Source organism: Amphiura filiformis, chromosome 1 (genome assembly GCF_039555335.1).
Source record: "Amphiura filiformis chromosome 1, Afil_fr2py, whole genome shotgun sequence".
Classification (NCBI taxonomy): domain Eukaryota; kingdom Metazoa; phylum Echinodermata; class Ophiuroidea; order Amphilepidida; family Amphiuridae; genus Amphiura; species Amphiura filiformis.
Window position 1 is genome coordinate 38,381,253 of NC_092628.1, and position 60,948 is coordinate 38,442,200.

General features: G+C 37.2%; 2 protein-coding genes across 2 annotated transcripts; both read right to left on the reverse strand.

Moving 5' to 3' along the window:
- Positions 1-32,886: 32,886 nt before the first annotated feature.
- On the reverse strand, positions 32,887-51,341 carry LOC140158910 (D-beta-hydroxybutyrate dehydrogenase, mitochondrial-like). Its single transcript, XM_072182182.1, has 7 exons — positions 51,309-51,341; positions 50,185-50,268; positions 49,188-49,389; positions 46,077-46,211; positions 34,352-34,504; positions 33,785-33,918; positions 32,887-33,270 (listed from the first exon to the last, which is right to left on the reverse strand). Exons 1-7 carry the CDS (start codon positions 51,339-51,341, stop codon positions 32,887-32,889), a joined length of 1,125 nt encoding a protein of 374 aa, XP_072038283.1.
- Positions 51,342-53,863: 2,522 nt separating this feature from the next.
- On the reverse strand, positions 53,864-60,086 carry LOC140146723 (D-beta-hydroxybutyrate dehydrogenase, mitochondrial-like). The gene is made up of 6 exons (XM_072168599.1): positions 59,793-60,086; positions 58,007-58,141; positions 56,258-56,344; positions 55,937-56,002; positions 55,237-55,370; positions 53,864-55,003 (listed from the first exon to the last, which is right to left on the reverse strand). The coding sequence occupies exons 1-6, from the start codon at positions 60,082-60,084 to the stop codon at positions 54,620-54,622; spliced, it is 1,098 nt and encodes a 365-aa protein (XP_072024700.1). The 5' UTR covers positions 60,085-60,086; the 3' UTR covers positions 53,864-54,619.
- Between the last annotated feature and the right edge of the window lie 862 nt (positions 60,087-60,948).

A 60,948-nucleotide genomic window follows, 5' to 3' on the forward strand; every position in this document is an offset into this window, starting at 1 on the left:
TTACATGGTTGCTAGCTGCGACGTGCTCAGTTATTGCCGATTTATGGATTTGGGATGTGGAGGATTTTCTTTGAGACCTGGTGAAATTTTTGGCACTTATTTTTTCAGCTTCAGTTTTGTGTTCATGCAGCCAGGCAAAAATCATCGATCAAGAAGCAGACAAAACCACGCGTTGGCTTAAAGAAGCTATTTGGATCAGGAGCAGGGGCAAAAACACTATGAACAAGGACGAGGGGGCATACAAATTGGACAGAATCTATGACCAGATCATCTCACAACAGCAACCAACTAAAGTGGCGACGTCATCACAGCCACTTGGGTCTGCTGACAACTAGAAACACTTTTTACAGTCATTGCAGAGTGAACAAGGTTCCTGATAGGAACTGAAATATATCGAGTGAGTACTTCATTTTCTTGGATCTGTTACCAGAATCTTGATAATTTAACATTTTAATCTTTTTCAGGTTTGCCGGGCCTAGACTATTTCTAATGTTGCTAATGGATCGCTAATCCCCATTACGGTGTCACCTTCACACAGGATAAATCCAGGAAAATATTACTTGAACTTTTTTGTATCAATCATTCTATTCATTGGCATTCCAGCATGGAAATGTAAAAGTTAAAGGGGTCAATGACACAAAATACTGTAAGCAAAATACGTCAGCTGACCCTTAATGATATTGTGATCTAAAATAAACATTATTGGTGTTGGTCTCGCTGTTTCCTAGATGTCCACGTAGCGGGTACTTAGTACAGACAGGCTCGTGCGTCACTCCTCTCCGTGACCCAGAAATTTAAATAGAGTCGCTGAGCGACGGGTGAGTGATTATTTTTGACCAATCATCTTTCAAAGCAGCTAAAGGCTAGTTGGTCAAGAACCAGTGATCGAGTTTAAATTCTGTTTAGTCTCATGGAAAATACATTAATCCTCTTGGTGCAAGAAATACGTAGCCTGGGGTATTGAGTAAGCATTTACTGTACAAGCTAGATCGTTACGTTAGAAAAGTGTCTCGATGAAAAAAAAAAGCAAAGGAAAGCAAAACAATCCAAAAACAACACACAAACATGTTTACTAACAACTTAATAATTTATAAACTTAACCTGAAACCAAACATAGATAAATATGCCAGTGTAGAGTTGCTTGCATAGCTATCTACATAAATACTGACGGTGATGAACCAAGGTGTGACGGTGATGAACGTCATATATATTATCATAAATAACTCTTCCAATTGTTTATGGTACCTTAACAGGTTAAGTCCACACAACGTAGAAGAAGCATAACAAAGTGATTATATTCCCAAAAATATTTTTATTATATTTATAGATAATTACGAACATTTGCAGAAGTTAATTCCAAGATGTGACTTTAACAAACATTGTGACCGGGTAATTTGGAAAGGATACACACATAATATGTGAGGTGAATATATTTGGAGGTACGTTTATCCATCAATAGTCTAGTAGATAACCCTAAAATATCCCAGAAATTTAAGCTTGGGTATGACTATTATATTTTTGTCTTAATTGCTTAAAGCCATAATGTGTGATTTGCTTCACAGCGACGCCCTCAATTTTACTCTGCTTTTTGCATAATTATAATGCCCAGTGGTGTACTAAAATACCACGTAAAAGACTAAGCCTGAAGTGCTTTAATATGAGTAATATTTAACTTTTTATATTAAAACCCGGTTTTATTCAGAGTTCATCGATCGACTGCTTGCTAACATCTCCCGTGAATGTCAGCTTGTGTTTGTACCACCAAAACCAAATTGTTGATTTTGTTGGTCGGCATCAATTAGTCTGTGAAGAAATATATCAAATCGCATTTGTTTGGCTCGAAATTAAAAGGGGATAATGTGATCAATGAACACAAACATTTAAATAGGAAACTATTCTTTATTCTTGCAAATCACACATTATTACTTTAATTGATAGTTTGAGGTGTGTAGATGATGATTTGACGGGTGCACAGTTGGCCCTCTTAGATATTCCGAGATATCATTTATTCAATTTAAACTTTGATCCTACAACCTTGGAAATAAGTAGCTATGTCTTGGAACGCTTCCCTGTAAATAACTCTAAACTGTCACCCCCGCCCATTCCCCCATGCAATGTTTAGAAATGCCAATGTCTTCAGCGTTTTCCCAATGTGTCAAACATTTATTGTTGGGGAGGGGGAAAAGGTAAATAATTGTTGTAGATGTCATTTTTGTTCCCAGGCACAATATACGTCATTTCCATGATCATAAGAAATTCTGCACAGAATTTACGGCAGAGTGTGCCAAGCGTTCCAAGGACTTTTTTCCAAGATTGTAGATATCTTGGAATGCATTAGAGTACTCATTCGTATTCTATAACCTCAGATATCTACATAAAAGCAAAATAATTCTAGTCATACTTAACTTCACACCTACAATGAAATTCTTCCCTGCTACTATATTAAGCTACACGAGCCAAAAATAATAGTGCTTGAAAAAAAAAATAACATCATTAATGCAACGCAGAACTTGAAGAGAAAAAAACAAATTTTTGTTCGCAATACATGAATAGCTATTGCCGTATTGTCAGACCCAAGTTTGAAAAACAAACAGGTTTCTAGGTTCAGGCGGAATCGGCATAACATATCCAGTCCGAAACGTTTGGGGTTTTGAGTAAAAGATTATCGAATTACATAATCAGCAATTAAAAAAACATTCCAATGTATTCCATTAGTCTAGTCATAAGGATTTGTATGATGTATGATAGATTTGAACAGCGCTTGCGTTTGGGTTTAGAAAGAATTATGGAAAAAGCACGGTACAAAAATAATTATCATATTGTGAGGTGTGTTTGTTGAGTAATACTGCATAGTTATAATCACAGTTTTAAATAAGCAAATTAACAATGTGCATTTACGCTTACATTTCTATTTCTGAATTTCCCCCAAACAACAACAGGATACAAATTGATGAATTTGTCTCGCCGAGGAGTAAAAACTTTGTCTCGCCGAGGTGTTTAAAAAATTGCTTCATCGAGGTGCTATTTTTTTTTTTTGCTTCACCGAGGTGCCCAAAAGAATTGTCACGACCCCATCTACCACCACCACCACCACCACCCCCCCCACCCCGCCCTTGATATCTAATGGTGCGTCCCTTACATACGAGTGTTTCATTTCGCTATGCTGGCATTCCAATGAACAGAACGATTGATACGAACAAGCTCGCGTCATTTTTTTTCCGGGATTTATTCTGTGTGACAGTGACACTGAAATGCGGATTAGCGATCCAATTAGCAACATATGAAATATTCTAGCCCCGGCAAAGTAACTGAAATTCGGGCTAATCTGGCGAGATGGCATTTCAAAGACATTCAAACACGCCTTATGAAACAACTTCCATAAACAGAATACCTATGAAAGTCAATCCTGTTTGAAAATTGGGTTTATTTAGTATTCATTGGCAATTTGGCATTCGGAATAAACTAAGACTTGACTACCCGCTAGAGGATGCGTTGGCTATTTTTTTTGTTATCGATATCTGCTCTATGACCGACCTGAATAAATGGCATAAGCGGACAATGTTGTCATGTTTTCTGCGTATCTTGTGGCTTGGTTTTCTGCTTACTATAAAAGTTAGTAATTAATATGTTGCATGAATTTGCGTTCCCGCCAAATCGGGCAAGTTTCCAACACCAGCAGCAGCATAGCTAGCATTTAGTTTTTGTCAAAGACCATTCGCGATCCATGCGCACCGAGGTCACAGAGCGGTGATGCCACAACAACAAGCCGCGAAGGGGCGAGTAATTTTACCAACCTATTCTCTCACACAGTTCGGTAATTTTCATCCTTTGCTCAGATTATGGCACAGACTAGCTAGCATCATCATATCACAAACTAGAAAGTCAGGATTAATAGACAGATCTTGGTTTTCTTATCGACGTCTTGCCATTTACAAGATTAAATAATATAGGTAACTGGAGCTTAAAGAGGACGTCAACAAAATTAACCCATTAATAAGCTTTAATAGGCCCGCGTAGAATCCACAGTTTCAGTTACCTGGAACCTTTATGAATATTATTTTTCACCTTCAACTTAAAGGGGCATTTCGTGATCCACAGCCTCATCCCCCACTTTTCTCAAAAAAAGTTGAGATTTTTATATCACTGGAAACCTCTGGCTACATAATGTTTATGTACAAAATATTTCTTGCAGACTAATTCGTTTTGCAAAGATATCGTGAAATTTGAATTTCGTTCTGGTGCACCAGAACGAAATTACAACGCATTGTCTATGGAGCAGTGTAATACACATAATCATGCATAACTCGCAAACGCAAAATCGGAATCAACTGAAATTTTGGGAATAGGCTTTTTTCGTGGATATGTACTGAAAAATGTCATAAAAAGAGGATGCTAGGATCACGAAATACTCCTTTAACTCCGAGCTAGATCGTTTGCATCATATTATACTTATGAAGGTCAACAAGCCTTGCAAAGTCTGACGTCACAGGGAAGATTTCTCGCGTACGTGAACATATATACGAGAGTGAAATGAAATGGTGTTAACCATGTTAACACTACATGAGACCAGAAAATTAACAGATGCTGTGTATGTTGACTATGTTCATTAGGTGTTGATATATAAAAGGTGAACCCGGTATGAATTGGTTTCATCATAAAAAAAATGAAGAATAATATGAAGAGAAAATGAAGAGTAATAATAAAGAATACTTGAATGCAAAACACATGCATAAACAAATTTATTTGAAGCTACATATAAAATTGCTCAAACCAGAGAGTATATTGAATCCAGACTAGACGATCTAATTGACTCGAAACTTGAGATTATTTACATGTCAGTGATGTCACCCAATCAATTGTGACATGTGACCTACATTTAGCCAATGGATTTACACATTCATCTTTCTAGATAAATATCCTACAGGAAATGAAGATGAAAGAGACAATCTACATCAACACCAGATTAATTAAAGCCATAATGTGTAATTTGCTTCACAGCGACGCCCTCAATTTTACTCGGATTTCTACTTTTTGCATAATTATAATGCCCAGTGGTGTACTAAAATACCACGTAAAAGCCCAAACCTGCAGTGCTTTAATAACAGTAAAATTTAACTTTTTATATTAAAACCGAGGAGACCAGGTTTTATTCAGTGTTCACCGATCGAGTGCTTGCTAACATGTCCCGTAGATGTCAGCTTATGTGTACACACGTCGAGCGCGATGCTCCGTGCAGTATTACAGTCATCTAATACGATCGGCGAGCGATACACGCATTATAGGCGCTGGAATGAAATCGCAATTTTCTTCGTTTTACATCATAATGTGATCAGTGAAATATTTAACTAGGAATCTATTCTTTATGCAAATCACACATTATGGCTTTAAGAAAGTCAACAAGCCTGGAAAAATCTGACGTCACAGGTAAGCTTTCTCGCGTATACGTGAACATAGCAGCTAAGACATAGTATACGAGGCTAAAATGAAATTATGTTAACACTACATGAGAAGAGAAAAGTATAGCAGATGCTGTGTATGTTGACTATGTCCATTAGGTGTTGATATATAAAAGGTGAACCTGGTATGAATCGGTTTCATCATAATAGTAAGGCACATCTATGACGCATTGGGAAATTTCTGAAGAATCGGATCACAATTTAAAGCTACATATAAAACTGTTCAAACCAGAGAGTGCGTTGCGTTCTGTATTGAATCCAGACTAGACGATCTAATTGACTCGAAACTTGATATTATTTACATGCCAGTGATGTCACCCAAGCCACACATGACCTATATTTAACCAATGAAATTACACATTCACCTGAATAAATATCCTACAAGGAGTCAAAGAGAAAGAGCCAATCTACATCAACGCCAGATTAATTAACGTGTTCTGTTGGCCATGTTGATGTTTTAATTTTAAGTACCACAAGATAGTGTTAGAATTAAGAATGTGCCTTTAACAGCCCGTTATTAAATGATGCTGGTTTTAATTTCCACTGATATAACCAGATTATAAATTGGAAATAAATTCAATGAAGCGTACATGTGACCATGACTATACTGTACCAGGATGCTCGCGCAAAAGGTAACAAGTCATACTTATTCAAGGAATTTCCAGTGCAAATACTTTAAATTGCAAGAGAATTTAAGATTAAAAACAGGCATATCGTTTATTTTAGACTTTCAAATGTGACTCCTCGCCACAACTGAGCCCGGATGTCGCCAGTGCCACTATTGAGATATGCTCCATCGAACTTAACAATAAACAATAGGAAAGAAAGGATTTATTGACTGTTTTATTGATTTTTCACTACTTAAATGTCAAGTACTATAGACATGATATACATCATTTTAAAGCTAATTTCAAGCAGAATATGTTGGTTGAATATCTCAAACATGATGATTGGCGACTTCAGGGCTCAGTTGTGCCGAGGGGTCACAAATGAGGTAGACCAAATCTAACATAGTGAGTTGACCTATCCATATTTCAAGCCACATTGATTTATTCAATATGTCTACCTTTTGCCTATAATCAATCGTAAATTACACCGTGCTGTATATCTGTTCCGTTCACCTGATTTGAATTTATGTGTTACATTATTTTTTAGAAGTGTATGGAACTTTATATACCTGAGGAACAACAGTTTCCTAAATCTTGCCAAAGGAGTTCGACGGTGAATCTGCTGTATACATAGTCGTATAATATACTTGCTTAAAGTCAGTCAGGAGCACACACATTGATTTGCTTCCACTCTGCCCACAAGAGACGTACAAGAACAGTGATCTATCCCGAACATAATAGTCCCAATACCTGAGTCTGCTGATCTCAGCCAAGCATGAAAATGCCGGGAATCAGTCTAAATTCGATCGTAGCAAAACCTTCAACAGGATGATGATCCACAATAGGATCGGATCAGAACTTTGATGTACGTCTGAGAAACAGTCAAAATGTAATTCAAGGTTGGCAGAACTATGGGACATCATATCCTTGATTTACCTAGGATCATCGAAGGGATTCAAAGCTAACAACCGTCCAGTAATAACAATTTTTACTGCTTTTAGAAAAGCTTTTGATACCATCCACAGAGACATAATGATAAACGTTCTGAAAAGAATACGGTTTCCTGAGCAGGTTTTTGGCGTCATAATTTGCCATTGTGTATGAAAAAGCAAAATCTACGGTGATTTCACCGGATGCAGAGACAAGCCTATTTAATATGAAAAACTTGCTATATGTAGTACTGCAGGGTACCACACTACAACCATGGCCAAAATGTGTTGGGACACTTATGGAAAACGTACACTATAGTATGACCTTATTTCCGTTATTATTAACGTGATAAAGTGGAGGTTTCTTTGGTGTCAAGCCTAAACACTTTCCTAACACCCCAACCCTCCCCCTTCCCCACCAATCAATGTTGGGTGCCACAAGGCTCGTGTGACCAAAAAGTCGAATTCAACATTGATCGGGGAGTGGGGGGCTTATTTACATTACCCTATCAAACCGTCCCAACACTTATGGCCAGCATTGTAGCTCCATATTTGGTAGAGATCCTGGATTATGCCCTGCAAATAGCAATAGAGGTCAAAGAGGAGGGCATAAATTAATGCGAATGCGAGGAATATTGTTATTCTTAATGTCATTGCAGTTGTCATTAGCTACAATTGAGCAAACAGAATACATTTAGAGCTATTTAGAATGGAATCTGATATGTAAGATATTGGTTAGCTCTAAATGCTTCTTACACTAAACACTAAATGTCATTTGAACACATTGACGCGTTAACCTTTACAGCGCAATATAAATGTCGCCATAGAACAACTAATACATAATTAATGAACTACAAAAAAAACCTTCAAGGTATATTTCAAGGTCATATTTCTCATTTAATTCGTCCATATCAACAAGAATCTATATACAAACGGGTATGAAGATATTTTAGCGAGAATCAAATGACATTTTAGTCTGTGGAAATGATTTGTTTCAGAATCCATGAATGGCAAAATACATAGCAGCGAGAAATAATGCATTAATGCATTTTTGTCTCCTAACACCTCTCAATATAATATGTTTGATATGCGTGAATTATGAGAATTCTTTTAACTTAATGGCACTCCCATCGGGAGCAATGCATAATTATTGTTATTACACTGAACTTTAATTAAACTTTTGAGGAAACAAACAAGGGATGTGTGGTTCTAGTTTCTTTTAAATGTTGAGGGTTTTTTACGCTCTCAGGTTTAATTAGTACACTTGAACACTCAACGTCGATATGTGAAACGACACTGACTAATGTAATGTGAAGTGCCTAAAGACATCTAATGGAAAGCAACTTTAAGCTACGTTCCTAAAATGCTAACACTGCATATTATGATAACATGGAATAGTTTACTTACACCCTGCATGACGATCATTAAAGGGCATTCACATCCATCATGCGGGTAAATACTCCGCAACTTGATTTTGAGGTAAATGAACAGCATATACTACCAACGAGAAAGTATTCCAGCGGTCAGTGTTGAGAATAAACAATCATTAAATTGTTGAGTTTGTCTGTTTGAAACTAACCGATATTAAGCTGTGCCTTAAATATTCTGTCACACACGTGATAATCAGATGTACACTCTTCAAAGTAGTGGTAATAAAATGAAAATAATTTGAATTAAACTTCAACACTACTTGTTTATTTCGCTTACCGGGAGTGCTTTTGAGGAACTTCCTCGTCATCAGCTTTTCATATTTTTCAGATTACTTTAACTGATATTGTCCAAATACAGTTTTATTTTACTGTTTTAATTGGAATTCATAATATCAAATCCAATTTCATGTGACGAAACTGTTTAAAGTTTCAAGCTATTATGCAGCTTATCACCAGGCTGGCAACCAAAAGAGGATCACTAAAAGTTGGGTTTCATGGTATAAATTCCCATCAGTATTTTATTGACAATCCAGATAAACAAAATACAATGGAAAAATATTTCGTAATAAAACAATTTTCGACTCGTAATGATTAACAACTAACCGAGTAGTGGAACAATTTCCCAGCTATAATTATAAATATATTGCAGATAAAGCCTGACATATTGCCGATACCTTATAAACTCGTGTAATATCTCGCGAGACATCGCTCGACTTACACCGCCCCTGGGATAGTGATTTGAAAAACATCCCCGTGTGATCAATTTCTCATAAATTACATTTCACACTTTCTATAAATGTTCTATTAACTCTCTAATAGTAAGTAATTAATGTTTAAAGTGATACTAACTTAATTGCTTATTTGCTTGATCGAAAGTCAATTTATTACACGCCAATAGCTATTTATGTATCGCGAACATTATTTTATTATTGTTATTATTTCAAGTTCTGCTTTGCAACGCAACCTTAAATATGATATTCGCCTGAGGAATATCGCATTAACGGTGTGTTTCTCTCGCACTATTTCTGGCTGGTGTAGCTAAATATAACATAGTGGAGAAACGTGTCTCAAATATATTCTCCTCACACACCGTGTGTGCGTAACTTTTACCAATTTCCGTTAACAATGCTTGTTATTGTCACACCTGGGAAATACAACACATCCCATGTGTCCAGTTATGACGCAATCAGAAGCCAAACACAGCAGGTGTAGTTCTTGTATAGCATTTCTATCCTGTTGTTGTTTGGGGCAAATTCAGAAATAGAACCGTGGCTGTGTATTAATAAACTTGGCAATTTAAAATTAATAGTTATAACAGTATTAATCAGGTTCCTAACTTGATTATTTTTTAAATGCTTGCTGACTTTATAGTATTTAGGTTATTTTGGTTATATACCTGACTCAAAACACCACATACACCTCAAACACCACACACACACATATCACCCCTGTTTGTAAATACGTTCAAACGAGGACCTCTACTTAACGAGGATCTAACCGAGGACTCACACACCCGTTTTTAATCGACACACCGTGGACCTCATACAGATACAACTTACTATCCAACTGTGACCCGTCCTATACCCTATCTTATATGCTATCTTATATGCATATTTGCATCATTTACGTCAGGATTTGACCAGGATGGTCATAGTTTCAAACCGAAGACGTCCTCGTTTGCAGGTATGTCCTCGTTTTATGGTGTGTATCCATATGTAGGTCCTCGTTTGGAGGCATTTACAAACGCACCCCCACCCACCCACCCTACACACCAATTTTCTTAGTAATGTGTTTTTACCATATTTAGTGTCTACCCTCGAAAAGAACTGTTTTTAAAAACACAAGCGAGCGTTGATCAAACCAATTTTCTTGAATTTTTATTTAATTATATTGCTTAAGATATTATTTGTTCATTCATTGTGTGCTTTCAGTTTCTACTGTTTATCAACTTCAATCTTGTAATATTATTTCAAACCTAGTTCTGCGTGGAATGAACCTTTTGCAAATATGCTGGTTACCAATCATCTATAAAATTTATAAAGATATTTTGAAGGAAATAATTTAACATTTAATATTAACCACTTGGTTATACTTCTAATTTCTGTGAAGTTAACCTGTTATATAATTTTATGGTATGACGATCATCACCGTCATTATTATATAGCTATTTATATACACGCAACGCAACACTGGTGTAATTAGCTATCAGGTTTTAGGTAAAGTATATAAAGGTAATAATAAGTTGCAGGTAAACACCTAAAGATTGCAGCTGCCATGTGATATCATATACCAGAATTAGGTCAACGTGATAAATGGGTGAAACAGCCTATGGGATAGAAAGACAGAAATAGAGTAGCTCATCTTCTCAATGATGAGAATGTAGCAAAGTGCGGTGCCGTAAACACATTCAATGGCTTCCGTCTGTCGAACCACTTGGTTATACTTCTAATTTCTGTGAAGTTAACCTGTTATATAATTTTATGGTATGACGATCATCACCGTCATTATTATATAGCTATTTATATACACGCAACGCAACACTGGTGTAATTAGCTATCAGGTTTTAGGTAAAGTATATAAAGGTAATAATAAGTTGCAGGTAAACACCTAAAGATTGCAGCTGCCATGTGATATCATATACCAGAATTAGGTCAACGTGATAAATGGGTGAAACAGCCTATGGGATAGAAAGACAGAAATAGAGTAGCTCATCTTCTCAATGATGAGAATGTAGCAAAGTGCGGTGCCGTAAACACATTCAATGGCTTCCGTCTGTCGAACCACAGCATGGATTCTATACAATTCATTAGGCATTATCCAGTAATAATGCCACCCAAATATAATTTGTAGTATCACATGATGATAAACATGGAACGTTTGTTTTGTTTGTTTTCTATTTGTTTAGTGTTTGTTTTTTGTTCTGTGGGTTTTTGTCCTCTGAAGTTCCTCATCCGGTGTTATTAATTTTAATAATTCCGTAAACAATACAGGGGTTATTCTGACATGTTGATTAACATAAAACGTTGGTTATTGTGTCCTCTGGAGTTCCTCATCCCATGTTAATGACCCGTGTTAACGATGATATACATTCCGTATAGAAGTTAGAATACAACAGGTTACTCCTGGGGGTTACTCTGGCATGTTGATGAACACGGGATGTTGTACAAATGCAATGCATGTTTGCTTATGTTCTTTAGCTACATAGATTGTCTGTTCAAGATCAACTACGATTTTCAGTTTATCTGGTACAATTATTATGCGAATGGCCTTGAAACATATCTTGGGCGTTTAGGGTTGATGAGTTTTCTCCTGGTACCAACATCTCATTTCGATGTAAAAAAAATTGGGGGTGAGGCTGTCGATCTGGTCACACTGTTTTAACTACTATACTTAGTTGCTGAGTATGCACTTTCCTTTACTAATTTTTTGCATTTTCAATTTCTTTGTTCATGTTTATCTTTGTTTTGGTCTGTTTTTGTTTTTCTGGCTTATTCTGTTTTTAATTTGTCGAGCCAGTAATTTCACAAAGTAATTAAAATACCCTGAGCCTTAACTTTCAAACATACATATTTCTTGAGCCAAGAATATGAACGTAATTTTCACGAGACGATTTCTAGCGTTAAGTAGAATTTACACTCAATCACTGAGAGACAAACTATTGATATTTAACCAACCATACAGGCGTTTTTCGCTTCTTGAAAACAGCTTGTCACAAATTATTCCTTTATATCGCGACTGCATGTGAAGTTATGGAGAGAGTGACGCACGAGCCTTTGTCAAGTCCGGGTGTCAAGTACGCACTGTGTGGATTTCTAGAAAACAGCAAGACCAACACCAATGATATTTGTTTAAGATCAAAACAGTCAGCTGGAGTATTTTTGATCACTGTAGTTTGTGCAGTTTACCTTTAGCTTGTATTTTTTCTGGTATTACATTTGTAAGTTTATGCTGTCTGGCGGTGACAAGAAAGAGAGAATTGGTGACTTATATCCGTAAAATAACAAGTAGACAGCCTCGACATCACTGGCTTGCGCGGCGCTATGTTGCGCTGTTCGTATTTGCAGGTTATCTTGGGCAATAGAAGTTATTATATTTTATGCATTATTTTGGAAACCCATATTTTTCCTAAGTCACCGCTAGCTTTATAATGTCTATTCATTATTAGGGGCACACACCCCCTAACATCACCGAGATGTAACCTGACTGTATCATTTTCTTATTCCTACCCGTAATCGGGATACCCTTGTACTCTCATATATATTTATATGAAAACAAGGACATCGTCCATTATCACGTGACTGTACCCCCCCCCCCCCCCCCACACACACACACACACACCCACCCCCACCCACAGGCTGCTCAACCAAGTGTAAAGAGCACATATGGTATGACAACATTCAGCATTAAGATTCGAGTAGTCTCACCTTCCGATTTTCTCATAAACCTCTCATAAATTCTCTTCCTTTTCTAATAAGAAATAATATGCAAGGTTGATGTTTCTGGAATGATACTTCTAATACTCTTTTCTGTTGTACTTTTGTAGGAATGTTTATCTACTTATCTATTTAATAACCGATGCATAGGACAGCACATTTTCCACCTTTTACTCAAAACAGTTATATTAATTTCCCAGATCCTGATATCCTTTGAACCAGGCCTGATTGTTGGATGATTTCATCAATGAGGTGTTACTAGTTGTAACCATATTTTTATTCAATCACAAGCTTATTTTCGCTACAATAATGAGAATTTCAAAGAATAGCTGCCTCTTACCAAATTCACTAAGTTCATGTTGATGAAATCTCACACAGTACAATGGGAAGTTTTTTTCTTTTTGTTTATAAGGGAAAGTCAATGGGTCAATAATCTTGATTTGTTGACTTTATTTGCCTAGTTGAATATTTATTAGTTATCAATATTTATGAGTCACATGCCTGACTGACTTTGCATGTGTATAGAACGTGTTTTTAATTTAATTATATTATTTTATAATCTAACATAAAAGGTTATAACAACAAAAGTAAAACATAATCCTATAGATTTTTTATACTTAACAAACTTTAACGACAATGTCACACAATGATACCAATTTCAAACTATTTTATTGCATTTAATCACGTTTAATATGAGAATTGTTATATAACATACACACCCACAATGGTGATTCTACTGTCTTACTCTATTCCATAGCCTAAGACAAATAAGTGGCTAACCCCCACAAAGTCGCAAAAATTGATCAAAATGTGGAGTAATCTACGGGAGTAATCTGAGAAGATGAGATTTCAAAGACTTTCAGACACACCCTGTGGGAAAAGGTATCCAAAAGAAGATAGCTACTAGACCTAATCGTGTTTGAAAATTGAATTTATATAGTAGTCATAGGTATTGCATTGGAATAATGAGAAAGATAAAAAGTGCAAGGAGACGCATGGAAGAAATAAAGATGAATATATGAATGGATATAACTGGCTAGGAGAAACAAAGACCAGTCTTCAATATTATGAAGAGAATTCGCTGAATACCCACCAACCTGCGACAAACCTGCATTCTCTGGCAAAGCCTAACATTGTTGTCATGTTTGTTTTCCACGTATTTTGTATTATATCCCGTTCTGATTTTCTGTTTAAAGATAAAAATGTTCATCAATATGATAAGAATACATTTACCGCGGAAACTTGATTTTCCGCCCGCCAAATCGGGCAAGTTTCCAGCACAGCAGCAGGTAAAAGCTAACATCATCATCATCTCATAAAATATGAAGTCAAGGTTAATCAACACGTCTTGGTATTTCTTATTGAGGGCTTGCCATTTACCAGATTAAATAACATAGGTAACTGGAGCTTAAAGAAGACGACGTCAATATAATCAGTCCATTAATCCCGCCAGGAATCCAGGCTTCAATATATACCTGGATATGACTTGGTAAAGCGTTAGGTCTGTGTCTGCAGAGAAATGTTATGTAATTATATACTAGTAATCTACGGGAAACTTATCTCAAAACTGGTTTACCAATAAAACATTTTTATTCCATTTTACAGAATGATTTTTTTCTACTTTCAAAATTTTAATTTTCTTCCCAATTTTAAGCGCGAACTCAAAACTCGTTCGTCTGCAAAAAATTACACTGACAGAGTCAACAAGCCTGAGAAAGGCTGACGTCACAGGGAAGTGTCCTTGCGTATGTGAGCATAGCAGGAGAGCCATCACTAGTATACCATGGGTAAAATGAAATGATGTTAACTGGCATACTGGGACTATGTAAATAAATTACACATGAGACACGAACACTAACAGATGTTGAATATGTTGACTATGTTCATTAGGTGGTGATGTAAAGGTGAACCCGATACGAGTTGGGTTCATCATTATAGTAATTGTAAAACGAGAATATTTTTGTCCTTAAAACTGAATCCAGACTAGACGACCTAATTGACTTGGAACTTGAGATTATTTACAAGTCACCCAAGCATTTTGTACTTTAGAAGCCTACATTTAGCCATACACATTCGCCTTTCTAGGTAAGTGCCCTACATATACAGAGAGTCGAGACAGTACCTAAACTAACGTCAGATTAATTAAGTGTTCTGTTGACAATCAGACTGGTTGACAATGTTGACGTGTTTTCAAAGTACCTCAAGACTTGAGCTCAAGATATTTTAAAGAGTGTGCCTGTAGTTACGGTTGATCAGTCCATTTTGCGGTTTAAATTACCGCAGCTAATATATCAGATATTAGACGGCAACAGCTCATAACTAGCGTACATGTGTATGTCCCGTTGACCAATATACCAGGTGTAGCTTGGCTTACATTGGTAGAGGAGTTTTGTCATGCCTAGGATGCTCTCGCAAAAATAACCATAATTTCATTCAAGGATATTATGCAAGGACAATCAACCAAACATAAATTATGCATGGTGACTCGTGAGCTTCATTAGTAAACTATATTGGCCCGCATTTGACTTTAAACATTCTTATTGGATTTACAAATCGAGATCTTTAATAGTTAGGAAGACCGAAATAGAGTACGTTTATTTTATCCATGACCGTAGAATAAAAAAAAAAGTATTGTATTCTGATGCTTTGAGTGTCTCATTTTAAACTTGGTGTTATAATAACGACGTAAATAGAGGTTTGCTCGGACTTAAGGACTTGAGGTTTTAACATTTTAAGAATACAAAATATCCATTCAGACCATATTTTTTCATATTGCTGAGCTACAAATGTACAATATGCTTTTCAACAGAACTAGTTTTCAACATTGTCAATGTCCCACGATAATAGAATAAATACGGTATAGATAGTATGAATGAAGTCCATGGTAAATCCGTCAACCCCGCAAACATAACCACCTGGATGAAAGAAGTGCTTTGACATGTTATTTCATGTTAAGAATCTTTATTTCCTAAGCACGTCTTGCGGTCTGAAGAGAATTGAATCACAGATTGATTGAATTGACGATCGCCTGGAGAGGAATGTCACATTTGTAATCGTAGCATAGGAACAACTTTTAGCTCATTACCTAGGTGGGTTTACACCCACCTAGGTATTCTTTTTTAGTCCATTCCTTCCGCTGGCAACAGAGACTCAGAGAGGGTTAAAGTATGAAACCCAAGTTGATGTCATGGAAAATTGTTTTGCCTTTGTTTACTAGAGGCTGTTCCTCTGTGGTAATAGTGTGTGTTAGAACCTGTGAGGGTTAATATTGTGGGCAGTCTCCGTGGGACTTGCAAAGAAAGTTTAGTAAAACCATAAATAACTGATGGCACCTCTGGGATAGCTGCTATGAGGAAAGTGGAATTTGTTTTTGTAATTCTTTAACATGTCTAACATCTGATGTTTGTTTGCAGCAGCTATTATCATGATGATGCTCAAATTGTTGAGCTGATTCAAGTGATTTAATGCTTGTGGGTGACAGTTTGGAATTATGTGCTGTGGTCCAGCTTTCTGAAAATAAGGACAAAATAACTTGTTGCAAGTATTTGTTCTTTGCTGTAGCTACTTCAATAGCTTTTCAGTCAGTGCCCCAAACATTTGTAGATTGGTCTTTGATTTGGATTATAAAATTTAAAGATGTCTTTTCCAAAATTGCACATATTTGCTAACAAATCGCGGCTTTGCAGCAATTGCAGGCATACTTGTAGTATGTCTTTTGAATTTGTACTCATTTTGTGGGACAGGGACAAATAGCATAATTTTGAGGTTTACTAAATACTTGCTAGCCCAGCCAGGGTACAATGACATGAACGATCTAGACCCAGGGTCTTTGATGTGAAAATAATGGCATATCCAGTGGAGTAGTTTTCACTTGGAAAATGTGTTTATACCCTCTATATCACTGAATCATGAAAAAAATAATAATACAAATTCATGTAGGCCTATACAAAATGTCCCAATTGAAAAATCGTGTACAGATAGGCCTAATACTGATATCAGAGACATGGCACACTAATTACCTAGGTGGGTTTACACAAACCTAGGTATTAGAATCAGTCGTGTTGTACTTCCGCTGGCAACAGAGACTCACCTATCATGGCCCAGTTCTTGAACCCCAATATATTTGTATATTCATTGAATAACCTTTGACAAATTTGGGTACAAAAAACTCATACTCTGTAACAAATTCAAAATGCTATGTCACTTGCACATATAATCATGGAAGTATACTATATAGTGAGCATGGTCAGAACAGAGATCAAAAGTAGAATCAGACTTGCAGCTGGAAGTTGATTCCCAATTGGAATAATAAAACCACCCCTTGCTGCAACCCAGTCACAACTCTAATTTCACTGACCTCCAAGCAGGTGATGTCAGCCACTTACTCCGATTTCACCATTCAGAAGTTCACTGGCGGTTGTCATGGTTGTTGTGGATATTATAATAATGTGCAGATGATGAGCATTGATCATGTTGATTACCTAGCTGGGGATTTACAACCCCCCCCCACCGAGCTAGGTACTGTTTTGCTATTCGATCTTTCTTTATCTGGGGGTTTACAACCCCCGAGCTAGGTACTGTTTTGCTATCCAATCTTTCTTTTTTCTTCTTCTTTCTGACAATAACTTCAAATTGCTTCTCCTCCTACATGTAATTGAGGTCAAAGGTCATTAAGAGGGCATTTCCGGTATTTAACCAAATACCTTCAAACTGCTTCTTCTGTCACATATTATATATAGTACAATGATGTCATTTGCATGCATCGGCTATACCACACGCCTATAACTTGCATACAGAATTGGGGTCAAAGGTCATTAAGGGGTAAAATCTTACAATTGTATTATCTGGATATCTGTAAGGGTATGGGGCTCAAAGTCGGTGACGACAAATCTCATGACCAGGGGAACGTTTTGCAGGGGTCAGGGCAAAGGTCATGCAGATGTGAAATTTTAGAAATGCATTTCCTGTACATCTGTAAGGAGTACGGCGCTCAAACTTGGTGACAACAAACTTAATGATCAGGGGAACATTTTGGGTCAAAGGTTATCTGGGGTTAAATCTTAGAATTCACTTTCTGGATACCTGCAAGGGGTATGGGGCTCAAATTCAGTGACAACAAATCTCATGATCAGGGAACATTTTGCAGGGTCAGGTCAAAGGTCGTATAGAGGTCAAATCTTAAAATGTCTTTTCCGGACATCTGTAAGGGGTACGGGACTCAAACTCGGTGACAACAAACTTGATGACCACGGAAACATTTTTGAACATTTTGCAGGGGTCAGGTCAAAGGTCATCTGGGGTCAAATTTTAAAATTGCATTTTCTGGACATCCGTAAGGAGAAAGGGACTCAAACTCGGCGACAACAAACAACATGACCAGGGAAAATTTTGGAAAATTTTGCAGGGTCAGATACCTCCACAACACCAACACGCCCCACCTAGGTTTGTGGTCTATGACCATCATTTGCCTCTAGTTTGATATTGTAAAGTTATGCTGTGTATATACGATCAACTGATGTACAAATATCCAGGCATAAGAATATGTTATATTTAGATATGTTCCTTCAAACAATATGCAACAATATGCAAGTAACACAAACAGTAGGCTTTCCCAACAATCTGCAATTAACATGTACCCTTACATCTTAGTGTAGCTTTTGAGAGTCCCGTTTAGTAAGTCTGTAATATCTACCATGAATAACAACCCCTCGTAATATCGAGAAAAACGCCGTAAAATATAAATAAATAACATTATATCTAACATTTCATTTGCTTCTATAAATACATTTCTTATTACGTGTATATCACTATATGTACAGGGTTTCTACGATTGATTGCTAAAGGGGCATCAGCTACAACTTTGCTAAGATTTAACAAATATGTCATTTACGATCTTGTTTACATCTAAACCCTTTTTACTTATTGAGGAAACAGCAAATGTTATTTGAACACATTGACACCTGAATTAACCTTTACAACGTAATAGATGTCAACATAAGACGACTACTGTAAAAATTACGAAATTGCGACAAACAAAATTCAAGGTTACATTAAATCTGTCCATCTCAACATGGATGTGTATGCAAACCCTGTGTTGATCAAGTGGAAATGATTAGTTCGGAATGGCATATTCCGCAACAGTATTGAATGTATTATAGCATTTTGTAACCTAACACAACTCAACATCTTTATGTTTGAAATGCGCCAATATGAGATTCATTTTAACTTAATGACACTAGGCTCAGGAGCAATGCAGGATTACTACTATTACACTACTATTACGCTCTCGGGCTTAATTAGTTCACTTAACACTTGGTGTCAAATCTGTAAAATGACACTTATGTAATGTGAAATACCTTAAAACGTTTAGTGGAATGAAACTTTTAGTAACTCTCCTAAAAGGCGTACACTTGCACATGTATAACTGTAAAAACATGGAGTGGCTTTTATTATTTCAGGTACATTTTATTAAAACACTCAAATAGCAGCCAAAATGGCTGAATTGCATGGTGAATTACAATCAAATTGATAAAGATAGGCAAATAATAATAAAATACATAAAAAGAAACTTGATTTATTGCACGATACATACTCAATGGAATTTTTTTAATGAACAGCCAAAGAATTAAAGGATAAAAAATAATATAGCTGTAGCTCATACTCAACCGTACTCACCCCAACACTATATCTCAAACACACCCCTGCACACACCTCACCACACCACTCCCATACCCATACACACCCACCAACATCCACTGATGCACTCCCACACTTACCATTGCACAAAAACTCAACCTAATAAAGATATCAATGTGACGGCATAATAAAAAGATATGATAATATGACAATATGACAGGAGAGGGAATTGCACTTAAGGGCTTGCACTACCAAATCACACCAGCCCCCTCCCATCCATCCATTCGCACAAAAATGATTCAAACCAAATCACTAGATGGACAGGAGAACACTAAGCATGATTCAGGAGTTCAGCCATGTATGGAACTGGGCTTTCCTTGAATCTTTTGGTTTTCCACCTGTAACTCTGGACTTTAGGGGGCTTTCTTAGAGTGATTGAGGATGAATAGTCAGTGGCAGGGAACCATCTGGAGAATTTTTCAGATGCATGTGCTTTGGATGCAAACTCCTTGCAAATCTACGGGAGTGTAGAGGCTCAAGATCCAGAGTGGCAAGGGAGTCGGAGTTTTGAATTCTCTCCAAACGGTCCTCCTGGCTCTGAGCGAGACCTGCATGCCATAAGGGGGCTGCATACTGGTCTCATATAACATTTGTAGACAGAGAGGGTTTCACCTGCGTTGAGACCTGCTTCTTTAAGTTTACGTAACATGAACATTTTTCCATTAGCTTTGGAATGCATATTGTCTACCTGGCCTTGCCATTTCAAATCATTTTGGATGATAACTCCCAGCAACTTGACTTTCTGGACTACTGCTAGGGAGTGCTCAGAGATGCGTAGATCAACATCCGGGGATTTTTTTACTAAAGTACACACTCATGGCTTGGCATTTACTTGGATTCAACTTATGTTTGTTACTGACAGACCACTCATGGAGAGATTCTAAACACTGCTGTACCTCAGAGACATCATCAATGGCTCTATTTTCACCTATTGTAAGGTCGTCAACATACTTCCAAACCTTCATTCTGTTGTCATCAAACTCAGTGAGTGCATCATTGATCATGCCTAAAAAGGCAATAGGACCAATGATAGTGCCCTGAGGTACACCACCATGTAATTCTATACCACGTGCCGATTCTAAAACGGCACTCGTATTCATCAGGTACCAAATATGCCACTAATTTAACGTAAATGCAAAGTTAATTCCACCAGTAAGCACATATTTCAGCTGTCCGTATTACTGGGTTACAGTAAAAAAACATTAAATTGAAATGAAATTTTGTCTGTTTGATGAATCTAACCGATAATGAGTGACTATTATATGTCACTCAATTGTTTATAAGATGAATTGTGTATCTTGAAACAGTAAAGCCGATTAGGTATTGGAACATCTAATAATATGGTTCATTAGGATTCACATGAGCATTACGACATGAGAGGTAATTGCATGTTATAAGAACATAAATCATGATAAGTCGGATTTCTTTTTGCGAGGCGATGACAAGAATGCAAAGCCAAGAAGAGTCTACTTCTCTGGTCGTATAATATATTATTAAGCAACTCGTGTTGTCCGGCCTTATTAACTCAACTGAAATGATTAACAGTTCGTACTACCTTAAAATTTGCTTTTTAGCAAGATCTTTAATAGTTATGAAGACCGAAATAGAGTACGTTTATTTTATCCATGATCGGGCTTAACTTAATTTGCGCCAAATCCTTAGAGTATAAAGAACTTATTCTATCCTGAAGCTTTGAGTGTCTAATTTTAAACTTAATGCTATAATAACGACGTGAATAGAGATTGCTTGTACTTCAGGGACTTGAGGCTTTAACATTTTAAGAATAGTAAGAATATAAAAAAAGTATAAGCTTCAGAACATTATCTCTGCATATAGCAGAGCTATTAAGTATACCATATTGCTTTCAACAAAACTATAGATAATAACAAATTCTCGATCATGAGAGGATGTACCTTCTGCGTCAGCGTTCTTTTCATAGAATAACACGATCGCGCGACCTGCATGAACGAATCTTGACCTTGCCTAGCAACGACCATGTGATTGGCCAATTCTCAAAAGCTGTGTTTGCGCCGTAAGCACCGGTCTTTGCGTAGTACGCTCGACGCAAATAACTGTGCGTACCCAAGTTGGCTCTCATGATCGAGAATTAAATATTTGGCTATAGTAATCAACATTGTCAATGTACCCCGATAGTAGAATAAGACCACAAAAAAGTGTTTGTTTGCTCAGACACGACCAACCTAAAAAATCAAATAACATCAAACACAAAGGAAGTCGACCTACCGACCCACTCCTTTCTACCCCATGTCTGTGCAAGCAAACACTTTGGGGTTTTTTTTGGCCTAAATATGGTATAAGACCATAGTCAAATCCGTTTACCCACCTGTATAAAAGAAGGGCTTTGACATGTTATTTTATGTCAAGAATCTGCATTTCTTAAATACGTCTTACGGGCTGAAGAGAATTGAATTGACCATCGCCTGGAGAGGAATGTCACACTATGTAATCGTAGCATAGGAACAACTTTGGCGACTGAATGAATATTACCGCATTTTAGACTTCCCATGTTCTACATATTATAGCTCATAGCTCATTTCATGATTTGATATTATAATGTTATGCTGTGTTATATAGCAAATGACTAATGTATATTCAGGTATAAGAATATGTTATACTATTATGTTCCTTCAAAAATTATCATGTATGCTTACATCTTAATCTAGATTTTGAGATTTAACAAGTCTGTAATCTACCATGAATAACAGTGCCTCGTAATATCGAGAAAAAACGCCGTAAAAATATAAGTATTAATAACATATACATCTACTATGATGAAATACATTTCTTAGCATATCGCTCTATGCACAAATTTAAATTTTAAATAAATCTGTTATTTAAGATATTGGTTACATCTAAACCTGTTTTGTTTATTGAGAAAACCCGAGAAACACCTGCGTTAACCTTAATCATAGACCATTAGATGTCGACATATTAAGACTGTAAAAATTACTGAATTGCAACAAACGAAATTCAAGGTTTTAACCGAATTAAATTTGTCCATCTCAACATGAAGGTGTATGCAAACCCTATGTTAATTAAGTGGAAATGATTTAGTTTGCAATAGCAGGTTCCACAACAGCATGGAATGTATTACAGCATTTTGTAACCTAACACTACTCAATTATAAACACAGCCAAAAAAGAAAGTCTCCAGTAGTTCCATCCTCATTTAATCAGATTCTGATGAGTTTATGGCAAAATAATTTATATAATAATTTTCTATACACTCTCCTTCGAAGATTGATACCAAATTTGATATCAAAAGTTTAATCATTCGTTCAATTTTAAAAATGACATAGGGAATTGTATCACGTAGCAGAGCTAGCGTGAGTGTCAAGAATTACGTCGCCTGAATAGGCCGGCAGGTTAAAGGTTTGGCCATGCATATCAAAATGCAAATCAAATACCCCGCTCTTTCAATTGTGCGCAGGCAAGGGTACAATGATTCCTGTACGGGCATGCTTCAGGCCACATAATAAGCTGATACCATGCATTGATTTTTGCGTGGTCAATTCGTAATTTGTCATTTTAAAATTGCACGAATTTCCAAACAACGGCTCCTTTGCTCATGATGATTAAACTTTTGATATCAAATTTGGTATCAATCTTCGCAGGAAAGTGTATAGAAAATTATTATATAAATTATTTTGCCATAAACTCATCAAAATCTGATTAAATGGGGATGGAACTACTGGAGACTTTCTTTTTTGGCTGTGTTTATTTATGCTTGAAAGGCGCCAATATGAGATTCATATTTACCATGTTAACTTAATGACACTCGGCTCAGGTGCAATGCAGAATCACTGATTCACTGCTATTTTATTACACTGGATCTAAAACGACACTTATGTTATGTGAAATGCCTTAAAACATTTAGTTGAAAGAAACTTACTCTCCTAAAAGGTGTACACTTGAACATAATTGTGAAAACATGGAGTAGCTTTACCACGTGGCGATTCTATAAGGTCACTCGCATTCATCATATATATATGCTAATATTTTGACGTCACTGCAAAGCGAATTCTACCAATAAGCACATATTTCAGCTGTCCGTATTACCCTGTTACAGTAAACAATCATTAGAGTGATATGTGTATGTTTGATGAACCTATCCGGTAATATCTGTCACACAATTGTAAATAATATGAATACCTTAAAATAGTTATGTATCTTGAAATAGTAAAGACGATTGGGTATTTGGAACATCTTATTCATTTGGATCCACATGAACATTAAAGCATGAGAAAGAATAGCGTGTTATAAGCATATAAACCATGATAACTAGGATTTCTTTAGCGCGGCAATGACAGGAATGCAAAGTCATGCTAACGAGTCTACTTCTCTGGTCGTAAAAAAAATATAATTTGACAATTCATGTAATGTATAGACATGTTTTCAATTCTTATCTCACTGAAATTCCCTTTAATTGAATTGTTTCATGAATTTATAGTTATTGCGATCGCACACGCACCCCGACACACCCCACACACCCCCACAGATAGCCACCGTCGCAACACATTATACACTAATTTTTCTAGTAATGGGAGTGTAGCTTTAGCTACCGTACAAAATCCCGAGACTTTGATAACGAAATACATTTCATAGCATATCGCTATATGCACAGCACAAGGTTTTGTACGATTTATTATTTAAGGAAAACCGCATTGCTAAAGGGGCATCAACTAAAATATTTGCTAAAATATTTAAATTTTACAAATCTGTTGTTTAAAATATTGGTATACATCTAAACCTGTTTTGTTTATTGTGGAAACACCAAATGTTATTTGAACACACTGACACTTGCGATAACATTTACAGCGTGTAATAGATAGATGTCGACATAAGACAAGAACAGTAAAGGTAGTGAATCACAACAAACGATATTCAAGGTTGCATAACCAATTTAAATATGTCCAATTTGACATGAATGTGTATGCAAACCCTATCTTAGAGATTATTAAATGGAATTTTAATCAAGTGAAAATCTTAAGTTCGGAATGACAAATTCCACAACAGCATTGAATGTATTAAAGCATTATGTAACATAACACTGCACTACCAAATATATTTATGTTTGAAAGGCGCCAATATGAGATTCATATTAACTTAATGACACTCGGCTTAGGAGCAATGCAGAATTACTGCTATTACACTAAATCTTTTTACGCTCTCGGGCTTAATTAGTGCACTTAAACGCTGGATGTCAAATCTGTAAAACGACACTTATGTAATGTGAAATGCCTTAAAACATTCATTAGTGGAAAGGAACTCAGCTACTCTCATTAAAGACGTACACTTGAACATGGAGTAGCTTTACCACGTGGCGATACTATACGGGCATTCTTATTCATCAGGTATAAATATGCCACTACTTTGTTTGACGTCAATGCAAAGCGAATTCTACCAATAAGCACATAATTTCAGCTGTCCGTATTACCGTGCTACAGTACACAATCATTTGATGGAAATGTGTATGTTTGGTGAACCTACCCGGTAATATCTGTCATACACTTGTAAATAATATGAATACCTAATTAGTAAAGAGGATTAGGTATTTGGAACATCTTTATTAATTATTCAATTGGATTCATATGAACATTACAGCATGCGACAGAATAGCATGCTATAAGCATAATAATAAACCATTATTATAAACTATTATTATTAGCGCGGCAATGACAGGAATGCAAAAGCCATGCTAACGAGTCTATACTTCTCTGGTTGTAAAAAATATAATTTGACAACTTATGTAATATATAGACATGTTACCTCACTTGAAATTCCCTTTAATTCCATTTTATAAGCAAAGGAACCAAAATAGGATTGACAGATGCATTGACCTGATATTGAGCACTTAAAATTTATTTTTAATAGAATATCTTTAAAATGATTAACTGCGAAACCAGAAGTGAATTTTCTACTTAAAGATATTCGGACAGTTAGCTCATATAAAGCTGCCATATTGTCAATACTTCCATCCATAACGCCTAGTAATCCTGGTTATCCCTCGCGAGACATCATAATATCATATTATCACTTGACTTACACTGCCCTGCCCTTGTATAGTGATTAGAAAAACATAACCATGTGATATATTTCTCATAAATCACATTTCTCACTAGTTAAACTCCAACAGTAAGTTACTTAATTGGTTATTTACCTCTACCGTGTCTACTTAACTCCTTGATCGAAGCCAATAGCAGCTATATTTATGTATCGCAAACAAAAATACACCATGTAAGTTTTGCTTTATTTACACATGATATTGGCCTGAGGAATGTCACATATATGATGTGTTTTTCTCTCGCACTATTTATTGCTTTATAAATATAACACAGATTGAGAACGTGACTCTATTAAAATATATTCACCTCACATACCAGGTCACAATACTTGTTTGATAGGAATACCACACTTTGGTAATACAATACGTCCCATTTGTCCAGGCATGACGTAATCAGGGGTTATAATAGTAGCCTACATGTGTAGTACTAATCGTGTCCTTGTTTCGTGCAAATGTATAAATAGAAACGTGGGTGTAAAAATACTTTAATTTGCAATTTAAAACTATAATATTTGCAGGTCAACTCCCGACACATACCCCCCCCACGTGCACCCCACACAGATAGCCACCCACCACAACACATTATACACTAATTTTCCTATGGGAGGGTGGCTGTAGCTACCGTACAAAAAAAATCCCGACACTTTAATAGCGAAATACGTTTCTTAGCATATCGCTATATGTTCAACATAAGGTTTTCTACGATTTATTATTTAAGGAAACCGCATTACTCAAGGGGCATCAACAAAAATATTTGCTGAAATATTTACCTAAAATATTTAAATTTTGCAGAACCAATTCAACATGAATGTGTATGCAAACTCTATCTTAGAGATTATTAAACGGCATTTTAATCAAGTGAAAATGTTTAGTTCGGAATGACAAATTCCACAACAGCATTGAATTTATTAAAGCATTATGTAACCTAACACTGCACTACTCAATATATTTATGTTTGAAAGGCGCCAATATGAGATTCATATTAACTTAATGACACTCGGCTCAGGAGCAATGCAGAATTACTGCTATTACACTCAATCTTTTACGCTCTCGGGCTTAATTAGTGCACTTAAACGCTGGGTGTCAAATCTGTAAAACGACACTTATGTAATGTGAAATGCCTTAAAACATTTATTAATGGCAAGAAACTCATCGACTCTCCTTAAAGGCGTACACTTGAACATAATTGTGAAAACATGTAGTAGCTTTACCACGTGGCGATTCTATACGGGCACTCGTATTCATCAGGTATATATAAAATATGCCACTACTTTGACGTCAATGCAAAGCGAATTCTACCAACAAGCGAATAATTCCAGCTGTCAGTATTACCGTGCTACAGTAAACAATCATTAGAGTGAAATGTGTATGTTTGATGAACCTATCCGGTAATATTTGTCATACAATTGTAAATAATATGAATACCTAAATAGTTATGTATCTTGAAATAGTAAAGACAATTCGGTATTTGGAACATCTTATATTAATTATTCATTTGGATTCATATGAACATTACAGCATGAGACAGAATATCATGTTATAAGCATATAAACCATGATATGTGGGATATCTTTAGCGCGGCAATGACAATAATGCAAAAGCCATGCTAACGAGTCTACCTCTCTGGTCGTAAAAATATAAGTTGACAACTTATGTAATATATAGACATGTTTTCCCAGCCATTTTTCCTCACTTGAAATTCCCTTTAATTGCATTTTACAAGGAAAGGAACTAAAATAGGATTGACAGATGCATTGACCTGATATAGAACTAGGGGTGCGCGCGAAGCGCGCATGGTCGCGAAGCGGCCAACGAGGCGCTGATAGGACTACTGGTGGGCTTTGTAAATGTCAGAGAGGGGTTGCCGGTTGTCATGGTCCCATACAGGCACTGAACAAGTGCTAACCTGATATTGAGCACTTAAAATTTATTTTGTAATAAAATAGCTTTAAAATGATTAACTACGAAACCAGAGGTGAATTTTCACAGGTATGCGGACAGTTATATCATCTTTGATGGTGGTAGTTGTTTGACTGGTGCCGGAGCTGACATAGTGTCAATACTTTCCATCCATAAAGCCTAGTAATCATGGTAATCCCTCGCGAGACATCATATTGCGAGGGATTACCATGATTGATCATGATATCACTTGACTTACACTGCCCTGCCCTGGTATAGTGATTAGAAAAACATCCCCGTGTGATACATTTCTGATAAATCACATTTCACAATAGTATAAGTGTATAAATAAACTACAATTATAAGTTACTTGTTGGTCATTTGCCTCTGCGAACTACTTGATCGAAGTCAATAACACGACAATTGACTTTGACTTAACTGCACAGGCCGGTGTGGCCTCTTGCACTCTGCCGAGTAAGCCTCCTCCATCCAGTTCTGTCTGTTGCTTGTGTCTTTGCTTCATTTGGGGTCATTCCCAAGTCCCTTTGAATTTGGTCCTTCCATCTGGTTGGTGGACGACCTGTGGTCTTTTCTTGATGAAGTCATTAATGTAGGCTTGGTAGGGAAGCCGGTGTAGAGGCATCCTGAAGATATGCCCAGCCCATTTCAAACGTCTCCGGCAGATAACATCATTGATGGAGCTAGTGATGTTGAGACTCTGTCTGATGGAATTGTTGCGGATTTTGTCAAGTAGTGAAACTCCAAGCATTGCCCTAAGGCATCGCATTTCAAAAACATCCAGTCTGTGTCGATCGGATTCACGTAACGCCCAGGATTCTGACCCATAGGTGGCAATAGGGAGGATGAGCGACTGGTAGATCCTTACTTTCAGCGATCTGGTGATGTCCTGGTTAGACCAGATGGTATTTTTCAATCTACCAAATGCCCAGGCTGCCAACTTTGTGCGACAGTTAATATCCTCTTCTACTGAGGGCACACTACTACCCAGAAAGACAAAGTTATTTACTTTGTCAATGGGCATTTGGTTCAGCATGATATCTCTTGGATCGTCAGACATGATCTTGCATTTTGTGGGGTTAATTTTCATTCCCCAGCTGCTGCATGCTTTTTCCAATTCATTAGTGGAGATTTGCAGGTTCTCAAAGTTTATATCCATGAGTTTGGTGTCATCTGCATATCGGATGTTGTTAATGCACATGTCACCCATCTGCACACCTGCGCCTAGATTTTGGATGTCCTTCATGACAAACTCCAGATATAGATTGAAGAGGCATGGTGAGAGAAGACATCCCTGTCTAACACCTACTAGGACTTCAAACCAATCGGTGATCTTTCCATTTACCACGACTGAGCATTTGGTTTGCTCATACATTTTTGCAATGAGGCTCGCCAGTTTGGCGTCTACTCCTACTGATCGCAGACATTTCCAAAGGGCCTCCCTCCATATGGTGTCAAATGCTGCTTTGAAGTCTACAAAGTTCCAGTGTATTGGAATGTGTCTTTCTTTAGCCTTTTCGAAGATTTGGCGTACTGTAAATACCGCATCTGAGGTGCCTCTGGAACTCCTGAACCCACACTGTTCCTCTCTCAGATGGTTATCTACAGTCTGTTGAACACGACAATAGCTATTTATATATCGCAAACAAAAATACAACATCTAATTTTCATCTTCAAATTTTGCTCTCCTACCCACACTTTAATACACATGATATTAGCCTGAGGAATGTCACATAAATGATGTATTTTTCTCTCGTACTATTTATGGCTTGTTTAGATAATATAACATAGATTGAGAACGTGCCTCTATTAATATATACCTTGCATATTGTGTGTTTTGGTTTTACCAAATTAACATGTGACAATATCTGTTAATAGGAATTGGTTATCACACCTTGGTGATACGACACGTCCCATGTGTCCAGTCATGACGTAATCAGGAACCATAATAGTGCATGTGTAGTGCTTTTATCGTATCCTTGTTTCGGGCCAATTTATAAATAGAAACGTGGGTGTAAATATACCTTGTTTAATTTGCAATTTAAAACTATTGATATTTGCAGGTCAACTCCGGCCATGGTTATGCTTTGAATTGTTTTTTGATTTTTATTGCGCATGCAATATCGCACCCCCATAACGACACAATGACACACCTCACAGATACCCACCCACCCCAAGACATTATATAATAATTTTCCTGAATTTGTGGAACAAAAGGGAAAATCCAAGGAGAGTCGAAATCATTTCTTTCCATGGACACTAAATAAAGGCAAATAGGATTTTGCTGCAACTTTGAAATCTTGGGTTACTGTCACTTAATATAACTAACTAATAAATATAGTTCGATAAAGAACGATTTTTATCTGTACAATTCTGCAACCAACTGCACTTTGGTATATGCTGTACATACGTAAGAAGAAGAAGATACATGATTAAGTTAATTTGCGAAACATCCTTAGAGTATGATAAACGTATTTATTCTGAAGTCAAGAATGTTTTGGCAAACCGGAAAGGGGGTAAGCAATTTGTGGCAAGCCGAGAGGAGGGGAAGCGATTTTTAAACGCCCTAAACAGGTTTAGGAAACAGTTCGGAAATGCTTGAATAATCAAATTTCTTGGAATATCTATTAAATATGCACATAGTTTTCTACAATTGGTTTTTAAGGAAATTGCATTGCTGAAGAGGAGGCACAATCGTATCCCAAAGTAGTTATAATTAACTACTACTTTACTAAGATATTTACAATTAACTATTTATCTAAGATAAAGGTTGCGCTTAAATGCGTGTTACTTATTGCGGAAACACTCGATGTAACACATTAACACCTGCGTTAACATTTTTAACTTTATAACTGTTTCAATATAAAGACGACTACAGTGAATTTAGTGAAATACAACTACCTAAATCCAGGGTTACATAACAGTTTATTTGTACGTAAACCTATCTTAGAAATAGCTAAATATAGGTAATATATTATATAATATATATAATAATCAAGTTGAAATAGTCGTTTCAAAATGGCAAAATCCACCAGCCTGGAATGTATGCATTTTGTAACCCAACACTACTCAATATATTTATGTTTGAAAGGCCTCAATATCAGATTCATATCAACTTAATGACACTCGGCTGAGGAGTAATGCAGAATTACTGCTATATTATATTACATGGAATATTTTTACGTTCTCAGGTTTAATTTAGTGCACTGAAACACTGGGCGTCAATCTGTAAAATTACACTTATGTAATAATGAAGTGCCTTAAAATTAAATGGAATGAAACTTTTAGTTACTTTCCTAAAAGGAGTACACTCATGTATAACTGTGAAAACATGGAGTAGCTTTACCACGTGCCGATTCTAAAAGGGCACTCATATCCTATTCATCAGGTATAAAATATGCCACTATTTTGACGTAAACATGGTAAATGCTAAACAAATTCTACCAACAAGCACAAATTAGTTGGTATTACCGTGTTTAACAGTAAACAACTATTGGATTGAAATGAAAGTGTTCTGTTTGATTAACCTAACTGTGACTGAAATGTCCGTCACAAATTGTAACTAAGATGAATACAAAACGATGAGGTATTTGGAACATTTTATATCAATTAATCATAGTTCCCCATGATTCGCATGAACATTACAGCATGAGACAGAATTGCAGGCTATAAGCATATATAAACCATGATAAGTCGGATTTCTATTGACGCGGCGATGACAGGAATGGAATAGCAATGCTGACAAGTCTACTTCTCTGGTCGTAGAACATAATATGTGGCGCGTCATGTCAAAAGCAGACACTTTTGGGCAGGTTATCAATTTCGAGGTTTTTACATATCTTAAATAAAGAGACATTTTGCTCAACAACACCGTTTTCCCCAATGAAATCGGACATTCCTAAGCGAAGATATTTAGTTCGTAAGCTATGGTATTATAAAATTGGAAATTGAGATATCGGCCTTTAAAAATATTATTGACAATGTTGAGAGTAGGAAGTACCTTGAAAAATGTCTCAAAAATTCAAGATGCCAGTTATATTCCGGTCTGAAACTATCAGACAATATTTTTAACATTAATAACATCACAAATTCGCAACAAACCCAAATTGTGAAAAAATCACCCGGGCAGATTTTTGGCTATTTCTCCATTTACGATCCTGCCCAAAAGTGTCTGCTTTTGACATGACGCGTCACATATAATATGACAACTCATGTAATATTAAGGTTTTTCCAGCCTTGTTACATCACTTGGAATTCCCATTAATTACATTTTATAGGGAAAGGAACTAAAATAGGATTGACAGATGCATTGACCTGATATTGAGCACTTAAATTGTATTTTTAAGGAATCGGATAGTAACGTTTGCACAGTATTTTTTGTGGGACATGAGACCACATCAGACACACCAAATTGCATTCTGAATACGAAAAATTTTCTTCTGATATCAAAACATTTTTTTTTAATTCGCGATATAGTACAAATGTTATGGCAAATTATTACAAGTGCGGGGTGTGTGTGTTTGTTTTTGTTTGTTGATGCAGCCAGGATGTGGACTAAAGAGTAAAGGTTACACAATAAGTATTTGCCACAGTATAAATAACTCTCTAACCTACATGTATATTCCTTGCACCAAGAAGCTAAATCTGTTTTTACAAAAGATTTCCAACGTAATGCTGAATTTACCCTTAATCACTGAGCGACGAACTATCTGTTTATTTTTGACCAATAAGGGAAACAGTTTCTTGCTACTTTAAAAACTGATTGGTCAAAACAGTCTCTGGTCGCTCAGCGACAGTATACTTAGAAACTCCATAGGACATGGATTGGAGTGACGCACGAGCCCTTGCCAAGTACGCACTATGTGGACATCTAGAAAACAGCAAGCCCAACACCAATGATGTTTGTTTAAGATCAAAACATCGTAAGAGTCAGCTGGTGTGTTTTGTTCACTATATTTTGTGCAGTTTACCTTTCAGCTTGTACCTTTACCTTTACTTTTACGATTTTACGTACCTTTCTTCATGTATGTCGATGAACAGCATGATTGATATGGAATTGGACTAAGTAAATATATTCTGTCTACACTGTCTATGACGGTGACAACGAAAAACGGATTATCGAGTTACGTTCGCAAAATAAGGAAGGGTCTATAGCCCTGGCAAAGTCACTAAAATGGATTAAAATGTGGGTTAATCTGAGAGAATGAGATTTTAATCAAAACCTTGGAAACATTTCAAAAAAGATAGCTATAGTCCGTATGCTTTCCTCGAGGCAGTAAAATAAAATCATATTTTGTGATTTTCTCAAAAAAAGGCTCATTTTCGCAGGAATTTCAGGTGGATTTTGACTTCATAAGTGCGGCGGGTGTGGCCACAGACTCGCCAAATTTAATATATTGTCTATCGGTTAACCACGAAGGGAACATCATGTTCCAATAAGCCGTCCAATACGTCAGCAACAAACCGCCGACAATATACCGATGTTTCGGGTGCGTTGATGTGACTGCATCAACCATTGCATCAACCACAGGACTTGGATCAAGATAACATGCAGCTACGCCATCTTCGTTGAATTTCTGCCATCTTTCGACGTAGTCCCGGCCGTAGTCTTCTCGGGCTGTCGTGTCCATGGTTTGCCAGAGTCGATCTGGATAACCATTAAGGTATGTTTTAATTGCAGTACAGATGCCATAATGGCCTGGCTCTATAAGTGCAACCTGAATTTATTTAAAGAAATACATGAGTTACGTATTACAATTATGCTTATCATATTTTGCTGTGGTCATCCAGTAAGGTATTCTAATTTTGCAAGATAAAACTAAAAGTGATCAAAATCTGTTATGCTGGTTTCATACTTTCATGCCACTTGCCGCTTTACAGCTCTGAAGATGATTTTACTTCACTGCGCAGTCTCACCAGAAACGCTAGCGGTGAACAGCGGCAAGCCGATATATCGATCACTCAAGCGCTTTGCCGCAGGACAGCACCGCTGGGAATTGAATTTTAAAAGTCAACTCGGAGCGGTGCCACTCTGACGTATAAGAATAAAATACGATTTTGGAGCGGTGCTGATTTTGGAGCGGTGCTGCCGCTCAGCGGTGTGCCGCTCCGCTTGCAGACAAGTGCAAGCGGCACGATGAAGCGTCATGCCGCTCAGCGGCAAGCGGCAGAAAGTATATGAAACCAGCATTACTGTGTTTCAAACATTGACATAATGATAAGATATCTTACCTTAACACCCCACTTGTACATTTCACATCTCAGTGAATCGGAGAAGCATTCTATGGCGTATTTAGTCATACAGTAGGGTGCATTACAAGGCGTCGTATACAAACCACCTACACTCCCAACATTAACAATACGACCTATGTTTAAAGATAAAAATGTAGCTTGAATTAAAATAAAAACAGAGAGAGGTATTGGGCTACAGTGGTATAGCCAGCCACCCAACAGCTTCCTCAAAGTAGGTATGTATGTTCTTTGTAGGTGGTTTTTCTTCTCTTCTCTTTCTCCCACGTTCTTCCATTTTTTATTTTCCTTTTTTTTTCAATTTCCATCTTCCCTCTTCCTTTTTTTAATCCGGATATGGGCAAGTCCCGAGAATACCCTGAAGAACCAGCTATTGGAGATATATGTATAGGAAGGTTTAGAGGGGGTTGGGGCGAAGGAAGAGATAAGAGAGAGACAGGAAGGGGAGATAGCGATAAAAGATATAGCGGGAAAGATCGAGCGCGGGGAGGGGACAGGGAGAAAGCTGTGTTGTTGATAGAACAAACAACCAGGCGAGGGTCTCGGTACCTTTATTTCGTCGTATTATTGGAAGAAAGGCTTTCGTCACTCGAATTATTCCTTTGACGTTAACATCATATAGTGTCTGATACATTTCCATAGAAGCCCACTCTATTTCACTCCATCGCCATATGCCAGCGTTGTTAACGACTGCGTAAAGCTCTAGCACAGGAAAGAGAAAAATACAATATCATGTGTGATGTGATGAAAATAAAAGTGAACTGAACTGATGTCAACATCATCATCATCTTCATCATCATCATCATTCTCTGGTTACGGAGCAAGATTTCGCTGTGCACGTGCACAGCGATCTATGGCAATTGTACAACTATATCTATATAATAAATCGTACCTTCTTCATACATGTAGCACACATTGAATGAATAGGTTACAAAGGAGGTGCGATGTGGAGGTCATGAGTTGGTATGTCAAGGGAATATCTTTGTACATCTTCCTCTGGTAGACGAAGGATGTACTGTAATATTCTCTCAGCTGGTTGTTCTAAAGTGCATTACTCGTTGACTGCCGATAAAACGCCCAATAAAGACTTAGTCACCGGACCGCGCCGGCCAGTTCAAGTACATGCCCTATCACACCACTCCACACCATACATAAATTCTCCCAGTCACATTTCCCAAATATGAAATTAAAAAAAGTCAAATTTTAATTTACTTCTTTTTAAAGTTTGGCAGAGGCGGGGTTCGAACTCACGGCGCAACGCTTAGTACTCTATGAGCCTAGCGCCTTAGACCACTCGGCCACTTGTCTTGTTATTCATTTGAAACTTATTTAAAAATATAATCGCTACCACGTGACAAGCAAAGACAGAAAACGTATTATATTTTGGAATTTTACCATTAATGTGTATTATAATAGAGCTACCATTATTTATACTGTTGAATTCTCAAGCGCATCATTTCGAATTGGGTTTTTATTCCTAAAGCCCGATACTGACTCCACCTGTACATTTTAATTTCATCGCGGGATGCTGAGATGTTTGAAAAGCATCGCAGCATCGCATACCGCTGCGAAGTGGAGTCAGGGCTTAATTCGAACCACCAGCATCCATGGTTCGATGTAGAGAGTCTTTCCTATTCAGAGGAAATATTGCAATTACACACCTTATTGCCTTTTAACAATAACCAATGACACTAGCACGTAATTCCAGTCAAGCACCAATCTTTAATCCTATTGTTGAAGAGGATAATAAGCTTATACTTATGTATAGCATTCGTAAAAAAGCTTAAGTCTTTGTTTGCTTTGGTTAAGTCCTGTTCAAGTGGTGGATTAACCAACAATTAACAATGAGAGTACATTCCTGATCCTCGTTCAGTTGGCGATGATTTGAAGTGATCGCCAATTATGACCATTTGATATTTAATAGGGGCCTACCAGCAATGTGGAAAAAAAGAAATAATGTAGTGCCAAAATAATGTACCCTTTTACGGAAGGAGCAAAGTTTAACAAGTTACAACTCCGCTTCTGCAGTACGAATGTCAGCGGCGAATGTCAGGTTATTATTTCCCAGTCTTGAAAAAAATATTGCAGGCAGAGGTGGGAATCGATCTCGGTACCTCCCGGTTAAAAAGCACTGTGCAAAACCACTAAGCCAACTAAATATCTGTCGTCGAGATGCTTGACATTAATCTTTGATATTGCTGAATGGAACAAATCGCGGAATTAAATCAGTAATAAAAGAAGTAGATTCTTATTTAGCGGCCAAATTGGATAAAAGGGAAATATTTGTCCCTGATCTAAAGAAAATATAGGTTAGAAAATTATCAAATAAAATTAAATTAAAAATTGAGACTTTATATTTATTTATTTCACAAGGCGGCATTTTCACAGACAAACACTGTATACGCTAAAAACTCGACCCTCATTACTAGATGATGGCATAGCTCAGTGTTAGAGCATCAGACTGGTAATGTCAATATCGTTGGTTCGAATCCGCCTGCCAGCAATGGTTATTATGATTTTAATGCTACGCTACAATTTGTTCAATTTTTTTTCATTTATTTATTTATTCATTCATTCATTCATTCATTCATTCATTCATTCATTCATTCATTCATTCATTCATTTTTATTCATTCATTTATTCATTCATTCATTCATTCATTCATCTATCTATCTATCTATCTATCTATTTATCTATTTATCTATTTATCTATTTATCTATTTATCTATTTATCTATTTATCTATTTATCTATTTATTTATTTATTTATTTAAATAATTTGATATATTTGAAAGGGGTATTTGAGCAATTTGAAATTTTTACCCCCGTATAATCCTATAAATCATTTTGAACCCACTCCTCCCAAATTGCCAAAACCTATGAGTTTAAATCATACATAATGATCAGTACGTCAATCATGAGTGAACACCGGTTGGTCACTGCATTTATTTGGGAATGGGTAGGCACTGCAGCTTGATTCACCATCCACAACATGATAATGTGTGCACATGCTACATTATATACACTTGTAGGCCTATGTTGTTGTTGGTGTATAAGTAATGGGCCTTGCAATTGAAATGCCTCAAGCTTTTAATCCGATATGCAGATTATCTATTTGTTTTCATGAATTGGAAGACATTCTTTGATGTATTTAAAAAGCCTTGTTCACACAGTCGGACTTAAACCACTTAATACCGGACTTAAATTACGTCGGTAATAGTATCGGGTATAAGTGGCAGTGTGAATGAGCGTCGGATATAACTATATCCGACGTAATGTGGTTTAAATCCGACAATTTAAATCCGAAGATGACCAGGGTTAAGAGTTGTTAAGACCGATCGAAACGTTACGATCGGTAATAGTAATTACGTGTGAACACTGAACAGCGCTTTTGGGCTGTCGGATATAACTGTGACCTTTCACCTTTCTGCGTGATTCAGCGTGAAGAACACTTCCGGGCTAAATTAAATCACTCGCGCAACTGATTTGAAGCAGAGTATAAATAGTGTGACCAGTGAGAGATAAAACAAAATCATCATGGATGCAGGTGCGAATATCAAACGCAATAGAGGAATGAACTGGCAAGAGAAGGAGACATTAGCTCTGCTGACCATTTCCGGTTAGTTATGACCGGTAATAGCTCGGATATAAACACGTCGGACATAGAGCTATTGCCGACTCGTCGTGTTCACATTAGTCGGACTATTACCGGACTTAAATTACGTCGGTAATAGTATCGGATATAAGTGGCAGTGTGAATGAGCGTCGGATATAAAAAAATTATTATATCCGACGTAATGTGCTTTAAATCCGACAATTTAAGGCTGAAGATGACCAGAGTTAAGAGCTGTTAAGACCGATCGAAACGTTACGTCCGGTAATAGTAATTACGTGTGGACACGCAGCACTATTGGGCTGTCGGATATAATTGTGAGTAGGCCTATATCACTCGCGGAAAATTTTAAGCAGAGTAATTTATGGCTGCAGCTGCAAATATTAATATAAACTAGCGGGATGCAGGCCTTGCCGTTTAGATTTTAAAGGCGAGTGGTTAATCACTCGCTAGCATGATTGTAGGCGAGTGGTCGAATTTTCACATCACTTATTTAGGAAATAATCAAGTAGAGTTTCTGTCTTGACACGGTATTTATGTACATTTATGTTGAAATGCGCGCGTAGCGCGCTAACATTTTTCACTTTCTACGCTTGGAGGGAGTACAGCATCGATTAAATACTGAAATGGCTGATTCAGTGGCTGATTTTGGGAGTGATGCAGTGAGTGATATTTAGTGTCTATGGCGAGTGGAAAATCGCTCACTAAAAATCGAGTTTGGGCGAGCGGCGGCGAGCGAGAGCGATCGCTCGCCTCAAACGGCAAGGCCTGGGGATGCGATTATTTTTTTCGGACATCACCGTTAGATGAGTAAATGGGAGCGTTCACTATAACAGGAAGAATTACTAAACAGGTAGAATCATTGAAAATGAACATTAAAATCTGTTCTTTCTTACATTCCCTTTTAGCTTCTTTTTTTATTTGCTGCTTGTGATTTCCCGTTTCCATAGAGGGGTCAATTGGAATGACAAGGAAACATTGGCTATACTCAAAATTTGGAGAGACACGGAAAGTATTTCTGGGATAAAAAAAAGCTTTGGGAGGAGATAGCCACGCTATTACATGACAAGGGGGGGGGGGCCCGATACGGTCGGGGGAGCAGATACCTGTAGTGATAAAGGCACTGAAAACTCTCCATCGCACCCTCCATGATCGAGTGAAAAATTCAGGCGCAGGAGCAATTGACCATCCTTATTGGGATAACCTACACGAGTTTCGGGGGGGGGGGGAAGAAAATGTTAACCCCCAGAGGGTTCAGTGGCGGGGGGGCAGTATGGCCCTGGATGGAGATGGAGATGAAATTTATTAAGCCATAAGCATGATAACAGAAAGGCATGCAATTGCATTTTATAAGATGATTAGGGGGTCCCAAATATATACGGATAGAAAAATAGGGGTGTCATAAAATATTTTTGATGACCAAAATGTCACAACACAGCATGACTACAGATAGTGTGTTTATTTTATTCAAAAGACTGATGCCTGTTTTTTGGGGGAGGTGTAAACGGTGGGGGGGTCATAAAATATTTGCTGCCGAAATAGGGGAGGTCGCAATTTTATTGAAGCCGACTTTTTGTAAATTTGGGACCCCACCAAGAAAAAAATAGCATTATGATGGGAGTCAGTGTAATTTTTTTTATTTTTGTCATTTTTTCAAAGATGTCCACCATAGTAGGGCCTACATGTATAAAATGCGATATAGAGCTAAGTCTACTGTTAAATGGGACTACTTTGTCAAACTAAAATAATAATAATAATAATAATAATAATAATAATAATAATAATAATAATAATAATAATAATAATAATAATAATAACAATAATAATAATAATAATAATAATAATAGAACCTACATAAATACAAAATTGGTCTTAATTTTGGAACTTTTGAATTTGCATTTTTCTTACATGACATACCTACCGCATTGTCTGTACTTTGTTCTAAAGAGGGGCGTTTATTGAAAGTGAATTTTCAGTGAAAACATTTAAAATCGGGTTAAATTTTCTGATGATGCTCATGTAGAAAGAAGAGATTTATGACCGGTAATAGGCTTTAACGGACATAACACGTCGGGCATACGCTGGCGAAGTTACGTCATTTATCGGATTAATTACCATAGCAATAGGTGAAAACAATTTTGAACATTTCGCGCTGTACTACAAGCAGGTTGCACTCATCACCTGTATGTCTGCAATCATAGATTGAATACAATACCGGTCTTTTCAAAGATACTAATCTTACAGGTGCAACTAATCAGCATGATTCACCTATTGCTATGGTAGTTAATCCGATTATTACGTAACTTCGCCAGCGTATAGCGCTATTGCCGACAAATGTGGACACACTAAGGGATTAGCGGAAATATTTAATTCGATCGGACATAAGCCTAGATAAAATATTACCGGTAATAAGTGCATGTGTGAACACAGCTTTATTGAGCTCAATGATCTGAAATTAGGTGCGCTTCAGACTCCGTATTGTACGTGCAATATTGTATGTACAATATTTTTCGTGACGTCAGAAAGTATTGCACGTACAATAAAAAGTATGTACCGGGAAAAAATATATTTTGCCACAATCATTGGTTGCTTAATTGATACGGAGTTGCCAAATTTCTAAGAGTGGTAAATTTAGTGCAGTGTTCGTGCACGGAATGATGAACATCTTTTTATGTCTTCTTGTATTCAACTGTACTTGAATTATTATATAATCAATGGGCACCTTTAAAGTTAATAATATTAATACTGATATTAATATAAAAAAATATTAAAATTGCAATGATAATATAAATGGCACATTCAGTTCTTATTCATTTATTTATTTATTTATAGATTTATTTATTTAGGCCTATTTGTTTATTTATTTATTTATTTATTTATTGATTGATTGATTGATTACTGATTGATTAATTGATTTAGAGATTCATTTATATTTAGTCATATATTGATTTAGTCGGTTTCTTAAGTATTATTAATAGGCCTATGTATTTATTCTGGTTTTGATTTTATTGATATTGATATTTTTATTATTTTTTTTAAAGTTTTGGCATAGCATTTGTTACATTATAACACGTTGTGTTATGAATTTGCAACACCTTTTTACATGTTGATATCGGTGAGGCATGTTATGATGGTGTATGTCATAGGCCTACCTATGATCATCACAATACATCCATAAACGTGTTAATGCAGTAACCGTAGCTTTATAGGGGCACGGGAGCCCCCCCCCCCCCAATTGATCTGAATTTTAGAAAATCCATAGGAAAACTGCCAAAAACGGCTTGTGTCCCTGTCCCCTCATCAGACCCGGATGCAACGCCTTCTATACTTTTTCATTAATTATAGGCCTATTAATAGTAATGCGTTGAGATTTTAAAAAGTAATATCCGCCTTTATTTCTTTCTTTTTGAAATGATATACTCGTTACAAAAACAAATCAGCATGGAAAACATTTTTTTTTCGTCAGAGGCAGATATTTGGTCTAATCAGTGTAAGCTACAAAATAGACGATCTTTTAAAATCATTTTTAAATGGCTTTTTTTTCAACCTTATTGTTTGTATTTGTAATGTTCACAAAATCTGACAATGTCCCAACTTATACATAATGTGAATCGAGCCATTTAACATGTGCTTGTAGGACAACGATTTTGAATTAAACATGTTAATTGTGATATCTTAATTCCCCTAGAACACCACAGTTAAGCGTCCGAAATTGTAAGTGGGTTTTCTTTTATTTTACCTCATTATTTCGTTAAAAGTACTCGAAAACCCTCCTAAGAGTTGTTACTAATAAATATTTCATAATTTTGGGCAAAGAATAGCCAAATAGTTGACCGAAATCGTATATTTGTACCAATATTTGACTGAAATCGTATATTAGCATTACCGTCCCTTCGTGGCTTTATTGCAAGCCAAAGTGCTGCTAAATGTGAAACGAGATTACTTGAAATATATATTTCAGAGTTGAAAGAGTTTCAGCTATACGAACATATTTCTGAATATGTCTCTCTGATTGGTTGATTGTCAAGAGGATTACGGCATCCTCAAAGCCTCCTGCTGTAATTCTCTATTCGATATCTATTATAGGACCGATCTTTTGAAATCCATACAAGCGTGTCAAATGAAATAGTCTCGAATCATAATTTGTGCACGATACAATGTTGATAGGCCTACCGTACGTCAGATTTCGGAATTTTATTGAAAATAGGCATAAATTACATTGAACAGGTTGAATGCTGGCAAAAGTAGACAAAATAACTATGGGTCGAATTTACATTAATCAGTGTCCTGGGCCTGGGTAACATTTAGGACTCCTTCGCATTCTAAAACAATACTTCACCAAATGTCCTTGCTTTCATTTTCTCATTTAATTTGTTTTAATTTTAATTAATTTCTTTATCCACTGGCTCTGTGGTAAATCCGGCGGTATTGCCAAATATTTCTCGTCCGTTATCCGTGTTAATCTATTTATTTATTAAAATCCTGTATTCACATGTATAGGCCTAGTGTATTTGATAACAAAGTTGTTTCTATTTTTGATTGGAATTTGGGGTTCCATAGATTTACAAGTGGTCTGTTTTTACACGATTTCATATATAAAATATGTTTGGGCATGGCGGAATGATTAAAAATAGACATACTCTTAGGCCCCCCTTTTTAATGTTTGTACATTATTAATATTAATATTAATATTAATGTACAAAATGCAAACGAATGTATATATATTTGATTGTTTTGTAAACATTAAATTTGATGTTTACTCATAATTATGTCTGGAAAGTCAGGGATAAAACTAAGGAGTATCGGTATTTAGTTTCCTGGGAAAGTGGATCAGATGAGCAGTGAGTAAAAACATTCCCTCTAAATGTTTATTTTATTTTTATTTGTTAATGAATTTATTAGGCCTACTGGTAAAGTGCAGAAAAACCCCAAACGCACTTAGGATTTTTCATCAGCAGCAGTAGAAATTTCTCTTGCATAGATTTTCGGGTGACCTCGCTTGGATTTAGCAAACAATGAACCGTCACGAAAAACATTGTACATACAATATTGCACGTACAATAAGGAGTCTGAAGCGCACCTACTGAGCTCAATGATCTGAAATTACTGGAGTGTGAGGTCAGCATAGTATTTTATTAACAGAAAGTATAGAGGCCCTGCATGAAATTATCGATTGACTCCAAACAAAGGATTTGAGCCGGTGTCCTTCACCGTAGTTATGGCGGAGTGCAGTCCATTCAATCAAATGTGATGCGATCAAGCAAAATCAGTCGGTACTCGGAAATATTGATTTTGAGTTATAGCCAAACAAAGGAAATAATTCCTTTTGTTTCCTCTTGTTTTGGAAACTCTTTAATTGCTCATATCTTTGGAACTGGTTGTTCAATTTCAATGAGGTTTTCTGCAAAATCCACCTTTGTAAATGCTTTTTATTATCCTGTAAGAAACTGAAAATTTATTATTGCCGAGTTCCGACTGATTTTGCTTGATCGCATCACAAATGTTGTCATCAACCTATTTGATTGCAATCATGCTTTTGTTGAATGCATTTGAGTAGTCCGCCATATTTACGGGATGATATGTCACATGCAAGGCCTCTATTCTCCAAATTCATTTCCTAATGTATGTGAGAATGATACAATAATGACATGATGAACATAGGCCTAATCATTGATGCATAGGCGGTTACCATATTTGGCGGTTCTCGGCTGGGCGCGATTACCAGGCTGATGGTGACATGTCCATATGACAGTTTTTACTAATTTGACCTCAGATGACCCCTGGCGACCCCAAAATGACCTTCCAAAAATTTGGCTCTAAATGTTGACTGTACCCACCAAGTTTCATGCCCATACGACAGTTTTAGTAATTTGACCTCAGATGACCCCTGGGTGACCTTGGATGACCCCAAAATGATCTAAACTTATAACTCTAAATGTTGACTGTACCCACCAAGTTTCATGCCCATATATGAGTTTTTACTAATTTGACCTCAGATGACCCGTGGTGACCTTGGATGACCCCAAAATGACCTTCAAAAAATGTTGGTTTAAATGTTGACTGTACCTACCAAGTTTCATGCCCATACGACACTTTTTAGTAATTTGACCTCAGATGACCCCTGGGAGCGGACCCCGGTGTCAGATGACTTTAAAACGAACATAAACATCTTCTTGACAGGACAGAACTACACCCACCCACCGAGTTTGAGCCCCGTACGACCTAGTTTCATGCCCATATGACAGTTTTTAGTCATTTTACCTCAAATGACCCCTGGGAGGGGGCCCCGGGGGCGGGTGACTTAACGAACATGAACATCTTCTTGCCAGGACAGAACTACACCCACCCACCCACCGAGTTTGAGTCCCGTAGGACCTAGTTTCATGCCCATATGGCAGTTTTTAGTCATTTGACCTCAAATGACCCCTTGAGGGGGCCCTGGGGTCGGATGACTTAACGAACATAAACTTCTTCTTGCCAGGACAGAACTACACCCACCCACCGAGTTTGAGCCCCGTACGACCTACGACGGCCTCACATTAGCAGTCACAGACAAAACCTAAATCTACAGAATATATCCATTACTCGTCTCGAAAGAGCTCAAAATAAATAACTTAGAAAATTTTCTTGATGTCCTTTAACATGTTTCCATAGTTAACCATCGTTAGCCATGGATATCTATGCTGTAGAACTGACCGGTGACTAAGTCCGATTTATTGGGACGTTTATCGACCATCAACGAGTAATGTGGATTGGTCATCTGGTGCACCGTTTTTATTTTTCATGACTCTTATGTGTATTTTGTACGCACCCGCCGCAATAATGGTGTGGGGTTCAGGAGCAGAGGCTCGGGAGGAGTCGTCACCTGGTGCACCGTTTTTATTTTTCATGACTCTTATGTTTGTTTTGTACGCACCCGCCGCAATAATGGTGTGGGGTTCAGGAGCAGAGGCTCGGGAGGGGTCGATGCAAGGGAAGCACCTGGAAGATCCTGGAAGATTTTAGCATTATTTCTGCATGGCTCTAAAGGAAAATTTCCTCTTCTCTTCTTTGTATCTCCATTCTCCTATTTGTGGACTTCTTAATTTTGTGGACCCCTAACAGGAGCATTTTCCCAGTGGTAAAAGGAGAGGGCCAAGGCACCCGGATCCGTCGCCAAAGCCAGAAACAATATAGAAACCGAAAGATTGTATGAAAAGGAGACAAAACATGTCAAAATAACACTTTGTCTCTAGCCATCCTACCATCACCATAGCATCTTACTATAATCTCCGTATCATAGTAAGCAATCGCAAATAGCGTAGCATTTTTTGTAACACAACTTGCGCCGCTTATCGGAATAGTTATTGACGATATCTGATCGATGAGTCGATAACATGCCCTATTCGTTGTCGTAGTGCACGTTAGAATATGACCGTTGCTAGGTCAACTGGATCATGCTTTCTTTGTTAAGAACCACTGATCAAAATGATCACAACATAAAGCATATGGCATATTAAAATTCGGAACAGGTGTATGAGCCCATGCTTGGAGCAATAACCAATGGTTACTAACGTGCACTACGACAGCGAATTCGCCCTTCGAAGTTATGTAATAATCGGATTAATTACCATAGCAATAGATGCAAATAATTTGTGAATAGATCGCCCTGCACTACAAGCAGGTTGCCCTTATCACCTGTGTATGTCTGCAATCTTATAATATGTGCGAGTGATTAGCATTTCTTTGACATCTATGGTTCAATGCATAGGTACCCCGTGAACGTTGCAGGTCGATCAATTCTCGCTATTCACAATAAGGGCGCCGCCAGCGGTTTGCGATGTAATCGTGATGTATCATGGGAAAAGGTCGACATCTAAGTCCGCGCAATAGAGGGTATGCAATACTACGTCACTCATGACAGAGTCATCCTCATTTAAATAAAGTTCTGTCCTCCGTAAGGTACCACAGGGCAATTCGCATGATAATACAATAAAACAGAGAATAGGTATGAATGGTTGTGGAATCGATCTAGAGACCTGTCCCTCTGTCATCTTAAGCTACCTTAGAACTGTCCTCCAACATGTCTGCCATTTCAATTGTTATACCGTTCCGGTTGGTTTATTGCATAGGGTCTATACGAATATTACCATGCTATTACATAGGAACACGTTCCAATATTTTTAGTTTGTCAATATAACGGTATTACACGCAAATCGATAGAGAAAAAATTAATTGTGCACATTTCAAATCACATTATTAAGTATTATTGAGTATCGATTCGCGTGTAACACCTTTATTTTGACAAACTAAAAAAATATTGTCACGTGTTCCTATGTAATAGCATGATAATATTCGTATTGCGCGGACTTGGATGTCGACCTTTTTCCATGATACATCACGATTACATCGCAAACCGCTGGCGGCGCCCTTATTGTGAATAGCGAGAATTCAAAAATTGTATTAATTTATTGCAATTGTAATTAATCCCATTACATCATCACTTCGACTGCGAAGTCAAATCGTTTCAAATCGCAACCAATTGACGTCCTGAAGGCAACTTTTGTGATACACTCAGAGAACGCTGGTAATAGCAATTATGAATGCTATTTTAATCGGACCTGCGAAACTACAATATTTCACCGACCCAATGATCTGAGAACCTACAAGATTTCAAGCTCACCTTGTTTAGATTCTGAGAGATGTTTGATGACGAAATCCTTCGCAGATCTGACGGCGCCATCAGATGTGACGTCACATGGAATAGCCACTAAACGTTTGCTCGATTTAGCTACAAGTCGAAGAGCATCTTCATCATCTATACATTATATAATTGGAAGTTCTGATGATAAAATTGGCTTATTTACCTTGTTTTTTTCTTTTTACAGTGTTATAAACATTATTTCTTAAGACATGTGTAAACAATCTATCTTTTTGGTAAAACCGTACATCGTCTGAGTTTGAAGAGAAAATATTGATGGAAGTCTTGAGAAAGTACAGTGACATAGCGTGACAGTGGCACAGGGGCTATCAGAGTTCAAATTTTGCAAACTTAATACAATGCCACCTCCTCCCTAATCAGACCCAGTTCAACCCTGGCCCTAAATCAGTCTTGATTCAACAAGGTCTCTCTAATGTTCAGTCAATATCGCGCTGAACCCATATTCGATATTTATCTCTATATCGCATTGAATATACGGCATAGATAGCGCACTCTGTTATTATTGACTATATTTTTAGATATTTATTCAAAACGTTTAAACGCCATGAGGCCCATTCTCCGTTAAAGCGTCCAAGTTTGGTCTCAGGAATGACAAAATGCCAACCACAAAGAATTCATAAAATTCGTTCAGAATCGTAAACTTTAATAGTTTAAGAACACAAAACAGTGCATGGGTGATTTTTCAACAATACTTCATTTTTAAGCAATATTACTTATATTACGTATTGGGGGTAACGTATCAGTGGTAACGTATCTGTGAAACCCTTTCCCATCTTTGTCTTAATCGTGCAAGTGTAAAAACTGATCGACTTAATACCCATACTTGATCAGTCATCACCCAATGTACTAAAGTCTGGTATGGTATTTGGCTTTATTTATCACAGCGTTTTTTTTGAGGGGAGTATAATTTAGGTAACGTATCTGTGAAGGCATGAACGTAACGTCAGGACTTTTTGCCATTAATAGACCTGATTTTTTAAACTTTGAAATCATTATGTTTTGTTCCATATATATAATATAACTATGGAGCCTGCTTGATCCATCACATATGAGAACATTCATCTAGCCAATTATTTTCACAGATTGTTATCCATTAGAAATATGGTAACGTATCTGTGAACAATATTGGCGACATAGTCTGAAAGACCTGTTGGAAAAATTTAATAATCTGTGTTGTGATGATTTATACTTTATAATTAGGGCATGATACCAGCTAATGAAAAGTACCTATAATCCATTATATGCGCGCATGTTTAGAGAGCAGGGACATCATTATACTGAACACACCTTGGCTGGCGACATGGAGGAAAACAGTAGACATGCATAATCAGCTCTATTGTTTTATTCTTTCTAGGTATGTTACAACCTCTAGCCTCACACATTTTAAAAAGCAACTCCTAAGTATAAGTTATATTAATAAAAGTTATTTCTTTCTGACGAAACAAGTCTGAATACGACTTGCAACTATGGGCGACACATATTTGGCATTTTGGACACTTTATCGGAGAATGTGCCATGAAATATAAAAACTAATATTTTTGTAAGTTACATAACATTTAAAGGCCGTTGCGTTAAGGTTACTCAAGATTTTAACATTAGGGTTATTTTTAGAGACAGCCCATCACCCTTAAGGTTACTCATTGCTTACATGCACTGCAGGTCCCTCATATTGGGGTCCCACTTGGTCGTCGTATGTGAGTCCCCGCCCATGGCCTGCCGGCCTTGCGGTCTTGATGTTTTTTGTTGATACTGGGCCCAGTTTTAGCGGGGATTGAATATGGTCCTGTCCTCTATCGGGGCTAGATATCCATATTTCGCGGTTAGTGGTTCTTTGTAGCCATGCGGAGCAAACTGGTTGATTATCCACATCTAGCGGTTAGTGGTTCTTGAGCTAACTCCCCGTAGCAACCCACAACCCCTGAACCCTATAGTCCAGCTATGGTGCGGGAACCGCGCTAGGCATCAACACTGGACGCTTTTTATGCCGTATATTCAGTTCAGACTGAACATTACAGAGATCAGGTCACCCGACGGTCCGCACTCATATCACGCATGCATGCATGATGTGTACGAACCAATAAGGTTTGCTATAAACGTGGACTGTATTGTTCTAACTACCTCTTGTAATTGTTTAATTATGAAAAAAGCATCATGTATAGATATACTTACCCGGTGCAAGACATCCAGCAAACACCCTGAAGCCCAACTTGTCTAGTCTATGGGCTAGCCCATGGCCAAAACCAGTGTCACAACCTGTAATAAACACAGCCCGACCCTGGGGGTTTACCCGTCCATATGGTATTAATTTTGCTGCTACATAGACTCCAGCGCTTGCAAAACACAATGCGATAAAATACGACCCAATGCTGTGCTCAACTAAAATGACCAAGTAGGCCAAAAGGAACAACAAACTTGAACTGGCGAAATAAGTAATAGGACCGACAGCGGGACTAATAGCCATCATTCAAGTATTTATTTAATGATGTAGAAATATTATTTTGCCTATCGTATATTACTTGCGTTGTTAAGTTGAACCCTGTACCTGATAATCATCTCACCAGTTTACCTTCTACGATGACGTCAACATAGCTCAACTACCAATAACAGCGTTCCAGTCAGTTCGGACAGAGGTAAAAAGTTCAATGTTATTGTCTTCTGCTATGCCAATATTTTTCAATTAATTATTTTTGGTCTTCCCGCTGGTCTTTTTACTACTCGATTTGTTTCCCTTTAGTGCTTGTTTTGCTTGTGTTCCTTCGGATAGTCTCACAAAGTGTCCAAACCATTATAGTCTTCTTGTTTTGATTATTTAAGTTTTCTTGCAAAGTAGATTTAAACTGTCATTCAACACAAACATATATTGAGATAGGTACCTCAATATTTTGATGTGTACAACACACATCCTCATCAGGAGGGCTCCAATGATGAACTGATGGAGTTGAATGTCCTGCTTTCGACCTTTGATGTCCTTTCTATTTATCGGATTAGGGCATTATATAATGAAGGGAGCTCAAGTCCTTGATCACGATTGAGCGCTGGAGTGTGTTTTCTGATTTGAAGGGCCTCCCGCACCAGGCGGGAGGTATACTCTGTCTTCACGATTCAAACGATTTAAAACATTATCCCAGTCAATTTGGTGATTGGTATCCGTACTGTGTTCAGACACGGCGGATGGTGTCCTGCTGGAGGCAGTGGACTTATGTTCTTTAAGTCTCTGTCCCAGTTGTCTTCCAGGCTGTCCGATGTAAGATTTTGTGCATTCGGTGCAGTTAATCTGGTATATGCAACCACAGCGTTTTTCAATTGGAACTGGGTCCTTAGGTGACACAAGGATTTTGCGAAGAGTCGTGTAGGGTTTAAAGCTAGTGGCTACCCCATATGTTTTGAATATACGCTGAAGTTTTTGCGAGATGCCGTCCAGAAAGGGTAGGGTGATGAAAGTCTTGTTGCTTGATTGAGGGAGGTCAGCTGTTGGTGCCGGAGGGTTGGGATTTTGAGTAGGGGTTTCTTTCGACTGGTGGAAAGGTCAAAAGCCCACAGGCGGTACCCACAATTGCCAAGCGCACCCTTGATATGTTCAATTTCCTTTTTCCTTTCTTCGGGATCGGTGACAGCGGTATTAGCTCTGTGAGTGAGAGTTCTTATGACACTAAGTTTATGAGAGATCGCATGATGAGAGTTGAAGTGAAGATATTGGTCGGTGTGTGTAGGTTTCAGGTAAATTGTGATGTCCAGTGAATCACTTTCTTTCCTTGTGATTTTTGTATCAAGAAAGGCAAGATGTCCGTTTGCTTCTGGCTCACACGTGAATTTGATATGCGGGTTTTGGGCGTTGGAAGAAAGATTCTGCCTCTGCTTTACGTAGTATCACAAATGTGTCATCCACATACCGTAACCAGATCTTAGGTTTAATAGTGGAGTTTTTAAGCGTTTCAGTTTCAAAATACTACATGAACAGGGTTGTGATAACTGGGCTCACAGAGTTCCCCATAGTGCAACCCTCCCATTGTTGATAAAACTCTCCTTGGGCTACAAAATAGGCACTGTTGAGTTGTAATAGTTCAATTACCTGATCAGCGGAAAGATCTGTTTTACTTTTCCAGGAAGAATCCCTCTTGAGTAAATCTGAAACTACTTTGACAGCGTTGTTAAACTAGAATGCACGTAAACAAAGAGGACACATCATAGGATACAAGGATTTCATCTGATTCAATACGAAGATCCTTGATGGGTGTAACAAAGTCTTCAGTATTTTTGATGTGATGATCTGATTTCCCTATAACTGCAGACAAAATATTTGCTAGTAACTTGCCAGATTCGTAGTGGATCGAATTAATGCTAGAAACGATTGATCGCAATGGGGATCCCTCCTTTTTTGGAAGTCCATAGAATTGGGGCACACAACAGGCGGTAGGGTAAAGCTTATTATATTGCTTTTCACTAAGTCTAAGTTAAGTTTTAAATTTTCTTGTTTAGTTTTATCATTATCAATAGATTTATCATTATTTACAATATCAATCTGCACTGATCAGACATAAGGTGTTTAGTTCCCGGCATAAACTATTGATTATTTGAGTGGGTAAAGAAAATCACACAATATTGACTACGATGTTAGAGTAAAGCACCAATGAATCAAACATTGGGAATGTCTGACTGAGGTCACAGATTGCAGCGACGTGGCTGAGATATCGCGTGGGACAGTATTTTAAGATTGCGATTGGTATACTTGATTATTAATCTTGGTTAATTAACATCTCTTTTAAATGCTGATAAATCGTGGTTTGATGCACATCTATCATGTCTATAGTGTTTGAATTCAATATTTTTAGAATTCTATCATGCAGAATGAGTAATGAAGCAAAATTTGACACCTCCAGATTTAACTATATTTTACCCGAGCTCGGCACTATAGATGCTAAAATGCCACGTACAAACTTGAAGTTTACACACAATAAATCAATAAATTAACTGTTACATTTATTTTATAACAAAATGGTATACTACGGGAAGCCTATCATTTAACTGCTATTTAAATGCGCATTTAATCCACCATAGAATCCGAGTCAAGCTCTATCTGTAGATATTATTAGCGCCCTCTAGCAAGTTCACGGCATCATTTTAATAACAACATACAATTCAAATAAAAATTGGACACATGCTAATGAGCAATTGTCGTTTCCTGATTTATATTACCTTTCCTGGAAGTTTAGTACACGCTCTCGTCATGCTCGTGGAAAAATTGAGTTAGCTTGAAATTCTCCTGAACAAGGAACTTACTGCTAATTATCTTGCAATCCCTTGTTTTAATAAGATTTAATCAAATGTAATACAATTTAATTTCAACCAGCCTAATCATGAAGCTCCCATGGCCAAGTGGTTAACAGTACGACGGCAACTTCGTGACCTCTTTTGTTCGACAGAAAATTTATACGGGTTGGTGAACACGAGTTACGTAACGCAATGTTGAAATTTTAGCCGGCAAACACGTTATATCAAAATAGCTCCAGAAATGGAAGACACGGGTCGTATATTGCTCCATTTATGTACCCTAACCACAGATAAGATATCAAACATTGTGTAAAGCTAAAGCAACAAATAACTTGTAAAAGTTGAATTAATTGGACAATAAAGAAGCTTGAACATGTCCAAAGTAGCTCGGAAAATGAGAAAAATTGCATGTCACGAACACAAAAATGTGCATATCATCAAGCAAGAAAAAGCGCCGGAATCAAATGGGTGTCATGTTATAGAATAACTAAAGTGAGCTTGCCTGAAAATTTCATCAATTTTGGTTGGGGTATATTCCGAGTCGTATATTGAACATGTTGAAATGTTTATCTTTGTGCGTGACTACTGTCACGCGATATATTGTAAGGCCGATGCCCGGGGCCGATGTTTTTCCTGCAAAGAAACTTGCATTGTCAATTGTTCATTGTTGGTTATTTACCTTGAAAGTAATACTCCCAACGTTTAAACAATTTTAAAGTCAGCATAAAGGTTTGTGTTACATTATTTGGACGGTGTTAATTCATTCCAGAAATAGAATATACGAGTGAGCCATGATTGGGCATAACATTGCTATTATAACCGTAACTATCAAATCACCGGTATGGCTTGGTGGTAAATACCGGGGGTAAATTAAATATTTGGAAGTTCGATCTTGGTTCGAACCCCGCTAGCACCTCTCTTTGATTTTTGATTTTATTTTAACTAATTTTTTTTAAATCCTAGTTTTCATATTTTTTATTAAATTTGAAGTTTTGTAATTCCAAAAATTATAACAATATTTATAATATTAATAAATAACTGTCAGGAAGGTTTTCACATTAGGCCTACATTTGAAGCAGGAGTAGCGAGATAAAAATGAAAGAAAACACCTAATATCTTGACCGGTTAAGTGTGGTGTTCTATAATGGGGGATTAAATAAGACATCAAAGCTCTATCTGGAAAACGAACTTCTGCTGATTCATATGTGTAATCCGAGGTGTAAGTTGGACATTGTGTAAAAATGACAAATATGCCAAAATATTAGTTTTGAAATTCGTGCATCTCGTGATTTAATATGAATGCATAAAAGCTCATAAAATTATGTTGTCGATAGGGGAGGGGTCTAGTCCAATTAAAAAATCGTGAAAATCTGTGTTGATGTTCCTTTATTTGATAGGCGTATATATAATCTTGAACTAAAAATTACTTAAGTTTGACATGCTTTATTTGAAATTATTTCATGAAAGCTACTGAACTTAAATGCAATTTAAAAAAAAGATCAAATCGAATGTAGGATTAGGCCTAAATATAAAATACTTAGCAACAAGAAATAAATCATGAAAAAGGTGGGCCTTCAAGCTGCATTCATTAGGCCTATATTATTAAAGACAAAAGGAGAGAAAAAAAAAGAAAGAAAAACGAACTGAAAAATTCTAAGAATAACATGATGGGAATCGAACTCTCAACCTTCCGCACTGCAGACCTTCGCTCTGTCCACTAAGCCATCGCATCTTGTTCTTGCAACGGGTATTATTTTGCTATCTTATTTCTCGTTCAACATGTTCAAGTATCTCACTCATCAACAGTCTTTTTAAAACTGCGTGTACTTCAGTTAAATGAGATGATACTACCTTCTTTGACGACTACAATATTTTGTTACACAATAGAGTATTTTGCAGTAATAAAATATATAACAATAGACGTTTTTAATTGCTATATTGATCAATATAACATGCATAATAGACAGCGCCGGCTGAGATCCATTTCGTGAAGCATCGTGACACTTGCAACGTGCGCTTACGACACGAGAGCTCAAAGAACACAACTTTTCAACCTACGACTAGGTTGTTCCACCGCTCATTTTCGCTGAAAATTTAATACAAGCTCTGGTTAATTAATGTTTATCATAACAGAAAAGCATTAGACCGGCGTTTCCTCCAAGCTGTAGATATAACCATTTTAGTGATCGTGACATGCATTTTCTCTCATTTTTTAGGCTACTTCGCGCACCAAAAGCATTCATTTTTTCCACAATAATTCAACTTTTACACGTTATTCTTTGCCTTATACTCATGTTTCATATCTTATCTATGGGCTCAATATGGAAAGGAAGGGAGGAACGACTCGTGTATTTCATTTTTTTGATGTTTTCTGAAAACCCGTATTTGCCACCTGATTTTCAACATTGCGTTACGTAACAGCAGAGGTCACGCCGGTAAAAATTACCGGAAGTGAGCTAAGTTGCTGTCGTACTGTTAAGGCACAGTTATTGTAAACCTGAGGTACTAGGTTCGATTCCCGGGCGGGATCACTTTTTCTGCTTGACTCCTTTATAATTTGCGACGGCAAACCTGGGGGAAAATTATGTTTATTTGTAATACACTGGTCTATGTGTCACTCATTTTAGTTTAAATCTAGCGGGTGAAACTACCATACTTATTCTTCTTCACACATCATCATATCTGTACTCTCTGGACCCAATTTAGCTTGTTCATGTTATATTTTTGTATATAATATCTCACCAATAAATTAAAACACAATGCTTTGTAACCCACCACTTGAACAGGATTTAGCCAAAGCAAACATAGACTAGATCTATTTAAGAATACTATAGACATAGGTAGAGGCGTATTATCCTCTTCAATAATAGGATTAATTTTATTGCCAGCAATATGAAAAAAGACACACATGTAGGACCGAAATAAGATACCATTTTGTTGAAGCATGGAAATAGTAGATAAGCTTCGGACTCTAGCCTCGAATGTGAGTCATTGACAATGGTAAATGGAAATGACAAAGGTGCGGAGAAAAAAATGGAATCGTAAATATGTTATTAGCAACACTCATTAGCTCAAGCTATTAAATATAAAACGTCTGAATACCCCGGCATCATCGTAAATCGACGTAGAAGCATACACAGGGGGTGGGAGCGGAAGTGGAGGATTTCGCCAGAAAATAGTTTCGCTTGAAATCAAAATTAAATCGATATTCGCGTCCCAAGTGCAACCAATTGCAATCAGGAAGATTTTGATTTGATAAGTGCTGCGGGTGTGGCCACAGACTCGCCAAATTTAATATATTGTCTATCGGTTAACCACGAAGGGAGCATCATGTTCCAATAAACCTGCAAGTACGTCATCAACAAACCACCTACAATATACCGATGTTTCGGGTGTGTCGATGTGACTGCATCGACCATTGCATCAACCACGGGACTTGGATCCGGATAACTTGCAGCTACGCCATTTTCGTTGAATTTGTGCCATCTTTCTACGTAGTCCCGACCGTAGTCGTTTCTAGTTATTGTGTCCATGGCTTGCCAAAGTCGGTCTGGATAATCATTAAGGTATGTTTTAATGGCAGTACAAATACCATACTGGCCTGGCTCTATGATGGCAACCTAATTATTTTAAAGAAAGACATTAATTACGTATTACAATCATTCTTATTATATTATTTTGTTGTAGTCATTCAGTAAGGTCTTCTGATTTTGGACATGGTAATAAAAACTCAGAAGTATTTGCATGGGGATGTTGACTGGTGAAAATGGTTGACATTGATACTTATCACTTTTGCCTCACAATCTATTACTGTGCTTGAAAAATGTACATGATTTATGATCGGATATCTTACCTTAACACCCCACTTATACATTTCACATCTCAGTGAATCGGTGAAGCATTCTAAGGCGTATTTGGTCATACAGTAGGGTGCATTGCAAGGCGTCGTATATAAACCACCAATGCTACCAACGTTAACAATACGACCTATGTTTAAAAATAAAGGTACAAGTGTAACTTTGAATGGACAAAAAATTGATATCTGGCACATTATTTTTTCCAATATGTTATATTATAACCAATTTAAGGGGTTTTTGGAAGTAGAGATATAGAGCGAGTGATTTGAGCCACAGAAACGTGGACAGCCACCCATCCAGCCTCATTGCTTCGGGTGGACGAAATTATGAAAATTTCCTCAAAGTATTGTCTTTTTATGTATTTGTCTCCTCTTCTCTTTCTCCCATGTTCTTCCTTATTATTTTCCCCGTTTCCCCTTCAATTTTCCTCTTTCTTATAATGTGGGGTTTCTTTTATAATACGGATCAAGTCCCTAGTCCCTCTCCCCGAAGAGACAGCTATGGGCGAGATTATGATCTTTAGGAAGGTTAGAGGGGCATAGGGGAGGGAGATTCAGGAGGAAGGGAGAGATGAGAGACATAAAGGGGAGATAGCGTTAAAAGATAGCGGGGAGGAGAGATCAAACGAGGGGAGGGGATGGGGAGATTGTTGAAAGCTGTGTGGTTGATATAACAACCAGGCGAGGGTCTCGGTACCTTTATTTCGTCGTATTATTGGAAGAAAGGCTTTCGTCACTCGAATTGTCCCTTTGACGTTAACATCATATGTGACTCCTCGCCACAACTGAGCCCGGATGTCGCCAGTGCCACTATTGAGATATGCTCCATCGAACTTAACAATAAACAATAGGAAAGAAAGGATTTATTGACTGTTTTATTGATTTTTCACTACTTAAATGTCAAGTACTATAGACATGATATACATCATTTTAAAGCTAATTTCAAGCAGAATATTTTGGTTGAATATCTCAAAAATGATGATTGGCGACATCCGGGCTCAGTTGTGGCGAGGAGTCACATATAGTGTCTGATACATTTCCATAGAAGCCCACTCTATTTCACTCCACCGCCATATGCCAGCATTGTTAACGACTGCGTAAAGTTCTAGCATTGGAAAGAAAAACCATTCTTTGTTCAAATTGAATATTATGTGTGTTATGATGAAAATAAAAGTGAAGTAAACTGATGTAAACACCGTCATCATCATCATCCGGCTGCGGAGTAGGTAACCACATGATTTCGCGATGGAGGTACGATGTGGAGGTCATGGGCTGGTATGTCAAGGGCATGTCTTCTGACATCTTCCTCTGGTAAAGAATATGCTCTAATTGGATTGATTAATAGACTAGCTCTTATTTTTCACGACCTTTGCCTTTGGCCAGAATAATGGCGTAAGGTCCAGGACTAGAGGCCCGGGTGGGTTCCAAGGGGAGCGTCTGGGATTTTAGCATGAATTTCTGAATGACAATAGAGAACAACTTCCTCTTCACTCCTCTTCTCTTCATCTCCATTTTGCTGTTCCCCTTCTCCAACTTTCCTTCTTTTTCTCCCCCTTTTCTCTGTTAGGAGATTCCTAACAGTGGGAGCATATTCCAAGCGGGAAAAGTGGAGGGGTCAAGGCACCCGGTTACGCCACCAGAGCCAGAAACAATATAGAAACTGACTGATTGCATTTAAGGAGAAAAAACACTTTGTCTCTAGGCACCCTACCGTAACCAGAGCATCTGAGTATTATGCCCATATCATACTAAGCAATCGCAACAGCCTGCGTAGCGGTTTTTTGTAATCTCCGACGCTTAGGCGACGAAAAAAAGCCTGTTCTACGGGCGGACGGACCTTTCAAGTAGAGTCGGTCGGTCGGCCTTTTTTCTTTCTTTTTTTTCTGTTTTTTTTGAAAAAACCCAAAAAAATCACCAAAATCTGTAAATAATTTGCAATTTGACAAAAAACAAAAACAAATTGTTCCTGAAAAATCTGGGTCGGTCGGGCCCGTAGAACAGGGTTTTCCTTTTTCGTCGCCTTATCGGAATGCCGATATCTGATTGATAATAATTATTGGTCGTTAGCATACCCTATACCGTCAAATCGCAACCAGTTGACCTGGAGGCATTATTAATTTTGTCGCTACACTAGAGAACGGTAAATATAATATTCCCGGGGGGGGCACTCCCTATCTGAAATGGCAGGGATGTGCCTCGGCCATGTTAAAAGTAGGGGCATTCAGGTCAAATGTACAATTACAAAAATATGGGGTCATTCAGTACACAACCTAAAAAAATGGGGTCATTCGGTATGAAACTTTGAAAAAACAACTTGGCCACCTTGGAACTTTGAGAAATCTCATTATTTCTGGAGGAGAACACAAATACCACCTAAATTTGGGAATTAAAAAGGGGGGTCATTGGGTAGCAGGAAATAGAACAAAGGGGGTCATTGAGTACATGAATTTTTTTAAAGGGGGTCATTGGGTAATAGGTAGGACCATAACACAAAAAGGGGGGTCATTGGGTACAAGCCGGTTTGAAAAAGGGGGTCTATCCCGAGGCACATGATGCATATCTGTTATGGAAGTGCCCCCCCGGATAATATTAATACTAGGGAGCTCTAGGGATTATGCAAACCCGACCAGTGTTTGATCACTAGCTATTTTTTAATCGCACGCTGCGACGAATATGATATGAGCATATAGACATGCGAGACTACAATATTTTACCGACCCAAGGATCATGAGGATCTATCTAAGAGACTGCAAGATTTCGAGCTCACCTTGTTTAGATTCTGAGAGATGTTTGATGACAAAATCCTTCGCAGATCCGACGGCGCCATCAGATGTGACGTCACATGGAATAGCCACTAAACGTTTGCTCGATTTAGCTACAAGTCGGCGAGCATCTTCACCATCTGAACGTTATATAATTGAGAATTCTGGTGATAAAATTGGCTTGTTTGCCTTGATTATTTTTTTTCTTTTTACATTGCATGTGATACCTTTTCGACGATAGCTATTAAAACGTGTGAGTGTGAATAAAAAATACTGGTGGAAATCTTCAGAAATAACAGTGGCGTAGCGTGACAGTGGCTATCACAGTCCAAATTTGACAAGTTCAAACGACAAATAACAAAAACGGTCGGTGCCCAAATCAAACCCAGTTCAACCCCGGCCCTCAATCAGACTTGATTCCCATCGGACGACTAACGCTATACGCCACAGAAATATACTGACACGTGACGGAAATGACGTTGGAACAGAATTCGATAAAATTACAATTTTGTGCCAAGTTGGTCTACAGTCTGCATCCCAGCAAACACAAAAACGTTTTAAATAAGTTATATTTTGGCTTTTGGTTTAGGTAAAAACGTTTTAATAACATTAAAATGTCGGGTTATATAAAGGTCATGATAACGTTTTAAAACGTTTTGTATGAAAACACACTACAACAATATTTTTAAATGTTTTCAACAAATGTTATTGTAAACTATTTTTGCAAACATTTTTGCCAAATATTTTGTCAATACTTAAATAACATTATGTTAAAATATTTGAACCCAGCAAACACAGAAATGTCCTTAAAATGGGTTTTTTTTCAAAACATTTTAATAACATTTAAATGTCGGGTTATATAAAGGTCATGAAAACGTTTTTCGCAAAATATTTTATCAACCCCAAAATAACATTCTGTTTAGAATGTTTTGTATCAAGTTTTCAAGAATGTTTTTGGAATGTTATCAAAACGTTTTTATACCCTTTATATAACCCGACATTTAAACGTTTTTGTAAAACATTTTTGTTTGCTGAGCAGTAGATTATCAAAAATGTTTTTAAGGTTATGAAACCGTTTTATACTCTTAATATACCCTTTATATAACCCGACATTTAAACGTTTTCTGACAACCTTTTATAACCTTTTGCGAATGATGTCGAAAACGTTTTGTGTTTGCTGGGATACTAAATAAGGTTAGCCTACGAATATAACCTCTCACAGGAAAATTGAGAGTAGGTTTCAAAAATCCAGGTATCTACAATGTGCGTAAGGATGTTTTCTTTAATTTGCTACATCGGTGACGGCAAATGATGCAAAAAATAATGAAATAAAATGTGGCACTTTTCAATTTCCTCCTCCAATTACCGCAGCGTCCATCACCCATATGTGTCCACACTCGTGCATGTGTGATGTGTAAAAATCAGAGGTTTGCAGACTGTAATTGTAGACTGTATAATTATAACTTCTTTTTAATTATGTAATGGGCTATTCCATTTAAAATGCACACTACCCCTGTGGAAGATTTCAGAAATACCTTCCACAGGGGGCGTATGAATTTTAGATAGAATGAACACTTTGGCAGCTCCATTTGAAACACACCCTCCCTCAGTGGAAGATTCCGGTTGAATCTTTCTCAGAGGGTGTATGAAATTCAAATGGAGCTGCCTAATATGTTCATTCCATCTGAAATTCATACTCCCCCTGTGGAAGATATTTCTAAAATTTCCCACGGGGATAGTGTGGATTTTAAATGCAATAGCCCAAATAAACATGCATAAAAATATACTTACCCGGTGCGAGACATCCAGCAAAGACTTTGAAGCCCAACTTGTCTAGTCTATGCGCTAACCCATGACCAAACCCAGTATCACAACCTGTAATAAACACAGCCCGACCCTGCGGATTTACCCGTCCATAGGGTATTAATTTTGCTGCTACATAGACTCCAGCGCATGCAAAACACAATGCGATAAAATACGACCCAATACTCTGCTCAACTAAAATGACCAAGTAGGCCAAAAGGAACAGCAAAACTGAACTGGCGAAATAAGTAATAGGACCGACAGCGGGACCAACAGCCATAATGCAATGTAGAAACGTTATATAAGTAGGCCCTACCCTAGTAATAGTAACCTCCCGTTGTGCTGAAGCTAAGAGCCGTTCCCACGAAACTCGTATTGGCAGACCTTGAAATTTTATTTTATACTGTTGCGATTTGGTAGTTCCCAGCATCTTGCGCATGGTAGTGAGTTTTGGCAAACATTTCATAGCGAGTGTGTAGAAGAATTCAAATATTACAGATATAGGGCCTACTTTTGTAGGCCCTGTGGTTCTTGAGTTATGTTGTAAAGAGGTCTGAAACAACAACAGTAAAACGTACATAACTCATTAACAACATAAATCAAGCAAGTTTTCAAAGTGTATGATTTGTAGAATGTACCTTTGCAAAACATCAAAGTGGGTTTTTTTCCAATAATATATCATGAAAATCGATTTTTAGCTGCTTCGACCAACAATACCTCGTCTACCCTTAAGGTGGTACCATACACTAATCAATCATAAAATGAATTTAATAAATAGATTAGAATATTTATCAAAATAGCAAATATCAAATTATCAAAAAGTCCAAGTCTGCAATGTTCCTGGTTTTGTAGGAACGGGCTGAACACGTCACTCGTACGCTGGCAGACTTTGACCAACGTAAACGTTGAACCCTGATAATCATCTTGGAATACCACCACGCACAGTGTCAACACCCTATATTATAAATATTTTTGGTGAGCGACGGGCGATTGGTATTTCGCCGAACGCAAGAAAAGGAGTCCTATATCTGATTGGCTAGAAATCGATCGCTTAATGATCGCTCAATGGTAAAGTACAAACTCAAAATGTATTCAATTCCATTGGAATCAATATTCTATTATCATGATTATTGATAATACATTG

Coding starts and splice junctions, on each gene's coding strand:
- LOC140158910 (XM_072182182.1), bottom strand. CDS start 51,341: ATGACGAGAGCGTGTACTAAACTTCCAGGAAAG. Junction 46,212..49,187: donor CAGAGTATACCTCCCGCCTG/GTGCGGGAGGCC, acceptor TATAATGTATAG/ATGATGAAGATGCTCTTCGA. Junction 33,919..34,351: donor AATAATACGACGAAATAAAG/GTACCGAGACCC, acceptor CTTTAAACATAG/GTCGTATTGTTAATGTTGGG.
- LOC140146723 (XM_072168599.1), bottom strand. CDS start 60,084: ATGGCTGTTGGTCCCGCTGTCGGTCCTATTACTTATTTCGCCAGTTCA. Junction 56,003..56,257: donor AATGTATCAGACACTATATG/TGACTCCTCGCC, acceptor GAGTCACATATG/ATGTTAACGTCAAAGGGACA. Junction 55,371..55,936: donor AATAATACGACGAAATAAAG/GTACCGAGACCC, acceptor TTTTAAACATAG/GTCGTATTGTTAACGTTGGT.